Source organism: Ovis aries, chromosome 7, assembly GCF_016772045.2.
Source record: "Ovis aries strain OAR_USU_Benz2616 breed Rambouillet chromosome 7, ARS-UI_Ramb_v3.0, whole genome shotgun sequence".
Lineage (NCBI taxonomy): Eukaryota > Metazoa > Chordata > Mammalia > Artiodactyla > Bovidae > Ovis > Ovis aries.
Window position 1 is genome coordinate 67,939,337 of NC_056060.1, and position 72,089 is coordinate 68,011,425.

A 72,089-nucleotide genomic window follows, 5' to 3' on the forward strand; every position below is an offset into this window, starting at 1 on the left:
TTTTTGATGATAGCCATTATGACCTGGTGTGAGGTGATACTTCACTGTGGTTTTGACGAGCATTTCTCTAATAGTTAGCGACGTTGAACATCTTATGTGCCTGTTGGCCATTTCTATGTCTTCTTGGAGAAACATCTATTTAGGTCTTCCACCCATTATTTGATTGAGTTGTTTGTTTTTTGATATTGAATTATACTAGTTGTTAGTATAGTTTGGAAATTAATCCTTTGTTGGTCACATTGCTTGCAAATATTTTCTCCCATTTTTGGTGTTATCTTTTCATTTTGTTGATGTTTGTTAATGTTGATGTTCTCTGCTCTGCAAAAGCTTTAAGGCTCGATTATGTCTCATTCATTTCCTTCTGCTTTTATTTCTTTTGCCTTGGGAGACGGATCTGTGAAAAGGTTGCTATGATTTACGTTAGAGAATGTTTTGCCTATGTTCTCTTCTAGCAGTTTTATGGTGTCATGTCTTTTATTTCGATCTTTAAATCATATTGAGTTTATTTTTGTATATTGTGTGAGGGAGTGTTCTAACTTCGGTGATTTTAATGAGGCTGTCCAGCTTTCCCAACACTGGTTGTTGAAAAGAATGTCTTTCTCCATTGTATATCCTTGCCTCCTGTGTTAAAGATTAATTGTACATAGGTGTGTGGGTTTGTTTCTAGGTGCTCTATTCTATTGCATTGATCTGTATGTCTGTTTTTGTGCCAAGACCATATTATTTTGATTACTGGGGCTTTGTAGTGTTGTCTGAAGTCTGGGAAGATTATGCCTCCAGCTTTTTTCCCCAGAATTTCTGTGTCTTCTGTGGTCCCATATAAATTTTAGGATTATTTGTTCTACTTTTGTAAAGACTATCATGGGTAATTTGATAGATTGCATTAAATCTGTAGATAACTTTAGGTAGTATAGCCATTTTAATTCTTCCAATCCAAGAGTGTGGGCTATCTTTCCATTTCTTGGAATCATCTTCAGTTTCCTTTGTCAGCATTTTATAGTTTTCAGTGTATAAGGCTTTCAACTCCTGGTTAGGTTTATTCACAGGTTTTTTTTTTTTTTCAATTTTAAAATCTTTAATTCTTACATGCGTTCCCAAACATGACCCTCCCTCCCACCTCCCTCCCACAACATCTCTCTGGGTCATCCCCATGCACTGGCCCCAAGCATGCTGCACCCTACGTCAGACATGGACTGGCGATTCAATTCTTACATGATAGTATACATGTTAGAATTTCCATTCTCCCAAATCATCCCACCCTCTCCCTCTCCCTCTGAGTCCAAAAGTCCGTTATACACATCTGTGTCTTTTTTCCTGTCTTGCATACAGGGTCGTCATTGCCATCTTCCTAAATTCCATATATATGTGTTAGTATACTGTATTGGTGTTTTTCTTTCTGGCTTACTTCACTCTGTATAATTGGCTCCAGTTTCATCCATCTCATCAGAACTGATTCAAATGAATTCTTTTTAATGGCTGAGTAATACTCCATTGTGTATATGTACCACAGCTTTCTTATCCATTCATCTGCTGATGGACATCTAGGTTGTTTCCATGTCCTGGCTATTATAAACAGTGCTGCAATGAACATTGGGGTACATGTGTCTCTTTCCATTCTGGTTTCCTTGGTGTGTATGCCCAGCAGTGGGATTGCTGGGTCATAAGGTAGTTCTATTTGCAATTTTTAAGGAATCTCCACACTGTTCTCCATAGTGGCTGTACTAGTTTGCATTCCCACCAACAGTGTAGGAGGGTTCCCTTTTCTCCACACCCTCTCCAGCATTGATTGCTTGCAGATTTTTGGATCGCAGCCATTCTGACTGGTGTGAAGTGGTACCTCATTGTGGTTTTGATTTGCATTTCTCTAATAATGAGTGATGTTGAGCATCTTTTCATGTGTTTGTTAGCCATCCGTATGTCTTCTTTGGAGAAATGTCTATTTAGTTCTTTGGCCCATTTTTTGATTGGGTCGTTTATTTTCTGGAGTTGAGCTGCATAAGTTGCTTGTATATTTTTGAGATTAGTTGTTTGTCAGTTGCTTCATTTGCTATTATTTTCTCCCATTCAGAAGGCTGTCTTTTCACCTTGCTTATATTTTCCTTTGTTGTGCAGAAGCTTTTAATTTTAATTAGATCCCATTTGTTTATTTTTGCTTTTATTTCCAGAATTCTGGGAGGTGGATCATGGAGGATCCTGCTGTGATTTATGTCTGAGAGTGTTTTGCCTATATTCTCCTCTAGGAGTTTTATAGTTTTTTAAAAAACTTTCATTTAGTTGGCTGTCGCAGATCTTAGTTGCTTAGTCATGGCATGTTGTGGCATGTGGGATCTAGTTTCCTGACCAGGGATCGAACCCTGGCCCCCTGCATTGAGAGGGTAGAATCTTAACCACTGGACCACCAGTGAAGTCCCATAGGTATTTCATTTTTTGACATGATTTTAAAAGAGATTTTTTAAAACTTTCTTTTTCTGACGTTTCATCGTTAGTGTAAATAAATGCAGCAGAGTTCTGTATACTAGCCTTGTATCCTGCTACCTTGTTGAATTCGTTTATCAGTTCTAATAGTTTTTGTGTAGAACCTTTAGGGGTTTTTATATAGAGAGTCATGTTATGTGCAAATAGGGACAGTTTTACCTCTTCCCTTCCAAATTTTGATACCTTTTATTTGCTTCTCTTGTGTGACTGCTGTGGTGGCTACGACTCCCAATACTATGCTGAATAGAAGTGATGAGAGTGGGCATCTTTGTCTTTTTTCAGAATTTTTCGGGAAGGCTTTCAGTTTTTCACCATTGGCTGTGGGTTTGTCATTAAATAGATAAATCTTTGTCTTGGCAGGACTGAGATTCTTTCCTTCCTCCTTACTGAGTGTCTACTGTGAGCTATTTCCAGGCCCACAAAGGTAAGCAGGACAGAGTCTCTGTTTTCAAAAGCTCACAAATCTTTCTTGAAGTAGCTGGTTCCATAGGATTTCAATTACTTAATTGTCAACAGATGATATGAATACATGACAAAATAGATGGCTGCATCTTGGCATCACATGATATATTCTATAATTACAACATAAGCTGTCATTATTATGGTTTGTGAATGTATTGTTTTCATTAAATGAATATTCCTGGTAATATATGGTTCTCATTTGGGAGAGATGGATTGCCAGTGCTCCAAGAATTATAGTCCATTCAAATAAACTTGGAAAGCTATTTTTGAACAACAGTTTTTATTGATGATTCAGAAGATACTTTGGAACCTGTAGGACCACAGGATCAATATTATGAATGTGGGTTTGTATATTGCCATACATCTAAAGAAAGGAGATAAGGATGGAGAGGAGACACACAGATGTGCCAGAGAGGCTCTCGGAAAACTAAAAGTTAAATGATAAAAGTTAACACCATTATTAAAATTAGGTAATAGCAATGATATCTTGAATAGCACTCTTTTAAGGCCAGGAATAGGAAGAGCTTAAGAGTCCAGCTCAAATATAGCAGATGTATAGAACAGTCTTTTGGACTCTGTGGGAGAGGGCGAGGGTGGGATATGGGAGAATGGCATTGAAACATGTAAATTATCACATGTGAAATGAAAAAAAAAAAGAAATTAACATTTCTAAGAGAAGAAAACCAATCAACCAGAAGTAGGTGATCTGCATGAAACAAAAGAGTGGTGTCCATTTAGCACTGATTGGTGATACGGGATCATGTGTAGGTGTTTCTGAAGGAAAGGGGACATTTTTATGTAAAAGGAGTGAATTGGACTGGTTTAGCTGATAGAACTGGGCTTCCCTGGTGGCTCAGATGGTGAAGAATCTGTCTGCAATGTGGGAGACCTAGGGTTCCATCGCTGGTTCGGGAAGATCTCCTGGAGAAGGGAATGGCAGCCCACTCCAGTATTCTTGCCTGGAGAATCCAATGGACAGAGGAGCCTGGCGGGCTACAGTCCATGGGGTCACAAAGAGTCAGGCATAACTGAGCAGCTACATTGTGATGACGGTGATGTAGTTCTATCCTTTAGGGTAGAACTAGAATTATTAAAAGCAAAAATATTGGTGAAGTGTAAAAATTACAGGTCAAAGTTAGATTCTGTAGAAGGCTTTCTGAAAGAAGATAAAAATTGGAAGTACTTTAACATGAAGATTAAGTAATGCAATTACAAATGTAAAGGATGGAAAAATTGGCTGTTATGGCAGATAAACCACATAACCAACAAGATACAGAAGATGGAGAGAACATGTTTCTGCCTTTTGGGGGCTTTAATGGTCAGATAAACAAGGACCCTGATGAAAGTAGAGCAGAGGTCTTAGCAAAGGTTGGATTTCAGTGTATCACTTTCAGTTTCCTAGGTAAATTGAACCCCTAATTACATTATAACAAGAAAATCCATATATAAGGGAAGATTAACTTCAGACTTGTTAGCTTTTCCCTTGAGGGAAAAGGAGTTTAGAAAAGATCTGTGTAACAAAGAATGAACTCTTGGAAAGGATGGTCTATCTGCTGGACACGTGGGTACTATGTGTACCTGCATTGACTGTTTTGGTCATAGCCAGTATCTGTAAATTAAGTGTTGCCAATATATGATGTCTGCTTGTTAACATTATTACCCGAAGGGGACTTCATCCTGTGACTTGGTAGAACACAGTCCACTAGTGGGCTGTGTAACTGGCTTGAGTAGGAGCCATTGGAGCAGTCAGTTCCTCAGATTCTTCTGCTCACCTCACGCTCTTGTCCAGCAGAGATGAACCCATCCTTACAAAGGAGGGGGAGTTGAAATGGAAATGCAAAACAAAAGGGAAGAGTTTGAATCATACATCTGAATCTCTTTGCTTTGATTTCAGCCTAACCAAGCAATCTTTTCATGAATGCACAAGCATCTCAGATAGATTTGCCTCTTAGGGAAAGATAGAACTAGTGTTACTAATGTGAGAATTTTGTTCCATATGACAGTTCAATTTATGATTATCAGTGAATACATTTTGTTTGTAGTACTGTGGTTATTAGTCTAGGAGTTCTTAAGCTTGAGCATGCATTGGAATCACCAACATCACTGAGCATGTACTTGGTTAATTTCAAGCAGGACTTATTAAAAATGGATTCCTGGGCCCTTCCCCCAGCGATTCTGCTTCACTGGATCTGTGATAAGGCACAAGAATGTACATTGCTACCAAGGTCTCAGGTGCACTGCTGCTGTATCAGCATCACCATTTGAGAGTGAATGGGCAAGTCTTTAGGGCATCGGCAAGACTTAGTTTCTGAGTCCACTAGGCAGAGGATGAGACTCCAAACATTGGTGACTTCTAGGAGATGCTGCCATATGAGGTTTCTTGATGGCTAGCCGAATCTCCTGTTCCTGGAAACCACCCTATCTTGGAAAGTATCTCTTAAATATTGATCAGAGTTATGGCCTATCAGTCAGTCAGTTCAGTCACTCAGTCGTGTCTGACTCTTTGTGACCCCATGGCCTGCAGCATGCCAGGCTTCCTTGTCCATCATCAATTCCTGGAGTTTGCTCAAACTCATGTCCATTGAGTTGGTGATGCCATCCAACCATCTCATCCTCTGTCGTCCCCTTTTCCTCCTCCTCCAATATTCCCAGCATCAGGGTTTCTTTCCTAGTGAGTCAGTTCTTCGCATCAGGTGGCCAAAGTATTGGAGTTTCAGTATCAGTCTTTCCAGTGAATATTCAGACTGATTTCCTTTAGGATTGACTGGTTTGATTGATACGACCTATAGGTCAAATCTGTCCTGATCTTATGATTTGTATCAGAAACTGTTTAATGAATTCTGGACTTTCACTCTGATTACTTGCTCTTTACGAGTGTCAAAAAAGCAGGCAGCTCTATAACCTTCTAAAGAATGGAATCTGAAATGATAACTGATAAGGACCTACTATATAGCATAGGGAACTCCACTCAATACTTTGTAGTGGCCTATATGGGAAGAGCAGAGATGGCAATGGCATCCCACTCCAGTACTCTTGCCTGGAAAATCCCATGGATGGAGGAGCCTGGTGGGCTACAGTCCATGGGGTCACTAAGAGTAGGACACAACTGAGCGACTTTACTTTCACTTTTCACTCTCAGGCATTGGAGAAGGAAATGGCAACCCACTCCAGTGTTCTTGCCTGGAGAATCCCAGGGACGGGGGAGCCTGGTGGGCTGCTGTCTATGGGGTGACACAGAGTTGGACATGACTGAAGCGACCTAGCAGCAGCAGCAGCAGCAGCAGCAGCAGCAGCAGCAGCAGCAGCAGCAGCAGCAGCAGCAGCATTCTAGATGGGAAGAGAATCTAGAATGGATCTATGTATTTGTATAACAGATTCACTTTGCTGTACACTTGAAACTAATACAACATTGTAAATCAAATATACCTTAATAAAGATGTTAAAAAATAATGAAATATCTTATAAGTAAAATATACTTAATAGTAACTAATCTTTAACTTCATAAATAAATCATTATTTTATGTAAAAAAAAATGAAGAATGTAATCAGGTTTCTTTTCTGCAAGTTGATTACGATATCTAAAAGTCAAAGTAGTCTTTTCCAGAATACCTTCTTCCTTTTTTACTGTTAATATGTTTGTCATTAGTATCTTCTGGCTCTCTAGAATTCAAAGTAGTTTCTATCATTTCTGCACCAGTAAAAACTAGTATCAGATGGAGTTTCCTTGCTGGTTTCAACCCAGTTATTCTTCCAGTTCTTTACAGAGTCTTCCAGTTGACTGCAATTTCAAGCTGTTGCCCTTGCTTCTGTCTTTCTCTCTCTCTGCTCATTGCTGGCAGTTTGAACTTATGTGACATGAAAAACACTCAGTCTATTTTGTCTTGACTGACAGAAGCTCACCACATAATTGTTTCTTTCCAAAGCTATTTTCTGCTTCTAAATTTCCTTCTTGATCCCTCTAAGCAAGTTATTTTTAAACTTTTAGAGAATTTCTGCCTAATAGAAATAAAATATGAGTCATGAATACAAGCCTTATGTACAATTTTAAGATTTCTAGTAGGTACGTTAAAAGAGTGAAAAGAAATGAGTGAAATGAATTTTATAATGTATATTTAAAATTTTCCTTTCTTTTAAAAATATTTTATTTATTATTTATTTATTTGGCTGAGCCAAGTCTTAATCGTGGCACATGAGATCTTCTGCTTTGGTTGAGGTATGTGAGACCTTTAGTTTTGGCATGTGGGATATAGTTCCCTGACCAGGAATTGAACAGAGGTCCCCTGCATTGGGAATGCAGAGTCTTAGCCACTGGACCACCAGGGAAGTCCCAATAATATTTTTTATTTAGCTCAACATATCCAAAATACTCTCATTTCAATATGGAATGAATATAGAGCTATTAGTGAAATAGCCTATTTTCTCTTTTCATCCCAAGTCTTCAAACTGTAGTGCATTTGACACTGGACATCTCAGTTTGGACCAGCTGTATCTCAACAACCACATGTGACTAGTAGCTAGTATATCAAACAGTCGTGGATTTAGTGCTTCTAAATTCTCTGAATTGATTCCTCCAGAATAAAGCAGCTAAGTTCACATTTTGAAAACTCTGTCAAGGCTTTTGGAACAAACCCCTGAAGCCCATCTTTGCAGCTCAGGTTAGATTTCTTGCTCTTAAGATCCCTCAAGTTCCCAAAGGACCTGGGTTCCTGCCTCCTGCAAACAATGACAAAGCAACTTCTGCCTTTGTGACACATGTGGGAAGACCTGGCTGATCAGAGCTTTGAAACGCAGGGTGTCTGCTCTTTCTATCTGTGTTCTTGGCCCTAGCACTTCCACACCATCACCTCCTGTTCTTGCTTTGCCTCCAGCTGCTATCTATGAGGATGGGAGACATAAAATGAATTAGAATTAATAGAGACTTCTTAGCCTGCCAGATAAACTAGCATTGCCTGTGCTAGTGTTCTTTGTCCTTGTGACAAGGGTTTATTGATAAGAAAAAGGATTTGTACTTAAATACCAAACATTCAAATGCTTGGCTGGTTATACTGTTCACTATCACTGGTGGTGTCCTTCTCCAAATCATTTGTCCTCTGGTGGATCTTGACAGAGCGCCTGCACAAAATTAACAGGCATGCAAAGCCTGGATGAGCAAAATCAATTTGCCTATAATTTGTTTGTGAAGCACTCAGGACGTGGTTGAAGTGATTTTTATTTCAAAGCCCAAGTTGCCCGTCTGTCTTTTTGTCAGGCAATTAGTTCCACTGGCTGGGCAAGAATGCTGTGATGCAAAGTGCTGAGAGGAGCCAGCCAAGGAGAATGGCACCCCCTTTTTGGCTTCTTCCGCATATTCCTCATGCCAAGCTTCTTTTGTCTCTGGTTTATTTTGGGTAAAATGCCCTTCTTGGCACCAGGCTCTGTGACTGCTTGGCATAGTGCAGTGGCTAAGTGCTTTGAAAAAGGACCTGGAGGGAGTAAACAGAGGAAATCCTAACAGTAGCTACTTCTGGATGTCTGGCAGTGTGTTTTTATTGAATATACTCAACAACCTCAAATGGTCAGTATTAATATCCTCATTGTACTGAACATGAAGTCAAGGAGCTGAGAGATATTGGTAATTAGCTAAAGTCCATGTCTTAGAAGTTCAGATTTGGGGCTACAACAGGGGTGCTCTTAATCCCTGTGCTGTGCTGCCCATTTAGTCCAGTCACCCATAGGAGCCATTGCCTCCTAGACTTTGGGGAGGAACCAAGTTTGAGTAAGAGACAGGATAACAGGAACCTCAATTAAGTCCTTCCACCATAAGGACAGGGACTTTGTCAGTATCCTCTTAACCAAACTGAACCTGGCTCATGGAAGTCACCTCATAACACATAGGGAGCCCACCTGTGTTTGTTTAGTGACTAAAATGCACTATATCTTCTGATTCACAATGACCATGGGAGGTAGTAAGGAAAGGTATTATCTTTTATGTACGAATCCCTTATGGCTCAGCTGGTAAAGAATCCGCCTGCAATGTGGGAGACCATGGTTAGAACCCTGGGTTGGGAAGATCCCCTGGAGAAGGGAAAGCCTACCGACTCCAGTATTCTGGCCTGGAGAATTCCATGGACTGTATAGTCCATGGGGTCGCAAAGAGTCAGACACGACTGAGTGACTTTCACTTTATTTATGAATACTTTAGCTGAGTTAAAGGGAATATTTCACATTCCCAAAATGACTTAAATAAAAGTCTGAGTCGTAATTGTGGTTGTTTTAATTGCCTCAGATTGTTTATGGCTCAGACGATAAAAATCTGCCTGCACTGTGGGAGACCTGTGTTCAATCCCTGGGTCAGGAAGATCCCCTGGAGAAAGGAATGCAGTCCACTCCAGTATTCTTACCTGGAGAATCCCATGGACAGAGGAGCCTGGCAGGCTATAGTCCATGGGACCACAAAGTGTTGAATTGGACTGAATGACTAAAACTTTCACTTTAGTTGCCATGGTAATAACTTAGTGGTTGAAACTTCTGGAAGCAGGGACCATTTTCTATTCATTTTGTGTCCTTTTCCCCACAGTGCAGAGAGAGGACATTTCTACAAGCATAGAAAGTTCTATCAGACAGTGGTGCTCTAGAGGCAGGGAGAGGCCAGTGGGTGATAATCTAACATAATGCCCTACTTCACAGCAAGAAGTAGAATTTAATAATATTTTAATGAATAAATGAATGAATAATATAATGGAAGTGTTTTTGTAATATGACTAAGCTAATTACACTGATCAGTTATAGGTTGAATTTGGGCTTTCCAGGGTAGCTGATTCCATTTTTCAAAATGAATTATCAAAAAGAGCAAAACAACTCGTTTCTTAAAGATGTCAAAATGCAATTTAAAATGCCATGCTAAGCAATGGGGAGATGCTGGAGTGGGTTAGTCAGTGATCACTGCTATTTAACAGCAATTTAAAAACAAGGCAAGAGCAATGTTTGTACTATTATGACATTTAAATAGTTAAAACCAACTCTACTTAGATAATGAATTAATTCATATTTACTGATAAAATACTTCATTTATTTTCTAGCATTTTTCATGCAGCTTGAAGTATGTCATGATTATTGTTTTAATTAATATCATGTCATCTATCAGTGCCCAGAGGTTGTCATTGCCTTTTCAAAAAATGACAGAGAAATGAAAAAATGGTGAGGTTTTTATTGCCTATGATACCAAGTCAGCAAGTGTGATAACCCAAGTTGCTTTTTCTTGCCCATGACCCTTTAACCTACACTGTTGGAGCAACTTGGAAAAAAAAAAAAAAGAATTATAAAACAGATGCCAGAAAGTGTAGATTATCTTAAATTTCTAGGTGCACTAAACTACCCAGCCTCTTAGGGAAGAAGTGCCTTCTGTTGGTCTATGAGAATATCTGTCCTTAACTGAGACTTACCTAATAAAGTTCAGGGAAGGGCCATATCTCCAGTGTAAAGCAGCCCATTCACTCATTTATTGTGTATCTGTAAGCGCCAGGCAAAACCCAATGATGAATGTCACATAATTCCTTTTCCCAAGAAACTCTTGGGCTGCTGGGAACTCAGATGTGTAGACTGACTGTAACCATAGTGACCAGTGCTATAATGGGGTAAGCAGAAGTGGAAGTGTCTATGAAAGCCACACGGTTTAGTTTGGGGGATGAGGAAAGATCTTCCATGAAAATAGGAAGAAATCATGTCATGAAGCCCCTTCTCCAGGGATCTTCCCAACCCAGGGATCAAACCCGGATCTCCCACATTGCAGGTAGATTCTTTACCAGCTGAGCCACAACAGAAGCCCAAGAATACTGGAGTGGGTAGCCTATCACTTCTCCAGGGGATCTTCCTGGGCCAGGAATTGAATCGGGGTCTCCTGCATTACAGGAGTGTTCTTTTTACCAACTGAGCTATCAGAGAAGCCCCGTGAAACCTAGGTAAGGGTTATTAGGTGATGAGAGAAGAAAAGAAAGTATGAGAGAGAGAGAGAGAGAATGTCTTGATTCAGTTTAGTTCAGTCACTTAGTCATGTCCAACTCTTTGCGACCCCATGAATCACAGCATGCCAGGCCTCCCTGTCCATCAGCAACTCCAAAGAACCATAAAAAGGATGGTTGCTTTAAAGCGTAGACATTCCAGAGGGCCACAGAGGGTGGTGTGGTAGAAACTATGCTGTCCAATATGGTAGCCAAGAGACACATGTGGCTAATTATCATTAACTTAAAATTAATTAAAAGTAAAATTAGAAATGCAGTCCCTCAATTGCCTTAGCCATATTTAAAGAGATCAATAGTCAGTTGTGGACAGTGTTGAACAGTGCAGATCTGAACTGTTTCCATCATCATAGAAAGTTCTACTGGATGGTGCTTCTCTAGAGGCAGGCAGGGGCCAATCAGTGATGAATTTTGAATGACCTGCAGAGATGTTTGGACCTTACTCCGAGGACAATGAGATGGCACTGAAGTATTATATATAGGGAAGTTGAGTGATCAAGTTTATATATTAGAGAAGTCATTCTGCAGGGCACAAAAAGGCTTAGAGGGAGGCCACACTGAGAATTAGACCAGTAAAAAGCATACTTCATTCATCAGGGAAAGAGATGATAGGCTCCTAGAATAGGTAGCATAGTAGAGAAGGGCATGCATTCAGGAAATATTAAGGAAAACAATCAGTAGGACTTAATGTGGAGGGTGAGGAAGGCAGATGTGAAGTTTGATCTCTGGCTTGGGCAGCCAGGGGATAATGGTACCATTGACCTAGACAGGAAACAAGAAAGAAGAAGGGGTAGATCTGAGGAGGAGAGATGATAAATTCAACTATGTCCTTGAATGCAAAATGAACAATGAGGCATCCAAGTGAGCTTGCAGGAAGCATTTAGATAGTCAGGTCTGACCTGGAGACAAATCTGGGCTGGAGACATATATTATAAAGCTATCACCACAGGGATGACATTAAAAGCCATGGAAACAAGTGAGATATCCGAGGGGAGAGAGTGTGGAAAGAGATGCTAAGAAGGACAAGGACTGAACACTCACAGTGATGAGACCAGCCTAGGAAGAGGAGTCCAGAGGAGAAGCCAGTAAGGCAGAAAGAGAACCAGGAGATCTCCTTCACCTAGAAGGGGATCTAGGTGAAGAGAATATGGTAGGAAAAAGGAGCGGTCATCATGTCAAATGCTACCCAGAAGACAATATAATTGGAGTTGAACACTGTTGTTATGGTTTTGCAGGAAAAAGGTCATTGGTAACTTTGGTGAATGCACTTCACCAGAGGAATGATGGGGGCAGAAGGTGGGCTGAAGAGTGAATGGGAGTTGAACAAGTGAGAGCAAACGTAAGCAAGCCTAAAACTGGTGAAAGATTTAGAGATGGCTGGTGATAGATGTCTTCTCCATAACCATTGTACCATTTTCAAACATCTAGCTCATATTAGAGATATTTGTAACTTCTTTTATGCTTGGTGCTCCTGAAAGCTTGTTGAAAGTCTAGAGGAGCCTTTTGTACCCTCAGATTTTCACTGTTCCTAGTGGCTCTAGTAGTTCCTAGTAGTTCTTGCATTTGGAAGATGCTCTATTGGTATTTCATTACTTTCTAGATTTCAAATTAAAGGCTCTTATTGGCCTTGAATATATAAAGTATGCGGTTTTTTTCTGACTGAATGAAAAGGTCTCAGTTCCAGGTGAGAAAAAGGTCATGACAAGCCCGTAATTTAATAGAATCTCGTTTTTTTCCTAATAGGAGTGAATGTTATCTTTATTTATTTTGAGCTTTTTATTTTGTGTTGGGGTACAGCTGATTAACAGTGGGATAGTTTCAGGTGAACAGTGAAGGGACTCAGCCATACACAGACATGTCTCCATTCTCCCCTTCAGGCTTCCCTTGTGGCTCAGAGGGTAAAGAATATGCCTGCAGTGCAGGAGACCCAAATTCAGTCCCTGGGTTGGGAAGATCCCCTGGAGAAGGGAAGGCTACCCACTCCAATGTTCTTGCCTAAAGAAGTCCATGGATAGAGGAACCTGGTGGACCACAGTGTATGGGGCTGCATATGGTACTCCCCCAACCCCACCTCCCATCCAGGCTGCCGCATAACACTGAGCAGATTTCCATGTAGATCCCTGTTGGTTATCCCTTTAAATATAGCAGAGTTTGGGATGGTCATATATATACTGCTATATTTAAAAGAATCTCATATTTTCAGGGAATTCTATGAATTAGGGCAAAAATCCCTCCCCCAAAAAAGCCAGAAGTAGAACTAGGATGAATATGTTTTAATAAAAAATTTATTATGACTATTTACACCAGTTCCTTGATAAGCATATAAATGTAAACTTTTATGTTGGCATTATTTCACACATGATTTATCCAAATTCAGAGTTAATACTGTCATTTGAGTGTACAGGTAGTGAGAAAATTTTATTATATTCACAGAATATACATACACGTGCATTCAAAATGTGTCCCTCCTTAAGCCAGCGGTATGGACACAGCCCCATTGGCCCTGCTTCTGCTTCGCAGGTGGACACTGGAATCAGTGATGTCATCCACGTGCTCCTCGCTCTTCTTTTCCTTTAGGCTGTTGATGAATCGCAGGGTAATTTCATCCCACTCCTCAGGCAAGAGCATCAGCAGAAACCCAATGCAGATGATGATGGTGGCAGCCAGGCGGACGACATTGAATATTACCTCCTGCTTCAAGAGATCCACAGCTAGGGGAGCAACAGCAAGTCAGTCAGCCTGTGACGGTTTCTAAGCTTCTCTGAAAACCAGTGACCCAAACCAGTGCTACTTCTAGAAGATTTCCAAAGTCTCTCTTGTTCTCACAAGCTTATCTTTCCTTTTTCTATGTCGTTATTGACATGGCTCTCTACACCTGCTTTCCATTTCTTTTCTCTAAATCATACTTACCCTGCCAGGCAAATACCATCTGATTGAATAGCCTCTGCAATTTTAAAAAATAATTTTATTTTATATTACAGCATAGTTGATTAACAGTGTTTCAGGTGTACCCTAAGGTGATTTGGTCACACATATCCATGTATCTATTCTTTTTCAAATTTTGGCCCCATTTAGGTTATTACAGAATATTAAGCAGAGTTCCCTGTGCTGTAACAGTCAGTCCTTGTTGAGTATCTGTTTTCAATATAGCAGTGTATACATGCAGTTTTATTTCCTAATGTCTTTCCTCTGTATTCCCTCATACTTCTCCAGTTTCACTGGCCCACTGAAGATTTTTTAAATGAACCAAGCTTATTAATGTCTAGGTCTTTGCAAATGCTAGTCTTTTTAAAAATTTTTAGTTGCAGTGAAACTCATGCAAATTAAAATTAACCACTTTCAAGTGAGTTTACTAGCATTTTGTACATTCATTTTGTACAGATTAATGTACCAGCTTCTCCATCTGGTGTAAAACGTTTTCATCATTTCAAAATAAAACCCCATACCCATTAAGCAGTTACTCCCCAGTCTCCTACCCCCACCCCAAAACCTGGAAACCACCAATCTGCTGTGTGTCTATGGATTTATCTATTCTAGGTATTTCTTATAAATTGAAACATACAATATATGACATTTTATGTCTGGTTTCTTTTGATTGACATAATGTTTTTGAGGTTCAGCCACATCATAGCATGTGTTAGTGCTTCATTCCTTTTATGGCTGAATAATATCCCATTGTATCACAATGTGTCTATTGATTCATCTCTTGATGGACATCTGGTGTTTCCACATTTGGCTTTTGTGAATAGTGCTGCGGTGAACATCTCATACAGGAATATTTTTGAGTCCTTGTTTTCAGTTTTGGGAGGCATGTATTAGTAGAATCATATACATGCTCTTCTCTTTGTATGAAATGCTCTTTCCTCCTTGTATGCACTTCATCCAGCTAAACCCTCTGTTAAATTCCTCCTTTTATTCTTCTTGCAAGAAGCTTCCTTCAATGCCCCTCCTGTGTGCTCTCAGAGCATTCAGTACACAGCTCTGTCAAAGTCTTTCTCTCTCTACATTGTAATTACTGAGTTCCTTTTATCTCCCTTCTATGACCACATGATCCTGAGGGCAGGGACCGTGTCTTACTCAGGATTTATCATCAGTGTTAGCACAGTTGGTAGCATATACTAAGTACTCGGAAATTATTTATTAAATGAACGAATCCATGGATGAGTAAATGGAATTTCTTGATAACTCCACTCCTCCCTGATATGACTTTCCTCTAAATATCTTATAGTCCTTGGAGTCTTTTACACAGTTTAGCATTTAATGATAAGTTACTTTGTGGAGCTCTAAGTTACTTCATATAATCAGTCTTTTTTCCATATTCAGGGTAAGTTTTTTTTTTTTTTTTTCTCATAGAAAGTAAAGTCGCTCAGTCGTGTCTGACTCTTTGCCACCCCATGAACTGTAGTCTACCAGGTTCCTCCGCCCATGGGGTTTTCCAGGCAAGAATCCTGGAGTGGGGTGCCATTTCCTTCTCCAGGAGATCTTCCTGACCCAGGGATTGAACCTGAGTCTCCAGCATTGCAGGCAGACGCTTTACCGTCTGAGCCACCAGGGAAGTCCTTTTTTCTCATAGCACTCCTGTGTTTTGGAGTTTAGTTGTTTTACAATTGTGTTAGTTTCTGTTGTGCAGAAAAGTGAATCAGCTATGTGTATACGTATATCCCCTCTTTTTCACCACAGAGCATTAAGTAGAGTTCCCTGTGCTATGTAGAAGGTTCTCATTAATTATCTATTTTATACATAATAGTGTGTATGTTAATCCCAATCTCCCAATGCATCCCACCCTACTTCCCCCTTTGGTGTACATACGTTTGTTCTCTACATTTGTGTGTCTATTTCTGCTTTGCAAATAGGTTCATCTGTACCATTTTGCTCGATTCCACATATATGCATATGCATTAATATATGATATTTGTTTTTTTTTCTTTCCGACTTCACTCTGTATGACAATCTCTAGGTCCGTTTACATCTCTGCTGCTGCTGCTAAGTCGCTTCAGTCATGTCCGACTCTGTGCGACCCCACAGATGGCAGCCCACCAGGCTCCCCCGTCCCTGGGATTCTCCAGGCAAGAACACTGGAGTGGGTTGCCATTTCCTTCTCCAATGCAGGAAAGTGAAAAGTGAAAGTGAAGTCTCTCAGTTGTGTCCGACTCTTAAGAAACGGCACTATTTCATTCCTTTTTATGGCTAATATTCCAGTATATATATGCGCCAAATCTTCTTTATCCATTCCTGTCCTGGCGATTCTACATACTTCTGCCGTGAACACAGGCATGCATGTATCTTCTGTAATCATAGTTTTCTTTGGGTATATGCCCAGGAGTGGGATTGCTGGGTCAGTGTTTTTAAGGAGCCTCCATATTGTTCTCTATAGTGGCTGTGTCAATTTACATTCCAACCAATAGTGTAGGAGGATTCCCTTTTCTCCACGTCCTCGCCAGTATTTGTTTATAGATTTTTTTGATGGTGCCCATTCTGACCAGGGTGAAGGTGATGCCTCATTTTAGTTTTGATTTGGATTCCTGTAATAATTAGTGATGTTGAGCATCTTTTCATGTGTGTCTTAGCCATCTGTAATGTCATCTTTGGAGAAATATCTATTTAGGTCTTCTACCCATTTTTTGATTGGGTTGTTTGGTTTTAGGGAATTGAGCCACATGAGCTGTTTATCTATCTTGGAGATTAATCCCTTGCCAGTTGCTTCATTGGCAAATATTTTCTCCTATTCTGAGGGTTGTCTTTTCATCTTGTTTATGATTTCTTTTGCTGTGCAAAAGCTTTTAAGTTCAATAAGGTCCTATTTATTTTTGTTTTTCTTTTCATTACTTTAGGAGATAGGTCAAAAAAGATCTTGCTGTGATTTATGTCAAAGAGTGTTCTGTCTATGTTTTCCCCTAAGAGTTTTATAGTGTCTAGTCTTACATTTAGGTCTTTGATCCATTTAAAATTTATTTTTGTATGATGTTAATGAGTGTTCTAATTTCATTCTTTAACATATGGTTGTCTAGTTTTGCCAGTACTACTTATTGAAGAGACTGTTTTTTCCATTGTATATTCTTGCTTTCTTTGTCATAGATTAGGTGACTGTAGGTGGGTTTATCTCTGAGCTTTCTATTCTGTTCCATTGATCTATATTTCTGTTTTTGTGCCAGTACCATACCATCTGAATATTGTAGTATTCAGTGAAAGTCTGTTATGGGACCAATACTATCTTTTCTCTCTCCACCCCCCAGTCTTTTCTATAATCCTGATCATGTAGTAAGTGTTCAATAAACATTTGCTGATTATCCTGGGACAAAGAAAGAAGGCTACCAAAAACTTGGAAACATAGAATTTTAAAATTAGAAGTCATCCAGATAATTCACTTTCATTATTTGTTCCACTGACAGTTTTCACTAGAAAGATTTTCCTGGAAAAACAGCTTTTCCTCTTGTCCCTGAAATGAGTCAAATTGCTTTTTTCCTGTATCTATTCCAGAGGGCCATCTGCTATGTCCCCAGGAGGAGCTTTCACAGCTCCCCATGGGCAGTCTGATGGGGAGCCAACACCCTGTACGCTCCCTACACTTTCATTAGTGACGCTGACTTGAGAGTCCTGTGCTGGGATGCCTTTTGTTTCCATAGGACTTCCTCTAAAAATACCACAAAATTAGGTTGTCAGGGAGATTACATGAAACCCAAATGATACATTTGGTATTTAATTCTAAAAGCACGGCCACGTAAAAACAGTGTTTGTAGTTGCAATTTTTAAATCTGCTGCACAGTTATTCTGTTGTCTGCCACCTTCAAGATATTTAAAAACATGTTCCCAGGCAAGGGCTACAATTCACAATTACTCGAAGAAGTAACTCCGGGTGTAAAACAAACACAAGCCGGGAACTTCCTGTGCACATGTCAGTTTGTACAGTACCTGCATTTCCAGGAACGCTGAGCACTGTCCCGATAGAGATGAGGATTGGGTATGTCAGCACCACACCAACATTCACCAGGATGTTGAAGGCTGTCAAATAGAGGAGGATGGTGGCTCAGATGGTGAAGAATCTGCCAGCAATGCAGGAGCCCTGGGTTTGATCCCTAGGTCAGGAAGATCCCCTGGAGAAGGGAATGGCAACCCACTCCAGTATTCTTGCCTCAAGAATTTCATGGACAGAGGAGCCTGGTGGGCTACAGTCTATCAGGTTGCAAACAGTTGGACATGACTGAGTAACTAACACACACGTACAGGATAAAGGGGAACTGAGATGCTGGGCTCTTTCCTTCCTTTAACATAAAAGAATCAATGTCTATGCTAAACATGCCTTCTAAATTATCTGTTCAGTTCAGTTCAGTTGCTCAGTCGTGTCCGACTCTTTGTGACCCCATGAACCGCAGCACACCAGGCCTCCCTGTCCATCACCAACTCCTGTTACCAAACTCATGTCCATTGATTCAGTGATGCCATCCAACCATCTCATCCTCTGTCGTCCCCTTCTCCTCCTGCCCTCAATCTTTCCCAACATCAGGGTCTTTTCAAATGAGTAACATTGGTCAATTAATCCTCTAATTTTGGAGATGGATTCATATGTATCATACCTGCAAAGGTCTTGTTCCTTTTTCTTCTTCTGCCACCCTAGTTGCCTGATTTCTTACCAGTTGGCTCACAAAAGGGGTAGGGAGCCATGCAAAGAGGTGAAATAATGTGTTCACTGTACTGCTTGTTAGCACTATAAAGTTGAGCCAGAGGTTGAGAGCTAATGACTGATTGAGGCTTTCTCCCTTGCTAGTTTGCTATATTATGCCATGTTCCTGGATAACTAAAAGGTGCTAGTGTTACTGCCTAACAGAAGATCTGTCCAAGGATGGCCTATGCTGTGCTATTCACTCTCTTTTGGGGTGTGCATCACATGAACCAACAGAGGCGCATATAATTCACTGAACACCAGGGAGCTTTTCCACATCCTGATTTATATACAGATAACCTTAAGGTGGGTCCACAGAAAAAACTGAAGGTATAACTTGATATCCTTTAATTTATATCTTTGGACACTTTAAATATAAAGTTATTCAAGTAATCACATACTCAACAATGATCAAAAGTATTTGTTTTCAAAAAGAAAAACATTTATAAATTATATAGCATTATTTTAATAGATGTCAAGCCAATATTTGTTTTAGGGGGTTAGAGAAATATGACAACTATGAAAAATTACAACTATGAAAAGTCCTCAATTCAGGAAAGATCTCTCTGTATGGAAATGACCCCAAACCATATTGCCCCTTTCTCTGTAAACCAAAGATGGTTCTAGAACCATTACAGTTAGGACAGTGTTTATTCTTCTACTGCTTTCTATAATTCTTGCTTTAGTTAAGCTCAAAAATTTAGGTATCTGGAGTCACTCGTGCTTGTTAGAGACAATGGGTTGCATTTCCACAAGACTTGGGCTTGTTCATCATTTTCATACAATAACAGTAGCAATCAAGGCCAAACACCTTTGTAAGTTAATATCAATTACTACTCCTTCTTTCTGACAGAGCTGCAATGGGAATGAATATTCCAGCATCTCAACTCTCTCCTCAGATATGGGGAGTTAAATACAACCAGTCCTAATAAATCAGAAATTTAATAAGCATAGCATAGACTCTGCTAAGTTCCCCAACTGTCATTTTGTCGGCTGGACTGAGTATTTTAGCAGATTGATAGAAGTATTGGTCTTTGGTTGAGAACTGAAGTTTTCATTCAACGAGAACTGGTAGCTTCATCAAAATGGGTAACTGCTTTTCCTTAGCACTTTCTTTAGAACCCTTACAAGCTCTTTTGACGATCTAAGGACAAGAATATATAGTTCAATATGTTATCTGTAGCCCGGGGCCCTGCCTGAGACACATCAGGTAAACGGAGGACTCCAACCTGCATGTGGACTAAGGCACTCCCTGAAGACAGGCCGAACCAAAAGCAGGAGTGAGGCCAGGTGAATCTAAGCAAATTGAAACCATAGTTCTAGGTGATCGGGTGGGGGCAGGACAGAATACAGTCTACTGTTCACCTCTCAAATCTGTGTCCCAGCCCGGCTCTGACTAGATCATATCTGATTCCTATGGAGAAGAGAAGGTAGCAAAAAAAACTTGAGAGCAGAAGCACTAAGACCATAAAACCCTGGCGTGTGTAACACAGTCAGGAGAGAGGCTGTCTCCTCATTTTGTCTCAGGGCAACCTTAACACAGAGAGAACTCAGTGCACTGGGGATGGGCCAGGTGGGGCAGCCCTTAACCCATGGACATGCCAGTTGGACTGCTCTGACCTAATCAAGCAATAGCCTGCAAAGAACCTTATAACCATTAACCAACCTTAAGTGAGTTTGGGAAATAGAAGATAGGGATGTCTATTTTACTTAGGCATCTAAGAAGGGAATGCTTCTATTATGACAATTTAACTCTCCAAGGAAAGGACAAGTGACATAGGAAATAGAAGGCAAGACTTGGCTACTCACCCAGCCAGAGCCCTGCCATCCCGCAGAGACAGCCCCATGGCAGAGCTGCAAACGAGGACCAGTGCTCCACCTTGGTGAAATACAGGATGACTGGGGTGAAGGAGATGAAGATTAAATTGAAGAAACCCAACGTGGAGACAAAGTGTGCTGCCTCACCAAAGTTAGCACTTCCAAGAAACATCTTAAACAAAACCTAGAACAGGAAAGGAACCTGTTAGCCACTCGGTCAGGGACTGTTATTGGATCAGAAAGGCAAGTTCTTCATCATGAGCTAACTGGCCCAGAACTTATGCTCTATGTCGTCTTATCCCAACATTTCCATGACACTAAATGGGCTGCTGAGCTGAGGAATTCAAATACACTCTAGCCTTTATGTAAAACAGAAATTGTCATAAAATAAATCCCACTTGGTATGCCACAGGGATACTGTAACTGGGAAAAACCCGCTGTCAGTTACAGGTATAGGGTAGATGATAAAGAAGAGTGCAGACCAGCCCAGAAACGTTTAGGTTTGAGATGCCATTAGTTCTTTCCTTCAAGCATGGGATTAATTTTATCCTTATTTTGATAATTACTGAAAACTAAATTGGACAGAGAAAACCTGTCATCATGTTATTGAGAGAAGTAATAGCTTCCCTTGTGGCTCAGCTGGCAAAGAATCCACCTGCAATGCATGAGACGTGGGTTTGATCCCTGAGTTGGGAAGATCCCCTGGAAAAGGGAGAGACTACCCACTCCAGTATTCTGGCCTGGAGAATTCCGTGGACTGTATAGTCCATGGGGTTGCAAAGAGTAGGACATGACTGAGTGACTTTCACTTTCAATAGTGATGCCTTGGATTTATAAGCACTTTTCTCTCTGAGTTTAAAATATTTTCTCAAGGTCTGGAGATTTTAAAGATTGTTTTTTCTTTTCTCGATTATAAATCTGTGTATAGAGAAAGATGACAAAGATATGTAAATAGCTAACCTAAATCATACATTTAGTTTGGGAGGAGACAGGTCTCTAGTCCATATTTCTTGGTTTTTTAACCCCTCTGCTTCCTTTATTAATCCTCAAACTATGTAGCATAGAATATATCTTTTCTGTGGTGTATATATGATGTTGTATGTATCAGCAAATATTACAACTACCAGAATGAATACATCTGTAATGTGGTTAGGAGAATTTTCTCTATAAAAGAGACATTCCAGGCATACAGCAAATCCAGGTATTTCTTTTACTTTCCACTAAACATATTGTTTTTTCTCTTGAGAGACTTAGAACTTGAGCATGTGCTGGTGGTCTTTGTTTACATCAGACATCTCAGTGGAGTCTCAGCTGGGGGCAAGTTAAACACTAGTGGTGACTGAGTGAACACTTGTCAAACTTGTCAGAGAATCAGTGGGCCAGGAAATGTCAATATGGAAATAGACACAACGTCCTCTGAGCCGCAGAGTTGGTAAATAAGCAGAACAGGCATCCAGGAGGGATGCAGCGGGCATTTTCTGCCTTTCAGAGAAGATTTTCTCATTGAAACACCATAAGAGGTGAAAGTGGAACAGTTGCAACATCCAGAAAGTTGGCTTTGGAAAGCGGCACTTTGGTGAATAACCTTTTAGATCTGCTTTCTTAGTTCTTGCTTCTGAAGTCAGGGGCAGTGACTCTGAATAGAGCTTTCACTGATGACAGGTAGCTCCAGGGGAGAGTGAGTACATAGTATAGACCCAGCATATGCATCAAAGAGAGAAAGAGGCTCTTCATCTAGCTAATAACATAGCGTGGGGTTAATATGTAGCAAACTAAACTCTCAAGTGATAGTTGGTTTAGGATTTTTAACACCTCATTGTAGTTAAAATAATGACTGAAGGTAGTTAAACATAGAGAAGTCTTTCTCAGCTCCTGCTACAACTGGTTGGCTGTTTGGGAGGGGTGGGGTCATGGCCACCAGGGAAACCCTTGGAGTTGACCAGTCCAGATTTAAATCTTGCTATCACTTCCTGGGTGGATGACATTGGAAAAGTTACCTAATCTTTCAAAGTCTCAGTTTCCTCATCTGCAAAGTGGGAATAAGTACCTGTGTCTCATAAAGGTATATTAACAGGTGAAAATTCTGGCAAGTATACAGCCTGTAGCAAGTACTCAATAATTGGTACTTGTTATTATTATTTAAACTATCTTTTTTTTTCTAGCCAAGATTTTCTTTGTCCTTTCTTTATAAAATATTACTTATTACTTTATAAAAATATAAGCTACAAATGATAATAAGCACATAAAGAAGTACACAAAATACCTTATACAGTGCAGATGTTGAGGCTGAACCCACTGCAAATGCCACTCCTATGATGGAATCGGCATGGAAGTTATCTGCATACGCCATCATCACGATGCCAGTGATTGCCATTATTGCGGCAACTATCTGTCACATAGAATGCAAGAAAAAAATGTTTACATTGATGCCTCCATATCCCAGAGCAAGCATTTGAAAAACCCATGGCAGTTGCTACATGCTTCCTCAAACCCAATTACCTTTTGTACATCACTGTTTCAATGTAGGAGGGTCAGTATTAGAAAGAAATGCATACACTCATGAGACATCCAGGCAGAGAATATAAAAGCTGCTCACATATTCTAATTAAGGACTAGTAATTTTAGTTTAAATTTTTAGCTCAGCTTCCTAAAGATTAATACCCATATTGATGAAATAAATTTAATAGGAAGTCACTTCTTAGCATTTTCATCTATACTGCGTTCTTTTCCTTCAAATAATTCAGCATATATCAATCAGCTCCTTGGATCAATGCATGTTTCTGAAGAACATTTCTCCACATAATCTCCACATAATCAGAACTTGATATGGCGATGTAATATTGATTGAGACATAATAAGAGACAAGTTTTAGGCCAAAGTGAAAAAAGAAATGAGAACAATCTTTCAGAATGATTTATAAGGAGCGAGTTGAGCTTGTACTGTCACTTGGAATGTCAAACGGAAGCTACATCTTCCTTTCGTTTACAAGTAAACTAAGCCACAGAAAGATAATTTCATTGAGCTACTCTAAAGCATTAGCTGTATAAAGTGAAATATTAATAATTGATTGAAATCATAATGGTTTACTGTAAATTAATATAATCCTTGATATAGTCCAAAGAGAAGTCCACTTCCTTTGTGAAATGCTCATTGACATCTGTTTCTTTCATTATCTCGACCTACTTTTACTGGAAAACATTTTAAAGATACAGTAAAAAGTAAAGTAACAACTCTGGAATAGGAAACACTATGTTATTTCATTGTGAAACAGTCTCACTGACTTTAAGATCACAATGTAACTTTGTGGGAAATTTAAAAATACTTGCTGATTGATTTTGTTAAGCTTCAGTTCTGAGTATTCCCAAGTAAACTTGTTTCCTCTGTAGATAGATTTCTCACATATGTGATTTTTTGACCCTTTGAAATATTATTAGTGAATTATTCATTACAATCAAATGTATATCTTTAACATGTAACTTGCTGGAGGGCAGTGTGAAGTATGATAACGATGACATGTATAATTTAGATGCTGTTAAAGCATTTCTTTTGTTAATGACCACCCAAAGCCAGGGCACAGTTGGTTTCAGAGCCAGCTCCATACTGAAGCGTCTTTTATGAGAATCAGCAGGAGTACTTGAGAACAGACGCCGACTTGTCAGCAGTGAAAAACTGTCTTCATAAACCGTTATCCGGGAGGCTATGTGATGGGGGGTGTTGCTCATGCTGAGTGAGTATTACAGTCTCTAAAGCTTCAAGGCATGTGTTCCAGTTAGACTGTGCTTCAGACTGTATGAAGCAGAATTTAATACTCACACTATGAGGTGCCAAGGACATTTTCCAAACAGGAAGTAATAGACTCATAAATAAACATGGTAAAGTGGTTGCCTAGGCCTGGAAGTTCTGCAAGGGTTATTATTTTCTTTGATTTGGGGATTTATAGTTCAGCTAGGGATTTGCAGTCTTTGTTTGTGTAGTCTGATGTCAAAGAAATGAAAAGTTATGTTAGATATGGACAGTTTCTGGTTTGTTTTTGTGTTTCATGAATGTTCGTGTGTTCACAGATAGATTTCCCTCAAAATATTGAACTTGTAGGATAAAATATTTGAATTAATATTTGTTTTCTTTTTACCAAGCATCAGTTGTATTTTCTTGGTCAAATAAACAGGTGATATCTTCAAGACAGGGATAATAGAATATAATGTTAATCCTAAAGAACTTTAATGTGATATACTGCTTTATACTTTAAAATATTAAAATTATTCTATAATATACAATATCCAGGCTTAGGTAATTATGTATAATACAAAATTCTTGATTTAGGGAATTCTGAAAACAAACAGTCCCTACAAAAAATAGGGGAAAAAAACAAAAACACTGTCTGGAAAATGTTGAACAAGGAATACAGTTAGCCACAGGATATGACCCCAACTGGGAACTCTTCCTTTTCCGAGTCAGCCATTAGTAAACACATATGCACTATATTTCTGTTATAAGTTTTCTCAAGATAGAAATTGGACATGGACAAAAGTTACATAACTTTATAGCAATTCAGAATTATAACCATGATGAACCTCTTAAAGATCTCAATTATATTTAATATTCAAGCACTTGTAAAATTATTAGCTCAGACTATTTAAACTGACAGATCAATTACACTAGCATCTCTCTGAATTGTGTTCATGGAGAGAAGCATTTTTCACTTCAGGGGACCAGACAACATTGTTAGTTAAGTTCCAAAAGCATGAAAATTTGATATTTGTGATGTTAGAAAAATTCTTCTCTATGATATGAACAGTTATTTGTAGGTTATTAGGTTACCTGGGGATAAAAGATAATTTACATTATTTTCCACATTTCTATTTACATTTCACAACTATCTGACAGAATAAGTTCTCTATGGCCATGTTTAAAAATGTTTTCATTATATTTCTTATCTACATAGTTGAAACTAAGGGAAAGGAACTCAGCTAACCTAGAAAATTCAGGGAAATTTTGGGTGGCAGGCTCATTTGGAGTGGTGGCTTGGATGATCTCAGAGTGGCTCTGTCTCCCACCATTGGTTAACTGCAAGAGTAAATATTCTTGAGATTGCTGGAAAACAGGTAACCTGAGTACAGGTCTGAGTCACATGCATTTTCAGAAGTAATCAATCATTAAGGCAGGACTAATTGTCTTCACGATGGTGTGATTACTCACCTAGAGTCAAACATCCTGGAATGCGAAGTCAAGTGGGCCTTAGAAAGCACCACTACAAACAAAGCTAGTGGAGGTGATGGAATTCCAGTTGAGCTATTTCAAATCCTGAAAGATAATGCTGTGAAAGTGCTGCACTCAATATGCCAGCAAATTTGGAAAACTCAGCAGTGGACACAGGACTGGAAAAGGTGTTTTCATTCCAATCCCAAAGACAGGCAATGCCAAAGAATGCTCAAACTACTGCACAATTGCACTCATCTCACATGCTAGTAAAGTAACGCTCAAAATTCTCCAAGCCAGGCTTCAGCAATACGTGAACCATGAACTTCCAGATGTTCAAGCTGGTTTTAGAAAAGGCAGAGGAACCAGAGATCAAATTACCAACATCTGCTGGATCATGGAAAAAGCAAAAGAGTTCCAGAAAAACATCTATTTCTGCTTTATTGACTATGCCAAAGCCTTTGACTGTGTGGATCACAATCAACTGTGGAAAATTCTGAAAGAGATGGGAATACCAGACCACCTGACCTGCCTCTTGAGAAACCTATATGCAGGTCAGGAAGCAACAGTTAGAACTGGACATGGAACAACAGACTGGTTCCAAATAGGAAAGGGAGTACGTCAAGGCTGTATATTGTCACCCTGCTTATTTAACTTATGCAGAGTACATCATGAGAAATGCTGGGCTGGAAGAAGCACAAGCTGGAATCAAGACTGCCAGGAGAAATATCAATAACCTCAGATATGCAGAAGACACCACCCTTATGGCAGAAAGTGAAGAGGAGCTAAAAAGCTTCTTGATGAAAGTGAAGGAGGACAGTGAAAAAGTTGGCTTAAAACTCAACATTCAGAAAACGAAGATCATGGCATCTGGTCCCATCACGTGGGAAATAGATGGGGAAACAGTAGAAACAGTGTCAGACTTTATTTTTTGGGGCTCCAAAATCACTGCAGATGGTGATTGCAGCCATGAAATTAAAAGACACTTAATCCTTGGAAGGAAAGTTACGACCAACCTAGATAGCATATTCAAAAGCAGAGAAATTACTTTGCCAACAAAGGTCCGTCTAGTCAAGGCTATGGTTTTTCCTGTGGTCATGTATGGATGTGAGAGTTGGACTGTGAAGAAGGCTGAGTACTGAAGAATTGATGCTTTTGAACTGTGGTGTTGGAGAAGACTCTTGAGAGTCCCTTGGACTGCAAGGAGATCCAACCAGTCCATTCTAAAGGAGATCAGTCCTGGGATTTCTTTGAAAGGACTGATGCTAAAGCTGAAACTCCAGTACTTTGGCCACCTCATGCGAAGAGTTGACTCATTGGAAAAGACTCTGATGCTGGGAGGGATTGGGGGCAGGAGGAGAAGGGGACAACAGGAGATGAGATGGCTGGATGGCATCACCGACTCAGTGGACATGAGTCTGAGTGAACTCCGGGAGTTGGTGATGGACAGGGAGGCCTGGCGTGCTGCAGTTCATGGGGTCACAAAGAGTCGGACATGACTGAGCTACTGAACTGAACTGAATTGTCTTCTCAACAAAAAAACATAAAGTGATTCTTTTGGAGCTCAGAACATTGAAAATGTGCCAGCAGAAAGCCAGCAGTTTAAATACTGTGTCAGAAGTGCTCATATATGACATCCACATGATGACAAACACACAAAAATGCTTCTGAGCATGTTAGTGTCCACAGGAGGGACTCTTCAGCTGAAAATGCACCATCTCATGGTGCCACCTGCTTGGCTTCAGAAAAACATGGCTTTCCTCACGACCTATTCCAGTTCTAGCTCCATAACCAACCAGAGGTGTCTAAACAAGATGGACCCACCACTACCATTACTTTAACCTGACTTCAGTGAAAATGTTAGTAACCAGAGTGACCATAAAGCTCCCAGTGCCTCATTTTTAACCTTCTGAACCCCTGGGTCCCCTCCCATCGTGGCGTGCCCGCCTGGGGTGAGAACCCGGAGGGAGATAATTTATTTAGCCCATTACCCTTGCATGCTAGTTGAGTGACATCACCACCTGACACAGCTGCCTTCCTCTACAGGCTCAGTCCCCTCTGAGATCTTAATCTGCCTCAGCTCTCAGGGCCAGGCACAGAGCGACCTGGATTGAGCCTGTTCTTAAAGCCCAAAGAGGGTGTTAACAGTAAACATTTGGGGATTGCACAGATCTACATACTACCTGTGTCCCTGTTGAAAGCTAGGTTTCTTTCCCCTCTCGAAGAATTAGTTTGTACAGATGACAGCTAGAGAAATATCTGGCTTTTGCCTGTTTCTGTTTTCCTTTATCTTCATTTCCCCCCTCTTTTGGCTCAGGTCCTCAAAAACCACAAGAGTCCAGCTCTTCTCTGGACCTCCAACTTCATTACAGTCACTGTGTTTCCCACTGACAAATGACTTCCAGAACTATTATTTGCATAACAATATCGGTTCTTCTCAATTCAGGGTATTGACATGATCCTTTAACTGCTTCTCTTTCTAATTGTAACCCAAATGTATTTGCTTAATTTGTGATGTGGTTAACCCTGATTCTGGAGCTGGGTGTAGCATGGATTCACTCACACTGGAGCCTTGAGTCCTAAGCCTACATCAGGCTCTGAAATCGAGGGCCTCAAAGTTATACTGCTGGCCAGACTATACTGAAGTCAGGACTCAAGGTCAGCAGTTGAAGGTGAATGCACACCTTGGCCAATGAGACCAGCACTGATGATTATCCTTGTTTCCTGTGAGTGTATCTGGGTCGAGTCCATTTCAGGGAAACATGGCTACACAGAATCCTTAAATTTGCCCACATTTTATGTTTGCTTGAGCGCGTGCTAAGTCGCTTCAGTCATGTCCAACTCTTTGCCACCCTATTAACTGTAGCCTGCTAGGTTCCTTTGTCCATGAGGATTCTCTAGGCAGGAATACTGGAGTGGGTTGCCATGCCCTCCTCCAGACATGTTATGTTTAAGCTTCCATAAAGAAGAACCATCTGTTTACTCATAGCCAGTGAAATTGAACAAGAGTCAATGTGTGAGAAATAAAAGAGGTGGGCATTCTGCAGCAGTTCAGATATTATGTGTGTGTTCAGGGGTAGGGGGGTGAGGAGGTCCCTGGGGTTTACATCTCAAACTAGATTCCCACCTTCCATCCCCATGCCACACATACACACATACACGTGTCTCTCAAAGGGAGACCAGGATGGAAAAAAAAGAAGGAAAGACTCAAGAGTGTGTGGAAGGTGGTGGTGTTCAGTCACTCAGTCGTGTCCAACTCTTTGCGACCCCATGGACTGCAGCACACCAGGCTTCCCTGTCCTTCACCATCTCCCAGAGCTTGCTCAAATTCATGTCCATTGAGTTGGTGATGCCATCCAACCATCTTATCTTGTCATCCCCTTCTCCTTTTATCTTTCCCAGCATCAAGGTTTTTCCCAATGTGCTGGCTTTTCACATCAAGTGGCCAAAGTATTAGAGCTTCAGCTTCAACATCAGTACTTATAATGAATATTCAGTTGGTTTCCTTTAGAACTGACTGGTTTGATCTCCTCATGGTCCAAGGAACTCTCAAGAATCTTCTCCAACACTACAGTTCAAAAGCATCAGTACTTTGGTGCTCAGCCTTCTTTATGGTCCAACTCTCACATCCATACATGACTACTGGAAAAACCATAGCTTTGAGTAGATGGACCTTTGTTGGCAAAGTAACATCTCTGCTTTTCAATACATTGTCTAGGTTTGTCATAGCTTTTCTTCCAAGGAGCAAGCGTCTTTTAATTTCATGGCCACAGTCACTGTCCACAGTGATGATGTGGAAGGTAGATGGGACCTATTGACTGTAACTTGTTGACAGTATTTATGGATTCCTTATGGGCATAAACTCAGAGAACCTTTCCAGTTCAACTTTCACTTCCCTGTATTCATGAATTATTCTCCTGCCAAGATGGGGATGAAAGGGGAAGAGTCCCACTACCCATCCTCTGCTGTCTCCTCCAGGAAGCATGAAGATTCTAGACAGAGGAGCCTGCACTGCACATGAATAAAGAGTTACTGCATAAATGTCAATCAAAGGCAAGATGGAAACAAAAGATTGCCTTGAATCTCATCTAAATATGTAATACTGGCATAAATCAGTAGAAGCTCAGAGCCCTGATTTAGAGTGCCCTGGAGCGCAGTTAGAATTCAGAGAAGAGCAGTTTAAGCAATGAACGATTCCATTCAACTGACATACCCTGGTTGGTTCTTGGCAGATGGCAGCAAGTCTCCAAAAGAGCCAAAGTGTGGGGAGCTAAACACAGAGAGACCCAGTTGTACCTAGAAAATAGGTGCGTGCCAAGCTAAAGGGACACAAATTCATTTCCTAAATCTGCTATAAAAGTGGAGGTCCACTGAACCATTCATTGCCACCAATTTCCTTCACACTTTCAAGCAAATTTTAAAAGGAAAGAAAATTTTCAATTAATAATAGAAAAATAAGGGAGCAACAATATCTGAAAGAAAGTGTGCTAATTTTCCAGTCTGACTTTTACTTTTCATTAGAGTGAAATGGACACTCATCACAGAAGAAAACCTGAAGCAGTGCCTCAATTTTTTTTGTTGTTCATTTGTTAGGAAAACTTATTTTATTAAGGTGATTTTTCTGGTTCTGATGAATTTAAGAATGCTAGCTAAATAAAACAGAATCTTGGAGATGGTTAAAACATCCATCTTCAATCCTGCAGGAGCTGGATTCTCAGTAACACTTTTGCAATTAGAAAAGGTCTTTTAAAGAAGTTTGCTAATTTCCACAGGATAATCATACATCATCTGTAAGCAGCTACTTATGAAAGGTTTTTTGTTTTTTTGTTTTTTTTTTTTTTAACACACCAAAGCTTATTAGCCAATTGGTTGAAAGGATTTCATAATAGAAAACTAAATGTATGAGTGATTACCTTTTCATCTGTAATTCAATCAATATTCCAAGGAAACTAAATATTAAGTGGCTCAGATGGTAAAGAAGCTGCCTGCAATGCAGGAGACCCAGGTTTGATCCCTGGGTCAGGAAGATCCCCTGGAGAAGGAAATGGCACCCCACTTCATTATTCTTGCCTGGAGAATTCCATGGACAGAGGAGCCTGGCAGGCTATAGTCCATGGGGTCACAAAAAGTTGGACACGACTGAGTGACTGACACTAAGGCCACACGTTTCACCTTAACGGTGATGATTCTTGGGTCATGCAAATGAGAATTATAACCCCCAAACTATCTTTTTCTGAACTACTGCAGACTTAGGATGAGTCAGAAATATGTTTTGATGACTGAAAGCAATCCTTTAACTGTTTTTAAAAAGAGTAGTCCAAGTGGGGTGGCATGTACAGGCAGTGTCTTATTTATAGATATAGGCAATAAGAGCTGCGTTTATATTGTCTGTATTCTATTTTCCCTCCTCTGATTTCTCAAATGACCTAATTATACATGTTCTCAATATGTCTTATTAGGAAAAGAATTGCTGATATGGTCAAAGGCAAAATGCTGAGTATGTTTTAGTGCTTCTTATATTCCATGGCCTGATTATGGACATTATTAAAATTACATCTTGACGTTCTTCTAGAATATGGCATTAAAAACTTCCTAACACTTTCACAGTCAGAAGTGAAGTGCCTCCTATCATTTTAAAAGAAAAATTCCTGACTTCTCCAGCATGACTGACATTAATACTCACCATTTTATCACCTATGATGTCTTAATTTATGTAATGTACTTATTAACAACTACTTATTGGCTACTTAATTTTTCTATCAGGTCTTCTCATTACTAACAGATACTGTATTAGTTTTTTGAGGCTGCTGTAACAAATGGCCACAAACTTGGTGACTGAAAACAGCAAATATCTATTCTGTCATAGTTGTGGAGGCCCGAAGTTCAAAATCAGGCAGGACCATGCTCCCCACAGCAGTTCTGGGAGAGAATACATTCCTGCCTCTTCCAGTTTCTGGGTGCTGCCCCAGCTTTCCTAGGCTTGTGACCGCATCACTCCAATCTCTGTCTCTGTGGGTACATCGCTCCTCCTCTTCTGTGTGTCTTTCCTGTGTGTGTCTCTTCTAAGGATACTTGTTACTGGATTTAGCAGACACCTTGTTACTGGACGGGCTTCCCTAGTGGCTCAGAGGGTAAAGTGTCTGCCTGCAATGCAGGAGACCTGGGTTCAATCTGGGGGTCAGGAAGATCCCCTGGAGAAGGAAATGGCAACCCACTCCAGTATTCTTGCCTGGAGAATCCCATGGACAGAGGAGCCTGGTGGGCTACAGTCCACAGGGTCGCAAAGAGTTGGACACGACTGAGCGACTTCAATTTCACTTTCACTTTGTTACTGGATTTAGCAGACATCCAGATCAACTAGGATGATCTCCTGTTTGTAAAAATCCTTAAGTTAATTATGTTTGCAAAGACTATTTTTTCAAGTAAGGTCACATTAGTAGGTTCTGGAGATTAGGATGTGGACACCTTATGGGGGCCCACCATTTCACCCACCACAGATACCAATTTTAAAATATTAAGTTGGCCAAAAAGTTCATGTTTTTCTGTAACATGTTATGGGAAAACTCTAATGAACTTTTTTGCTAGCCCAATAGTATGCTTTGTAACTTCTAGGTAGATTTCCTAAATCTGCCATTTAAATATAAGTTACACAGCTGGGTTTTTTCTTCTAAAAGACCTCAAATAAGTGTTGTCTTTTTTATATGACCTCTTACATAAGATTCATTCATTCATTCTAATACGACTGATTTCCTTACTGGTAAATCTAATAGCATCATATTGCCTTTTAATACTGTTCATGGGGTCCTCACAGCAAGAATACTGGAGTGGGATGAGATGGTTGGATGGCATCACTGATACAATAGGCATGAACTTGAGTGAACTCTAGGAGATGGTGAGGCACAAGAAGGCCTGGCATGCTGCCATTCATGGGGTTGCAAAAATGAGGACATGACTTAGCGACTGAACAACAGCAAATTTAAAGTGGGTGTATTATTTCCTTTTGGTAGTCACATTACACTGAAAAACCAGAAAGCCCCTAAATCTCCTTTCCTTCCCTCTTGTCTGAAAAGATTTCCAAATTCTCAGGGGTGATTCTCATATGATAGATAGAAATGAGAAAGATCTTGTAAGTCTGAGTTCATTCACTATATCCCTAAATACGTACAGTCCCTACTTTGTCCCTTGTATTGTTCTAGGTGTTAGAGACAGAGACAGAGCCAGTTTCATGGGTATATGACCTGTACAGATGCACTGGGCCCCATAATGTTGCCATCTTGTAATTATTCACAATTTTTTTCAGCAAGGGGCTCTGCATTTTCACTTTTCACTGGGCCCCACAAATTATGTCAACCCCCGCTGAATGGATCAGTGGGCAGTGTGAAGAAGGTTCTTGTTCTCAAGGACTCGTTGGGGTTCCTGACACTAGACAGCCAGTGCTTCATGAGTAATGCCACTATGCTAAGCCTCTTGGGTGTGATGTCTGAGATTAGCTAGTGGAGAATGGGTGTGAGGCTGTATCTGGTATAGCCGCGTGGCATCGTGGGCTGATTGAGAATTGTTCATCTTGTTTTCTGCTGTAGCTTTCCACTTCTTGTCTGTGTCAAGTTTCAGTTCTGAATTTCTGAGCAGCATCTCCAAAGATAAAACCAGAATTAGCTAACTGGCTATTAAGAAAATGTTTTCAGGATGACGGCCATCAAAAACTCTCTCATACAGATGTGAATTTCAGCCTTTAGCGAGGCAAGGACCCTGGAATCATTGCAACAGGGCAATAGTTTGCAATAGCAAAAAAGTGTTTCAACCCAGTCTTGGACATCTCTTTTGAAGAACAGCAATTGTGTGATGTTTATTTTCTGGAAAAACGCTCTTTGTTTGGATCTCCTTTTAAAGAATTATTTACTCAATATTTTCATCATAGTGACATGCCAGATTATATGAATGAGATCTGGCTTCTTACGTCTGCATAGCTCTCAATCAATGTAACAAAGGTCAAACATACAAAAAACTTTTTATTTTTAAATCCAGAATATCTCTGAAAGGGATAAACTCAGAACTGAAGCAGTTGGTGGAAGTTTAATGCTATCCATTTAAGCATATGTATCCCAAAGTACAAGTTGTTGTTTTTAGTTCCATTTCTAGATTAGTCATACTAGATATATAGCCACTTTTAACAGCATTGTGCCATTACTGGTGACGTTAATTACTGTTTGGTAATCTTACTACTTACACCAATATTAATTAAATTCATGGGGGGGGGGTGCAAAAAAACATGAGTTGTCCAAACATGTTGACTGGGAAAAAAAACCACACACACCAAATCATAATCTTTACTGTGGCTAATTTTCTCAGACCCTTCTTCCCCAAGTACAATAGGAGTCGATCATACCATTAATTCTAAAAAAAGAACTTATTTTCCCTGAGTGCCTCCTGTTGACATCAGCTGACTGCCCAATGGAAACAATCTTTTATCCTCTCATGACATTGTAACTGCCTGGGTGTTCTAGCACATCTTCAAATTTCAATCTGTACTCAGAACCAAATAAGTTTTGCGAAAACTCCACAAAACAAAGCAGCTCTCCCAACGTCAAGGATTTATGATTAAATGCAGCCTCACGCATCGAATCAAGCGTGCTATTACCCTCACTCCCATGAACCTGTCTTTCAGCACGATCCACGACAGCAAGAAGACAAAGGCTTTGTTACAACAGAACAGAGCAGAGACATCCGTGGCTGTCAGCTTCTTTAAAGCCAGTAAATACAGGTAATTAGTCAAAGTCCACAGAATAGAAAAGGGAGCAGTTCTTTTAAGAAAGAGCTTCAACGTCAGACCATCTTCACCAAAAATTCGACTGCATTCCCTAAGGAAGAAAGAGAGGTTAATAGGTATTGATGTTAACACATCTTGTGTGGACTAGCTCTTGACAGCCATTTTTAGGCAAGAGTACAAACCCTCCAGACTCATTATTCATGTGTGGAACCTACTGAACCCAGGGCTGAACCTTCAGGCCATGAGTGGAAAGGGTTGCATGGAGGAGTTCCCATCTCCCCAAGCACAGGCCTTTCCTACCCATTCTGTGAGATTATGCTTTTGCTGAATATTCTTAGAGAAACCTGGAGAAATCAAGAAATGAGTGGTTGCTGGAATTACTAGCTATTCGAAGATACAGAAGATGCTTTCCCAATGGACAAATGCAACAGTGTCAAGACAGTTGCTACAGACTGAATAGGCTACAGACATCATGCAACCTCACATAGCATGTGGAGGCAGGCGCAGCGTGGTATTTCATTATTCCTAAAACGTTACTCCTCTTTCTAACATATCTGCCCACTGAACTAATTTCTTTTACACCTTCCCTGGTAGCTCAGCTGGTGAAGAATACGCCTGCAATCCAGGAGACCCCAGTTCAATCCCTGGGTTGGGAAGATCCCCTAGAGAAGGGGTAGGCTACCCACTCCAGTATTCTTGGGCTTCCCTGGTGGCTCAGATGGTAAAGAATCCACCTGCAATGCAGAAGATCTGGGATTGATCACTGGGTTGGGAAGATCCCCTGGAGACGGGCATGGCAACCCACTCCAGTATTCTTGCCTGGAGGATCCCCATGAACAGAGGAGCTTGGTGGGCTACAGTACATGGGGTCACAAAGAGTCAGACACAAGCTGAGCCACTAAGCACAGCATAGCATTTTTAAGGCAGAAAAAAATGAAGGAAGTTTCTGTGACAAGCCCCAAATCATAAAATAAATAAAATTCAAGTTGCATTTACATACAGACTTTGACCATTCTGGAGTTGTCTGAATATACTGCTTAAAAATAGTCATTTCAGTTAAATCTTTGATTTGCATGGTTTCTGACTAAATTAATTATTTTGTCCAGAGGGTTGTTTTAATCAAAATGTTGAAGCTAGCAATATATACAGGTGATATTTAAAGTGATAGAATAACAATGCCTTTTTGATTATGGACTGAAAATAGGCTGGGAAAATTCAGCTTCATTTTTTTTATCAGTCAGTTGTTCATGAACATTCAAGCTTTCGTTAGGCAACTATCTCATGTCAGGCATTGTTTTTTTCAAGAGTAGTATAAATATCCCATTTAAAGCAACAAGTTGCACATTTATGTTTATAAATCGATTTATATGGCTCTAGTTAGCTCTAGTTTCTGGTTTCTCTTCTAGCTCTTTCTGGAGAGAGATAATTGTGTCTCAAAGTATTACTTTGCCTCAAAGCAATCTCCAGGCAATGTTTGCCTCCCCTGTATGAAGTGATTCAGCCCACAGGAGGACTGCATATGGGGAGGGCATGACCAAGTGGTGAGGCTTCAGGCTCAGGGGGATGAGCTTAAATATCAAGTCCCACAGTAAACGTTGCTTCCAAGCAGCTGAGAACACAGGGAATTGTAGGCCAGTGACTCTTGGAAGGTTAAAAATCCATTTTGAACACATGGACATGCACACTGTGGTTTTACTTTCATGTGGGAGACAACCAAAATGGAAGGGTTTCATAAAATCAAAATGGGATTTCCCCAAGCTAAATTTTAACTTGAAGGAGACAAAACTTCAGTGAAGGGACTAAATAAGCCAGAGGCAAAACCTTTTGCTAAGTAAACAGAAATTACACATGCTCACACACACAGGAAAATGGATGGCATCTCTGCTTTGTTTGGCTTTATTGAGGTGTAATTGATTTACAATATTATAAAATGGATGGCCTTTCTAAAGCCCTACTGTTGAGATACTCAGAATCAGAGGCACACACAGAGCAAGCAACAGTTTTTACAGAGTATCTAGGCACATGCTTTGTATTCTGTCCTTACAGAGAGATTTGGTCCTTGAGGAAATCTGCCAAGGAGAGCTGGAGTGGGGAGTCATGGGTTTATTTATCCTGACATCTGTAACTTCTAAACATCCTTTAAAATACATATTTATTAAGAAGCACAACAAATCTATTTATGATTAAAGACTCTCTTTTCCTATCACCAGCCCTAGCCAGGTTCTTACCAAGAGCTCCACCATCATGCTGGGTAGAATGCACTCAAAGACTTTGGATTCAGGAAAGGAAACACCCTGCCCCATGGGGAAGCCAGCAGAGGCAGGTGTGCTGGGGAGAGTGCCCCCAGTATAGCACTGCTGCCTAGCAGAGGCTCTTGGCCTGGCTTATCCTGTCCTCCAAGAACTGGCTTCCTCCTTGTTACCCTTTCTTCCCCTTTCCTCTCAGCGCCAACTTTCTCCCCAATTGTCACTGCTATTACAAGAATTAAAATTGGTCTCCATTCAAACACCAGCTCATCTGCGTAAAACCTCTTGTTGTTTCAGCATTAAGTGCTAGGAAATGTGAAAATTTCTTTTAAAAATATGGATTTCTGTGGAGAAACAGATAACAACAGCCTGTCTCTCCCTGGGATGATGAGATCAGAATTTCTAGACAAGAAGCATTGACAGGAGGCAAAATTTGGAAAGAAGCTTAGAAGTTGGGGGTACTGACAATGTAATCATGTTCATCACTGTTCCAGCAGCTACTAGTTACAGAACAATTTCTGTATGTTGGATGGCATCTTAAGCACATTTCCTAGCTTCCTGACATATGGCAGGTGTATCTTTGGCTCCAGTTTCAGGCTTTCTAGAGATTTTTTTTTCCTTAAGAAATGACCCTTTGATATTCTTTTGATATACCATCAAAACTGGTATATAATTTTTTTCTTAAATTTCAAATTCACCTGAGGCAATTGAATTCTCTTAACTGTATATAAATGGCATGATTGAATGGCATGATCAAAAACTACTTCCAAATGAACAATCCTTACCATCCAGTTTTGATACTTTGTTGAAAATTCTTTTGATGTTAGTGATACAGAAAAAACTCGAAATGCTTTCATACCATTCAAGAGAAAAGGAGAAAATGGAGGGTTTGATGCTATGGGATACATCCAGTTTCCAGTCTTAGACACTATTCTCCCCTTGTTCTGCCGTGAGAACTTCATGGGGTGACTTCTTGGCAGACGGTGTTAATGAGTCCACAGGGAATAAAGATCAAGGATCTCAGAATTTTCTGGCAGTATTTACCTTTCATATGGAGGGGGCCACTGGAGAATATTCCCTTCAAAGACAATGTTTTCTGCTTGAAAATAAAAGCTCTTTGATTCAGTTTCAGAAATGGTCAACTTCACGCTAGGACTAACAGGTGGAGGTGTCCCGTCAAGTCACAGATTTCACTAAACTCAGAGTTTGTTCAGTGTGAGAGAAACTCATTCTCCAAACAACACTTCTATCAGCAGGAGCCTCTTGTTGTAAATGTGTTCTCTTAAGTAAAACTGACCTGGCTTGCTTTGAGGTATTCTGAGGCATTCCTTCCCATACTAACCTTTTGCTGTTTTTAATCAGCATATGTGTCTAAACCATAGGAACCTTTGAGTAGAAAACATACACTATAAGTAAATGGAGGTATCTGCAATCAGGGAGAACTTTATTCTGATAATTATGTCCCCTGCAATCATGTATTAAGTACTGTTATCTAAAAAGATCTTATGCCCCAGGATCATGTCTGTTTTGATGGGAAGAAATTAGTCTTAACAATCCTTAACAGATATAAAGCTTTTTTCTTTCCTCCAAACCAGAAAACATTTCTTCTTGAACTGGTTTTTGTTGCTTTAATGATAGCAGAATGTTCATAGACACACAGAGAAAGTCAGCTCACAGTGTGACTTCAGTATTCCCGGGCAATTCCAAGCTGGTGATAGAAACTGGAAGTTGAAGATAAAGCCTTTAGAATGTCTTACGTTTTTAAGGACAGTCTTACCATGCACCAATGATCATCTTTTTATCATAAGGTAAAAGGGCAAGGTAGAAAGGTTATTTGGGCTCCTGCAAGACAAATTTATTGCCATTCTGCTGAGGAGGAATAAGCAAAAAGCTGTCACTCTCCCATTGCCATCTGCTGAGGTCAAGCCCACTGTTTTCTCTTGGTGAGCAGAAACACTGTCCTAGAAGCTGTTCCTTGATTCTGGTTTTTCTTTTCAAGAAGCTGTCTGTTAGCAAAGGACCTTTAACCCAAATGCTACTTTTGCCTTTCCTCAGTGCTGCGCAGGACTGGATGATATGACTCAGCCAACTTTCCAATCTCTCCAAGATGGAGCTGCATAAGCCAGGTCTAACTCAGAGCAACCAACAGAACCATGGCACTGTCAAGTTCATGGCCAGCAAACCAACAGACAAGGCTCTCTGTTCCTAGCCAGCAAAGAACAGCTTCTTTTAAACCATCCCAAGGCCAGACTTCCATTTGCATGAGACCAAGTCATTTTATTTGCTATAACACCACTGTGTCCAGAATACTGAGCAAGTGTTTTTGTAAGAATATTAATACAGTTTGTTTTTTTCTTTCTGGGCTCGAGACCCTGGGTTGTTCTTTGAAACCATGATGAGAGATTGAGCTGGATTAAAATCTGGGTTCCATTATTTATAGATGTGTGACCTTGGACAAGTCACTGAATCTCTCCAAAACTTATTCTTGTGCTAAAATAGGGATAATTAATGCCACCTTAAAAGGTGGCTGTTACTACCAATGATAATTAGATAAGATCTGCAAAAGCACTAGCACAGTGCCTGGAATGTTGTAGACAATGATTTTGGAGGAAGGAGGGAGCTGATTCTGTTTCTTCATGTTCATATGTTCATTACCGACCTTAGATCCTGCCTCTCCACACTCCTCAACTCATCTTTCAAAGAGACGAAATCATGCATATTTGCATGAAATTATCTCAAACCATCTCCTATTGGCCATTTAACATGAAACCTACCTGAATTTTTTCATTGGAGATTGTTTTTCTTGAGCAGTGGCCAGATGACCAGAATAATAGACTGGGAAAAACATAATGTTCCAGTTTGTTGAAAACCAAGTCATGAAAAATGGACAGTAGAAGTTCTTATAAGTAATTTTTACAATCTGTGTGGTTCCAACCCAAGATGATGACACTGACAAGATGATCAAAAGTCCCCAGACAGCCTTCAGAACCATGGACGTGCAGGATAGGCAGCGAGCCTTGATTCTGTTTTCTTGGCCGCTGTTCTCAGGATGAGTCTGTGCTCCATCATCCCCTGCAAACAGGAAAGGAATACAAATGTGTGGAAATCAAGTTATAAAACAGAACTCAAAGAGACAGACAGAATCACCAGTGTTTTGTTTTCCCTACTATCATTTGCAGAGACAAATAACACTGGCTCATTTTCTGTCTGGAATCTCTGCTCTATAAGGTATACTGTGTATCTGGGACCCTTATCCAGGCCATGATGATGCTGATGAACTTGGTGGATGCTCTCTGTTCTCAGGGGAACCCTACCCACCTCCTTGTGAGAGCATTTCAGCTTCAAAGACTTTGGCCTTGGCCACATGATGTGTCTAAACAAACATGAACAGATGGTATGTTCACCATCTGTGGTATGGTGTGCCACCTCTCAGCAGAAGCTTTAAGCGGCTTCACATGGTCCCACTACCTCTCTAGCTCTTCCTTTCTGCCACTAGAATGGAAAATCTCAAATAGAAGCTGGTCTATGTGACCAGCTATGGAGAATGAGCAGGACCTATTCAGAACCCTGTATTCACCAACATAAAAAGTGAATGAGAAATAAATATTTATTGTTATTTCCCACTGAGTTTTTTTTTTTTTAAACTGCAGCAAAGATTACTAATAAATTGAAAAGGATGTGCCTCCAAATAGAGCAAGTCTGGATTGCACAAAGTCACCTCCTACCTCAGAACAAATTACTATTTAATATATTTCTGGGAGCACAGTGAGTTCTGCTTTATATTTTTACATTTACTAAGAAAATTTAGTAGCTTTTTTTTTTTCACATTGAAATAGCTGAAGTTCTCCAAAAGTGACAATCATAAAGGTCTTCTCCCTAAGAGTGAAAACAAGTTCAACACAATGAATTTATATACCTATCTGGATGTTAAATGAGAGCAGTGGTCATCCTGAGTCCCCAGATGGTAGAATCCGGGGAAAGGTAGACAGAATTTTAAGATTCCATGGTGTTTCCAGGGACCTCCTGTAAGCATAAGTTTTATCCTGGGCTTACGCAAGTGGTACAGCCCACAGACTGTGAGTGATAGTGGATGGATTTCTCACATTCCTCTTCAGAACCTGCTGGCTCTCTGCTGAATGTTTCCACTGCTTAATGACCCAGGTGTGACTGCTCCGCTGTGCAAAGGCTTTCATCCAGCTATTTATTTGGGGAAAGCAGATAGCAAGCCTTGAAAGCGAATTTTTCATTGGAGAGTATAAATCAAGCAGGATGAACAGGCAATTACTACATGACTTCCAAGTCTTATAAACAGAATTCTCAGAGCCTAGTCTCCGGAAGATGAAAACTGGCATTCTTTTATTTATTTATTCAACAAAGTCCTGTGGAGACTACCAGGAGCTATTTAAATAGGTCCCAGGGGTTCAAAATGAAAGACTTGAGCTCATAATCTAGAGGAAGGCCAGGAAACACATCTAAAACAGTGGGAGAAGGGCCGAGTATGGCAATACAAGGCCACATAGAGGCAAACAAGAAGCACTTGTTAAGATGAGGTGTGTAGTGACCAGGAGAAACTTCCGTGATGCGGTGACATTGAGATGAGACTGAAAGTACACTCACCAGCATCCTTAGCTGTGTACAGACTAACTGTACCTGATAACAGTCTTCAAATTCACTATGTCCATGTGGTTTATACAGACAGTAGAGGGGAAAAATGAAAATGAATAAGAGGGCAAAACAAGAGCTCTTGTGTTGGAAGGCTGGGAAGGGAACACAAGCCTACCCAATTAAGTGGGTATTACCAGTCCCGTTTTACAGATGCAAAAACAGACTTGTATTAAAGGTTGTTCAAGGTTGAGCCCAAGTCAGTATGACTCCAGGGTCTAAACTTTTTATTCTGAATATTCATTTTGTCTAGGTTTCAGGCTTGAGCTCCCCATTTAAGCACTGGAAGCTTCAGAAATGGTTTAGAGAAAAGTTTCCTGGCAGGAATGGCAGCCTTGCATGAGGTTTAATAGAAGAGAAAGGTATACTACACTTTAGATCACACTATTCTAAGGGACTAGTTCATAAAGGAGGAATGATTCTACAAAGATTATTTGTATCCCTTTGATATCTGCCTTTACTGTCACCTTTGAAGATGACATCTGTACCACTGTCAGAGCATATAGAGTACTTTTGATGACAGCAATAGTCACCTAAATCTTCCCATAGTATTGGCTCATTCTTCTGCGAACTAGATTGAATTGTTGACAATTCTTTAATTTTACTATCTGTAGATACCATAGAAAGATTGACTCTCCAGGGTTCTTTTATTTTTCTGATCAGTTAAATGTGATTTTCTATAGTCCTGCTTAGATTTATTGTTTTGTATACATCATTAAAATTGATTTACCAGTAATTCCATCTGTCTCTATGAACCTTGGTTAGAGTCGCACAGATTGATGGTAGAGGCCACTGGAATTTGGAAGCGTGAGTGAAAGTCCTAGTCCCACCACCAGAAGGCCCTGAGTATATATTTAATTCTGGTCTTAGCGTCTCTGTCAAACACCAATAATACTTAACTCATGGGATTCATTTTGAGGTTAAGTACCATAACATTCATGAGAGCATGGCGAGCTGCTCTTTAGATTCTTCTCCTTTTCTTTTTCTTTTTGGTGTCTAGGAATATCCCCAGGTGTCTTCCAAATTGTTGCAGAAAGAGTAAATTATGCCACATGTGGTCTTCAATGGTACAGTCTTTGAGATTTGTAATTAGTATATGATAGAAAGGGCAAATTTATTAACCATATTTAATTAACTGCAACATTCTGTTCTGCAGATAACTGGGATAATAAGATTACTGCAACTAATTAAAGCCAATTAAAACTTTCTGAAGATTTACAGTGTCATTTTCTTCACTTTTTACAAAAGAGTTTTGGCCTTTGGGTCAATAGTTGCTGAGATTCCATTTTAAAATATTGTCATTTTGGGGAAAAAAAAATCTTTTCTCATAAAAACCTAATCAAATAAGTAGGATCCTAGAAGAGGCTTTCACACCTCCTCTATGCCTTCATTTACCTGGGTCCCCTGAATTACTTCTCTTCTGCTTATTTTTTAAAGCTAGTGTTCTCAAAGTTATGAGGTTTTTGTTTTTCGATTTGTTTCCACTACCCACTTGTTTTGGATAGAGTTATTTTGTTGTTTTTGCTGGTGTCACTATTGACTTTAAGGATGCAAGAGATTTTAATATATTGTTGGCCAAGCTGAAGGAATAAATGGAGAAGGGGAGATTGAAAATGTAAGTGGAAGAGATGGAGAGGAGGTAATCATGGATGTAGGAGGAGTCAGCATCAGAATGGTAGCAAACACAGAAGTCAGAAGTGGTCCCTGCAATGATGACAGTGAAAGTCTCTCAGTCAAGTCTAACTTTTTGCGACCCTGTGGACTGTAGCCTGACGGCTCCCTCTGTCCATGTAATTCTCCAGGCAACGATACTGGAGTGGAGAGCCGTTCGCTTCTCCAGGGGATCTTCCCAACCCAGGGATTGAACCCAGGTTTCCCGCATTGCAGGTGGATTCTTTACCATCTGAGCCACCAGGGAAGCCCCTGCAATGATGATAATTAGCAAATTAGCAAGCGAGAGAACAGAGACACTTTGAGGCAGGGAGGAAAGTATCTGTTAGCACACAATTGTTTGTCTTTTCAGGAAGGTAAAAGTGTGGTCATATGATGAGAGGAAGTGAATATGGACTTGAAGCTTGAGATTATCTCTGGGGACGGCTGTATGATGTCCATCACCAAAATGTAACAGTATCGGGCCACGGCCTAGTGGACCCAGCTGCATTAATTTTTTTCATGTGACTTGTTTTATTGTGATGTTTGTTTTACCGCAAGAGTCTAGAAACAAACCCACAGTATCTCTGAGATCTGTCTGTATACTGTGCTTAACTATGTTTGCTTCTTTCCAACACATTCTTCCTCAACTGCTACGTTTTGGCTTGTGCCCCATGACTGTTGAAATTTCTCTTGCTAGATAATAATAAATAATCTCCTGTTTTTGAAGTTCAATGGATACTTTTTCACTACTTACTTTAGATGAAATAACAACCTCCTATATCACTAACCTCTCCTTTTCATTTTATTTTGCTGAGTCCTGTTCCTCGTTCTCTTCTGATCATTTTAGAGTTTTCCAGAGTTCTGTCTCTATTTAGCTCTCTCTTCTGTCCTTCTTCATCCTTTAAGGATTTTATGCATACTCCTGCATTGCAGGCAGATTCTTTACCGTCTGAACCACTAGGCAAGTCCCATGCATGTTCCAGCTACGTTTTAAAAGGATAGATTCACTGGGAAACCCACAGATATAGTTAACAGATTTATCTAGTGATTCCAGTAACCCAAATATTCCAGGGGTTGGTAAGTGATCAGGCAGATGTGAGGAAAGGTTAAAGGTCTTGATTTAATAGTAAATGCTGATCAGGGAGGCAACTGAAGTGTCCTGAAGGAGGTATAAAATCGGGAAAACTAGAAGGGCTCCAAGGACTGGCAGTCCTAATAAAGATAAGAGCAGAGTCTGTGATTTTACTGGTGCTTTTATTCTTCTCAGAATGGGTACAGCTTGCTATTACTAAATCCCAGGACTGAGATAAAAGGTGCTGGCTTTTGCCATCTTGAAGATAAGAAAAATTGTTTCCTTATAAACTTAACTAGATGTCATTGTTTAACCATGTGTTAAGCCCTCCAACTATAGGTTTTGGTATTATTTCTCTGCGACACTGTACACTGCCCATCATTAATGGATTGTATCTATACATTTCTCTTCTCCCTTCTCCTCCCACTTGATAAACTTTGCTCACACATACTCCTAAGAGTCAGCGTCACGTCTTTACATTCTGTGCCAATGGTGAGATCTTTCATTGCTGGCTAGAAGCTTACCACCTGTACTGTTATTTAAGAGGAGGTCACTCACATACCTGATCTGTTTTGCCTCTCAGCTCTGTGTCCACAAACTCCAGAGGATCCTCGACTCTGAAGTTCAAGAATAGGAGCAGAGGAATCTTCTGTGACAGAGAGAGGGGACAGTTGTCTGCTGATGCTACTGTGTGAACTGGGGCAGTTGGCTCCAGGTTTACATCGAGTAACTGATGATCTGGAGGTACCTGGGAAAAAAGAGATCAGTTTGAAAATTTCCTGGAGGAAAAACATACTTTAAATGTTGTGGCAGTAAAATATATGGAATATTCATTGAATTTGTTTCTAATTTTACAAAAGGGGCTTCTAAGGAAAATGCTATGTTGGTAAAGTCTGTTCCCTAAGATAAAGGGTCTTTTTAGACAAATCCATTAACTAAATGAACACTAGAAAATGGTGTTTGGGTTGATTTAGCTGTTCTGAATTAGAACTGTTCTTAAAGTTGAATAGTTTACCTCAGGGAAAGCAAAATGGTGTTATTTCTTCTCCCTTTTCTTCCTAAGGTTGACTGTTGAATTCCTAACTGATAAAACTGCCAACTAGCTCTCCTATTAAATCTTCTATACACTTTTCCAACAGTTTGATCACTAAAATCCAGCTTTGTTGTATCTCCTCTGTTCTGGCTAGATTTATTCAATATGTTGAATAAAAGTAGTGAGAGTGGAATGCTTTCAACTTTTTTCACTGTTGAGAATGATGTTAGCTGTAGGTTTGTCATATATGCCCTTTATTATGTTGAGATAAATTCACTCTATTCCCACTTTCTGGAGAGTTTTTAATGATGAATGGAATTTGAATTTTGTCAGAAGAGTTTTCTGCATATGATTTTTATTCTTCAGTTTGTTAATGTGTATCGCATTGATTGCTTAGCAGATAATGAAAAGCCCTTGCATCTCTGGATTAATTCCATTTGATCATGGTATATTATCTTTTGATGTATCTTTGGATTTGGATTTGGTTTGCTAATATTTTGTTGAGGACTTTTGCATCTACATTTTTGCATCAGTGATATTGGCCTGAAGTTTTCTTTTTTGTCTGGTTTTGGTATCAGGGTGATGGTGGCACCATAGAATGAGTTTGAAGGTGTTCTTGCCACTGCATTTTTTTTTGAATAATTTAAGAAAGATAGGTATTAATTATTCTCTAAATGTGGGGTACAATTCACCTATGAAAGCCATTTGGTCCTGGACTTTTGTTTACTGGGAGTTTTTTTCTTTTTCTTTTCTTTATTACTGATTCAATTTCATCACTGATAATTAGTCTGTTTGTATTTTGTATGTCTTCCTGGTTCAGACTTGGAAAATAGTACATATTAGGAATTTCTCTAGGCTGTCAATTTTATTTGCATATAGTTGCCCTTAAGAGTCTCTTATGATCCTTTGTATTTCCATGGTGCTGAATGTAACTTCTTTTTCATTTCTGAAATTACTGATTTGGACCTTCTGTTTTTCATGATGAGTCTGGCTAAAGTTTTTTTTTTTTTTTTTTTAGCCACCTTTGAAGCCCCATGTCTTAATGCAGGGCTCTAGCGGAGAAGGCAATGGCAACCCACTCCAGTACTCTTGCCTGGAAAATTCCATGGATGGAGGAGCCTGGTAGGCTGCGGTCCATGAGGTTGCTAAGAGTCGGACATGACTGAGCGACTTCACTTTCTTTTTTCACTTTCATGCATTGGAGAAGGTAATGGCAACCCACTCTAGTGCTCTTATCTGGACAATCCCAGGGAGGGCAGAGCCTGGTGGGCTGCCGTCTATGGGTTTGCACAGAGTCGGACACGACTGAAGCGACTTAGCAGCAGCAGCAGCTAACGTATTAGACCTTAATCTGATGTACTTGTCCTTAATAACATTTTAAAATTAATTTTTATTGGAGTGTAGTTGCTTTACAATATTATATTTTCAAAGAAACTGCTCTTAGTTTTGTTGATCTTTTCTATTTTTTCTATTTTGTTTATTTTTGTTCTGATCTTTATCATTTATTTCCTTCTACTAATGGGTTTTTTGTTCTTTGCTTTCTAGCTCCATCTGGTCCAATGTGTCACTTCAGGCTAGTGTTACCTTGTTAATTTTCTGTCTGAATGATCTGTCCATTGATGTAAGCGGGATGTTCAAGTCCTCTATTGGTATTACATTACTGTTGATATCTCCATTTGTGTCTGTTAATATTTGTTTTTATGTATTTAGGTGCTCCTATGTTGGGTGCATGTATATTTATAATTACTGTATCTTCTTAGATTGATCCTTTGATCATTATGTAATGTCCTTTTTTTTGTCTCTTGTAACAGTCTCTGTTTTAACTATTTTAAGTCTATTTTATCTGATGTAAGTATTATGACCCTGGCTTTCTTTTGATTTCCATTAGCATGGAATACCTTTTTCTATCTCTCACTTTCAGTCTGTATGTGTCTTTGGATATGAAGTCTATTGTAGGCCTTGTTTTTATATCCCTTCAGCCTTTTTTGTTTTAGTAATTCTTTTAAAAATTGAATTAAAGTTTATTTAAAACATTGTGCCAATCTGTGCTGTACAACAAACTGAGTTATACACATATGTACACTTTTAAAAAATAACCTAACTCTACACCTAAAGCAACTAGAAAAGGAAGAAATGGAGAACCCCAGAGTTAGTAGAAGGAAAGAAATCTTAAAAATTAGGGCAGAAATAAATGCAAAAGAAATGAAAGAGACCATAGAAAAAATCAACAAAGCCAAAAGCTGGTTCTTTGAAAGGATAAATAAAATTGACAAACCATTAGCCAGACTCATCAAGAAACAAAAAGAGAAAAATCAAATCAATAAAATTAGAAATGAAAATGGAGAGATCACAACAGACAACACAGAAATACAAAGGATCATAAGAGACTACTATCAGCAATTATATGCCAATAAAATGGACAACGTGGAAGAAATGGACAAATTCTTAGAAAACTACAACTTTCCAAAACTGAACCAGGAAGAAATAGAAAACCTTAACAGACCCATCACAAGCACAGATATTGAAACTGTAATCAGAAATCTTCCAGCAAACAAAAGCCCAGGTCCAGATGGCTTCACAGCTGAATTCTACCAAAAATTTAGAGAAGAGCTAACACCCATCCTACTCAAACTCTTCCAGAAAATTAAAGAGGAAGGTAAACTTCCAAACTCATTCTATGAGGCCACCATCACCCTAATACCAAAACCTGACAAAGATGCCACAAAAAAAGAAAACTACAGGCCAATATCACTGATGAACACAGATGCAAAGATCCTTAACAAAATTCTAGCAGTAAGAATCCAACAACATATTAAAAAGATCATACACCATGACCAAGTGGGCTTTATCCCAGGGATGCAAGGATTCTTCAATATCCGCAAATCAATCAATGTAATTTACCACATTAACAAATTGAAAAATAAAAGCCATATGATTATCTCAATAGATGCAGAGAAGGCCTTTGACAAAATTCAACATTCATTTATGATAAAAAAAAAAAAAACTCTCCAGAAAGCAGGAATAGAAGGAACATACCTCAACATAATAAAAGCTATATATGACAAACCCACAGCAAACATTATCCTCAGTGGTGAAAAATTGAAAGCATTTCCCCTAAAGTCAGGAACAAGACAAGGGTGCCCACTTTCACCGCTACTATTCAACATAGTTCTGGAAGTTTGGGCCACAGCAATCAGAGCAGAAAAAGAAATAAAAGGAATCCAAATTGGAAAAGAAGAAGTAAAACTCTCACTGTTTGCAGATGACATGATCCTCTACATAGAAAATCCTAAAGACTCCACCAGAAAATTACTAGAGTTAATTAATGAATATAGTAAAGCTGCAGGATATAAAATCAACATTCAGAAATCCCTTGCATTCCTATACACTAATAATGAGAAAGAAAAAGAAATTAAGGAAACAATTCCATTCACCATTGCAATGAAAAGAATAAAATACTTAGGAATATATCTACCTAAAGAAACTAAAGACCTATATATAGAAAACTATAAAACACTGATGAACGAAATCAAAGAGGATACTCATAGATGGAGAAATATACCATGTTCATGGATCAGAAGAATCAATATAGTGAAAAAGAGTATACTACCCAAAGCAATCTACAGATTCAATGCAATCCCTATCAAGCTACCAGACGTATTTTTCACAGAGCTAGAACAAATAATTTCACAATTTGTATGAAAATACAAAAAACCCTCGAATAGCCAAAGCAATCTTGAGAAAGAAGAATGGAACTGGAGGAATCAACCTGCCTGACTTCAGGCTCTACTACAAAGCCACAGTCATCAAGACAGTATGGTACTGGCACAAAGACAGAAATATAAATCAATGGAACAAAATAGAAAGCCCAGAGATAAATCCACACACCTATGGACACCTTATCTTTGACAAAGGAGGCAAGAATATACAATGGAGTAAAGACAATCTCTTTAACAAGTGGTGCTGGGAAAACTGGTCAACCACTTGTAAAAGAGTGAAACTAGATCACTTTCTAACACCGCACACAAAAATAAACTCAAAATGGATTAAAGATCTAAATGTAAGATCAGAAACTATAAAACTCCTAGAGGAGAACATAGGCAAAACACTCTCCGACATAAATCACAGCAGGATCCTCTATGATCCACCTCCCAGAATTCTGGAAATAAAAGCAAAAATAAACAAATGGGATCTAATTAAAATTAAAAGCTTCTGCACAACAAAGGAAACTATAAGCAAGGTGAAAAGACAGCCTTCTGAATGGGAGAAAATAATAGCAAATGAAGCAACTGACAAACAACTAATCTCAAAAATATACAAGCAACTTATGCAGCTCAATTCCAGAAAAATAAATGACCCAATCCAAAAATGGGCCAAAGAACTAAATACACAGTTCTCCAAAGAAGACATATGGATGGCTAACAAACACATGAAAAGATGCTCAACATCACTCATTATCACAGAAATGGAAATCAAGACCACAATGAGGTACCATTTCACACCAGTCAGAATGGCTGTGATCCAAAAGTCTACAAGCAATAAATGCTGGAGAGGGTGTGGAGAAAAGGGAACCCTCCTACACTGTTGGTGGGAATGCAAACTAGTACAGCCACTATGGAGAACAGTGTGGAGATCCCTTTAAAAAATTGCAAATAGAACTGCCTTATGACCCAGCAATCCCACTTCTGGGCATACACACCAAGGAAACCAGAATTGAAAGAGACATGTGTACCCCAATGTTCATCGCAGCACTGTTTATAATAGCCAGGACATGGAAACAACCTAGATGTCCATCAGCAGATGAATGGATAAGAAAGCTGTGGTACATATTCACAATGGAGTATTACTCAGCCATTAAAAAGAATTCATTTGAATCAGTTCTAATGAGGTGGATGAAACTGGAGCCTATTATACAGAGTGAAGTAAGCCAGAAAGAAAAACACCAATACAGTATACTAACACATATATATGGAATTTAGAAAGATGGTAATGATAACCCTGTATGTGAGACAGCAAAAGAGACACAGATGTATAGAACGGACTTTTGGACTCTGTGGGAGAGGGAGAGGGTGGGATGATTTGGGAGAATGGCATTGAAACATGTATACTATCATGTAAGAAATGAATCGCCAGTCTATGTTCGATACAGGATACAGGATGCTTGGGGCTGGTGCACAGGGATGATCCAGAGAGATGATATGGGGTGGGAGGGGGGTTCAGGATTGGGAACTCACGTACACCCATGGTGGATTCATGTCAATGTATGGCAAAACCAATACAGTATTGTAAAGTAAAGTAAAAATAAAAAAATTTTAAAAAACCGTTAAAAATAAAAATATTCTTTTTCATTATGGTTTATCCTAGGAGGCTGGGCATAGTTCCCTGTGCTATACAATAGGAACATATTTATCCATTCTAAATATAAGAGTTTGCATCTACCAGTTCCAAACTCCCAGTGCATCTCTCCCTCCACCCCTCCCCCTTGGCAACCACAGGTCTGATCTCTATGTCTGTGAGTCTGTTTCTGTCTTGTAGATAGATTCACTTGTGCATATTTTAGACTCCGCATATAAGTGGTATCATATGGTATTTATCTTTCTCTTACTTTACTTACTTTAGCATGATAATCTCTAGTCACATCTATGTTGCTGCAAATGCATTATCTTTTTTTTTTTTTTAAATGGCTGAAGTAGTATTCCATTGTATATATGGACCACTTCTCTATCCATTCATCTGCCGATGGACATTTAGGTTGTCTCCATGTCTTGGCTATTGTGAATAGTGCTGCTATGAACATAGAGGTGCATGTATCTTTTTAAATTAGTTTTCTCTGAATATATGCCCAGGAGTAGGATTTCTGGGTCATATAGTAGTTCTGTTTTTAGTTTTCTGAGGAACCTCCACTGTTTTCTATGGTGGCTGCACCAACTTACATTCCCACCAACTGTGTAGGACGGTTCCGTTTTCTCAACACCCGATGACTTTTTAATGATGGTCATTCTTACTGGTGTGAGGCGGTACTTCATTTTACTTTTGATTTGCATTTCTCTTATACTTAGTAATGTCGAGCATCTTTTCACCTGCCTAAGGTCCATCTGTATATTGTCTCTGGAGAAATGTCTGTTAAGGTCTTCAGCCCATTTTTTGATTGGGTTGTTTGTTTTGTTGTTGTTGTTGAGTTGTATGAGCTGTTTGTATATTTTGAGGATTAAGTCCTTATCTGTCACATCATTTGTGATTATTTTCTCCCTTTCTGCAGGTTTTCTTTTCTTTTCTTTTTAATGATTTTATTTGCTGTGCAAACACTTGTAAGTTTGATTAGGTCCCATTTGTTTATTTTTGTATTTTTTTTTCCTATTGCCTTGGGAGGCTGATCTAAGAAAACACTGGTTGGACTTATGTCAGAGAATGTTTTGCCTATGCTCTCTCCTAGGAGTTTTGAGGTGTCATACTTAAGTTTTTAAGCTAGTTTCAGTTTATTTTTGTGTATGGCATGAGGATGTGTTCTAACTTCATTGATTTACATGTAGCTGTCCAACTTTCCCAGCACCACTTGCTGAAGCGATTGTCATTTCCCCACTTTATATTTTTACCTCCTTTGCTGAAGAGTCATTGATCATATGTGTGTGGATTTATTTCTTGCTTTTCTATTCTGTTCCATTGATCCATATGTACGTTTCTGTACCAATCTCACAATTTTGATTACTGTAGCTTTGTAGTATGCTCTAAAGTCTGGGAGGGTTATACCTCCTGCTTTGTTTTAGCTTTTTTTTTTTTTTCTTTTCCCTCACGATTGCTTTGGCAATTCTGGTCTTTCATGGATCTATAAGTTTTTGGAGAATCCCATGGACAGGGGAGGCTGGTGGGCTACAGTCCACAGGGTCGCAAAGAGTAGGGTATGACTTAGTACACATCTACATAAATTTTTGGATTATTTGTTCTAGTTCTGTAAAAAATGTCATGTGTAATTTGATAGGGATTGCATGAAATCTCTAAATTGTTTTGGGTAGTATTGCCATTTTAGCCATATTAATTCTTCCAATCCAAGAGTATGAGATAGCTTTCCATTTCTTTGAATCCTCTTTAATTTATTAATGTTTTATAGTTCTCAGGATATGTCTTTCACTTCCTCGGTTAGGTTTTTGGGTTTTTCTTTTGGTGCAATTTTAAGAGGAACTGTTTTTTTTTGTTTGTTTGTTTGTTTGTTTATTTGCATTCTCTTTCTGATATTTCATTGTTAGTGTAAAGAAATGCAACTGATTTCTGAATGTTAATCTTGTATCCTGCTACTTTGCTGAATTCATTTATTAGACCTAGTATTTTTCTTTTTTTTTTTTTTTTGTGGAGTCCTTAGGGTTTTCTAGGGGCTTCCCAGGTGACTCAGATGGTAAAGAAACTGCTTTCAATGTGGGAGACCTGTGTTTGATCCCTGGGTTGGGAAGATTCCCCTGTAGGAGGTCATGTCAACCCACTCCAGTATTCTTGCTTAGAGAATCCCATACAGAGGTATCTGGCAGGCTATAGTCCATGGGGTTGCAGAGTTGAACACAACTGAGTGACTAAGCACTACGGTTTTCTATATATAGTATCAGGTCATCTGCATATAGTGACACTTTTCCCTCTTCCTTACAATTTGGATACCTTTTGTTTTTCTTGTTTGACTGCTGTGGCTAGGACTTCCAATACTATGTTGAGTAGATGTGGTGAGAGTGGGCATCCTTGTCTTCAGTGTGAAGGCTTTCAGCTTTTCACTATTGAGTATCATGTTGGCTGTGGGTTTGTCATAAATAGCTTTTATTATGTTGAGATACGTCCCCTGTATACTCACTTTGGTAAGAGTTTTTTTCTTTTTATCATGAATGGATGTTGAATTTTGTCAGATGCTTTTTCTGAAATAATCATGTGGTTTTTAAATTTCTTTTGTTAGTGTGGTGGATTACACTGATTGATTTGCATATGTTGGACCATCACTGTGGTGTATGATCTTTATTATGTTTTTGGATTTGGTTTGTTAATATTTTGTTGAGAATTTTTGCATCTGTATTAATCAAAGATGTTGGCCTGTAATTTTCTTTCTTGGTGGTTATCTTTGTCTTGCTTTGTCTTGTTTTGGTATCGGGATGATGGTGGCTTTGTAGAATGTCTTTGGGAATGTTCCTTTCTTTTCAATCTTTTGGAAGTGTTTGAGAAGAATTGGTGTAAGTTCTTTATATGTTTTGTAAAATTTATCTACGAAGCCATTAGACTTTTATTTGTAGGAAGTTTTTCTTTCTTTTTTTTTTTTACTACAGATTTTGTTTCACTTCTAGTGGCCAGTTGCACAAATCATCTATTTCTTCTTGATTCAATTTTGGAGCACTGTAAGCTTCTAGAGAGTTGTCCATTTCTTCCAGGTTGTCAAATTTGTTGGCATATAATTATTCATAGAATTCTCTTTTTTTTTTTTTTTTTGTATTTCTGCACTATCAGTTGAGATTTTTCCTTTTTCATTTCTTATTTTATTTGGGTTCTTTCTCTTCTTGGTGAGCCTGGCCAGAGGTTTGTCAATTTTCTTTTTTTTCTTTTCTTTTTTTTGGTCAATTTTCTTAACCCTTTAAAATAACCAGCTCTTGGTTCTATTGCTTTTTTTTTTTTCTACTTTTAATCCCTATTTTATTTATATCCTCCATATCTTATTATTATTTTTCTTCTGCTGACTTTAGATTTAGATTTCATTTGTTCTTCTCTAATGATTTTAGGTGGTAGGTCAGGTTATTTCAGATTTTTCCTGTTCTATGAGGAAGGCCTGTATTGCTATTGACTTCCCTCTAAGAACTGATTTTGCTGCATCCAGTGGATTTTGAATGGTTGTATTTTCATTGTCATGTGTATCAAGGTATTTTTTAATTTCCATTTTGATTTCATTGACTCATTTATTTTTTTAGTACATGCTGTTTAGTCCCCAGGTAATCAGTTTTTTCTCATTTCACTATGTCTTCTGATTAGAGCATTTAGTCTATTTACATTTAAAATAATTACTGATATGCCATTTTGTTAACTGTTTCTAGATTGGTTTGGTAGGTCTTTTTTATTCCTTTTTTTTGTTGTTGTTCTCTTATGATTTGATGATCATCTTTGGTGTTTGGATTCCTTTATCTTTTTTATGTATGTATCACAGATTTTTGGTTTTAGGTTACTATGAGGTTTTTATATAGCAATCTATACATATGAATGGTTGTTTTAAGTTGCTGATTCTTAATTTCAAATGCATTTCAACAACCCTGCATTTTAATCTTCTCCCCTTAAAATTACTGTAAATATAGATTTTACTACTTTTTTCTTTTAACCTTGTTACTAACTTTATGAGGGGATGATTTCCTACCTTTACTGTGCATTAGCCTCTATCGATGAGCTTTTTCCTTGTATGATTTTCATGCTTCTTATTGTGTCCTTTTTTGCTCAGAGAAGTTACTTTAACATTCCTTGGAAGCTTGTTTGGTGGTGCTGAACTCTCTTAGCTTTTGCTTGTCTGCGAAGCTTTTGATCTTCCCATCAAATCTAAACAAGAGCCTTGCTGGGTAGAATATTCTTGGTTGCAGGTTTTTCCCTTTCATTACTTTAAATATATTGTGTCACTCCCTTCTGGCTTAGAGTTTCTGCAGAAAATTCAGCTGATAACCTTTTGAGTTCCCCTGTATGTAAAGTGTTGCTGTTCTCTTGAAACTTTTTTGATATTCTCTATCTTCAATTATTGCCATTTTAATTACAATGTTTTGATGTGTTCCTCTTTGGGTCAATCCTGTATGGGACTCTCTGTACTTCCTGGATTTGGATGTCTGTTTCTTTTCCCAGGGAGGTTTTCAGGTATTCTCTCTTCAATTATGTTCTCAGTCCACCCCCTTCTCTTTGTGGGACCCGTATAATGTGAATATTAGTACATTTGATGTTGTCCCAGAGGGAATTATCCTCATTTCTTATTATTCCTTTTTCTGTTCAGCATCAGTGATTCCCACTACTCTATCTTCCAGCTCATGTTGTTCTATTCCTCTGAACCATTTAGTCTAATGTTGATCCCTTCTAGTGTATTATTTCATTTCCGTTATTGTGTTCTTCATCTCTTTTATATTTATTTTTATCTTCTAACTCATTAAAAACTTCCAACTTCTCATTCTATGCATCCCTTATTCTCCCAATTTCTTTGATCCTGTTTATAATCACTACCTTGAACTCTTTCTCAGGTAGCATGTCTATTTCTACTTGGTTCTTCTGGAGTTTTATCTTATTCCTTCATTTGGCATATGTTCTTCTATCACCTCATTTTACCTAACTTGCTATTTTTATGTATCTGGTAAATGGTTCTATTTCCTGGTGAGACATCCTATGAGTCCCAACAGCACACTCCCCTCTTGTCCCCAGAGCTGTACACTCCAAATATTCTATGAGGGCTGTGTGGGTATTTCTGTTGTGGCGAGCAAACTATGTCAGTGGTCTGGTTGTGGTCGGGTTGGTTGCCAGGTCCTGCCTGGTGCAGAGGCTGCCAGCTGCTGGTTATGGGGTCTGATCATGAGGCAGCTGACTGTAGAAACCTGGAGGCCCTAGGCTAGTGCTATATTACTGATGGGCAGAGTCAGGATCCAGGAGAACCTGGGCTGTTGTCTACTTACTGGTGGATGAAGCCAGATCCTGGGGCTAGGGCTGACTTACTGGTGGACAGAGCCAGGTCCTGGGGCCTGGTTGCAGGGCTAGGGGTCCTAGGGCAAATGTCAGATTGCTGACTGTGGGGGCTGGTGTCTTCTTTTTTTTTTTTTTTTTTGTAAGTCTCACTGCTTCTTAATTGGAGTGTAGTTGATTTACAGTGCTGTGTTAGTTTTAGTTGTACAGCAAAGTGATGAAGTTATACATATACATATTCTTTTTCAGATTCATTTCCCATATAGGTTATTATGCAGTATTGAACAGAGTTCCCTGAGCTATATAGTAGGTCCTTGTTCTTACCTGTTCTTTTATTTTATTGTATTAATCATGTTTTAAATTTTCTGTATTTTATGATGGAAATGGTACTGATGATTCTCTGTTCTTTTATTCATCTCCTTGCCCTCCATTCCCCTGCCCCAGGCCTGTATCATGTATATCTGCGTGGCTCAGATATGCCTTAGTTTCCTCCTTTACCCCTTGGCATCTTACTTTAATCCATTCTGTGCTTTATTGTCTAATACATTGGTAAAATGCTTCACAGTTTAGTTTTCACACGTACCATTTAATTTAACCTGTAAGAACCTTCTTCAACTCTCTCCCACCTCATTCAAAGGTAAAACTTCAGCCTGCTGACATTTGAGGTCTCTGACTTCCATTAACAGCCATCCATGGCTGCTCTCCTTCAGGTCTCTTCCATGTCTATTAAATCTGCCTCCCTCCTCCTGCATAAGGCTGGCATATTCCTGAAGACTAAGTTTCCACTCTTGAAATTCTCCACAACTCTGTTGCTTACTCACCACCTCCTAAAAGTGTTTCCCAGGTGGCTCAATGGTAAAGAATCCGCCTGCCAATGCAGGAGATGCAGGAGACTCTGGCTCAATCCCTGGGTCAGGAAGATGCCCCTGAGGAGGAAATGGCAACCCACTCCAGCAGTCCCACCTGGAGAATCCCATGGGCAGAGGAGCCCGGCTGTAGCCCATGGGTCAAAAAAAGTCCGACGTGACTGAGCACGCATGCTTGCATCTGGGGCTGGTGTCTTGAAGCTTGTATTGGCCTACTAGTGGGTGGAGACCAGGCCTAGCCAGTTCCAGGGCAGGCCTGGTCCAGATGGTGGTGTTTTTTTTGTCTGGTGTCTGCCTGCTGGTGGGTAGAGCTGGATCTGAAACTAGGGCAGGCTCACCGATGGATGGGACCTGGGCCGAGGTCTCTGGCTGGAGGGCCCTGGGAGTCTTGGATCTATTGCCTGTGTACGGGTGTGAGGGGATCAGGCCTGGGTCCTCTGCTGGGCAAAGCCATGTCCAGAGGAGGCTGCAGACCCAGGGTTCTTGAGGCAACCTGTCTGCTGGTAGGTGGGGCTGTGTCAGTGTGCAGTTAACTGCTTGGCCTGAGGCATCCCAGTACTTGTGCCTGCAGACTGCTGGGCTACAGAGGGACTTTTCTGTGGTAATAAGCTATAAGAAAAATTCTAGGATAGTATTACCATGTTGTAGAAGGAGCTCCCCAAAATGGTTCAGGAGTCTATGTCCCCAGGGTGAACTGGAGTTATTTCCTACCTCTCCAGGAGGGCGTAGGTCTAACCCAGGCTACCACCAAATTACTGCTTCTGCCCTGGGTAGACTTTGTGTGAGTCCCTTACAAGTCAGGTCTCTATTTCCATCAGCCTTCTGGAACTCTCAGAAGTAAGCCTGTGGCCTTCAAAGCCAAATTCTCCAGGGAGGGATTGTCTCCCCAGTGCTGGGTCTCTGGGCTGTGGAGCCCAAAGTGGGACTCAGACCTCTCAGTCCTTTGGGAGAATCTCTGCAGTTGTAATTGTTCTGTTTGTGGATCACCCACCTGGGGGTATGGGATTTGACTTTATCACTACTCAGCACCTCCTACTGTCTCATTATGATTCCTTCTTTATATTTCTCATTGTAGAAGATCTTTTCTGGTAGGTTTGGGGTCTTTTTCATCGATGGCTGTCGGTAAATAATTGTGATTTTGGTGTGCCTGTGAGAGAAGAGCTCAAGGTCTCTCTATATCATCTTGTGACCAATAGTTTATGTTTCTAATTGAATGTTTCAAATTCAATGAAAAGAGGCTGTCTAAAATTCAGGAAACTCTCACTTACTATGTCCTTCAAGAGATGTGACATTTCAGATACTCCAAGAGTAATTTTTAATCTATCTTTCAAGTATCTTGTATAATTTATGTTTGCATGAGGTGTGCCTTCTTGTGTTTTCTTAGGTGAGTATCAGGTTTCATTTTGTGATTACTCAGCAGTTGTAGGTGGAAAGGAGGAAGTCCCAAAATGGGCTGAGTAGCAAGTTGAGATGGGGTTGAGATAAAAATATTGGCCATAGTTACTAAAAAGTTTGTAAATCACGTGTAACTGGCAAGTGTTGAATTTATAAGCCAAATTAGTGATTTCTTTTGCTTCCCCATTTTCACTGCAGTGTTATGTCCTGGCTTCAGTACCTCCTGGTCCTTATGCAATATAGCTCAAACCTCATTGCCTGCTGCCTCCCACTTGCTGATTCGTGGAGGAGACCTGAAAATAGTTGAGCCACTGGACACATTTATTCCATTGTCCTAAAAAGGCAAATATAAACTAAGAGCCAGGCCCAGAGGCATGTTCAGAGCTTAGTCCATAAAACAGTCATCTCCAGCCCTGGAAATGCAGATGCTGGCCCATGCTGTATGGTTTTGTACCATTCAATTAATATAAAGCCAGCCCCAACAAAAATAAATATTCAGAATGTCACCTGGGATGCAATCAAGGATCACAAATAAATAATTTATATTGTGTTTTATATGCCACAGTGAGCGCCTGGATATTGCAAAAACAGTGAACAGTCTTCAGACTTTGACATGTTTTGAGGATAAACTGCATTAGGAACAAAGGGCTGGAAGTCTCCCATTAATCACATTAGACGGTCCCTCTGCCCCTTGTAAAGACATCTGCTCACCTGAGCCCTAATGTTTAGCCACCTTGTGCCATTTTTCATAATTGTCCAGACATAAAAAGATGATTTTTTCATCTGTACTGGTTAGACTCCACATGCTCCCCAAATCAATTTAACTCAACAAATAGTTATTAAGCACCTATTCTGAGGCAGATAATTTGTCAGGTACAGGAGTTAGACAAATGATGACAGCATGGACCTCTCAACATAATATTAGAGCCAGGCATGTAACCAGTTAACTATAATGTGAATAGGAGAACAGGAAGAAAGGGAGTGAGTGGTTTATTCAGCGGGAGTACGAAAGGTTCTATGGGAGGTTACATCAAAGTTGGCTGTGAAGGATGAGCAAGACTTGGCCAGGCAGAATTTTATGCTGAGTCAGAAAACTCTAGGAACAAACAGTGCTGGAAAAAAAAATTAAAAAAAAAAAAAACAAAACAGTGCTGGAAAATGCATGCTATGAAACTTAATGGTAAGATGCTCAACTCTAAGATGCTGAATTCTGAGTACAAAAGAGCACTGAAAATTCCATTCTTCTACCCTTGCCTATTACTTGAAAAGGAACTTTGGTCTAATTGAAATTCAGACAGAATATAGTGGTTATGAACACAGGGTGTTTAAATCTTGGGAGACATGGTAGGAATCTGGGTCCAGCCATGTATAATTGCACAATGTTGAGCCTGAAGAAGGCCATGCAATCTCTCTCAATCTCGATTTTCTCTCCTGTTCTATTCACATCTGAGGAGCACTGTATGGCTCAAATGGTCCATAGAAAATTCTCAAAAAAATGCATATATCATAACTAATAATGACCAGGTAAACAGAAATGAACATTTGTACCACTTTATCAATCACAGTGTTTAACTTCATGAAATAGAAATACAAACTGAACTGGTTTAGCAAAAATGGGGAGTTTTCATAAAGCTTAGCAATCAAAGGGCAGGATGACCAGAAATGTTCCTAATCCTTAGAAGCAGCTGAAACCCAAGGCATGGTGTAGCTGAACAGAGCACCCACATCTCTTTTTTTAAAAAAATTATTTATTTTTAATTGGAACATAATAGCTTCACAGTGTTGTGTTGGTTTCTGCTATACAATGTTAATTGGCTATATTTTATACATATAACCCCTCCCTCTTGAGCCTCGTGCTCTATCCCACCCCTCTAGGTTATCAGAGGACCAAGCTGAGCTCCCTGTGCCACACAACAGGTTCCCACTATTTTACACATAACAGTGTATATATGTCAGCACTGTTCTCTCAGTTTATCCCACCCTCCTCTTCCTGCTCATGTCCACAAGTCCCTTCTTTACATCTGCATTTCCTACTGCTGAGTGCCAGCATTTCTCTTCATGTGGCAGCCGCCTGTCTTTCTTTGCAGAAAATTTGGTTGTTCAAGGCCCCCAAGTTTCCAATCTTACAGCTTTAGCCTTGTTGGAGAAATATAGTTGTCCACAGTCAAAAATCTTGAGGAAGAAACTTGTGTCTTTTGCTGATTCCTGGTCTAATGTCAGTGGCCAGAGAATGCTGTAACCGGTGCAGCTCCCAGGAAAGTGTGGGTGGCGCTGGGCAGACAGTGCCTTGGGTTTCCACTTAGAAACTTGAAAGGATGAAGAAGAACTACAGCTGCTAAGTAAAGCAGCTGCCCCCAGATGGAGGATAAGGTACAGGAGTCTCAGATAACTTGAAAAGCCAAGCTGATAGAGGTTAACTGGGTAAAGGTCTTTAGAAAGTAGGTGAGAGAGAAGCAAAATGTCAGGCTGAGTTTGTGTGACTGACTACAAGGTGACTTGGGACATAATGGATAGACCAGACTCACAGATATTATCAAACAGAGATCCTGCCATTGACTCTTATCTCCTTTCAGCACAAAACATCAATGAAATATTTGGTTCTACTAAGCCGTCTGCTGAAAACTGAGCTAGAGATCTTATCCTGAGATGCCCCAAACTATGGTGCGTGCCTACCTGAAAACCACATGTACTGCAGGTGCCCAAACCTAAAGATGGAGATAATAGAAGGGGATTACGCAATCCAGGGGAGGGGAGAGCAAGGTGGAGTGAGAGCCACTATTTGATAAGACACAGCACAGTATCCTGGAAAGACTTTCCTGAAAAGCAGGGTATCAATTGGTTGATCTCTGTCTACAGTTTTTCTGCTCTGAAATTTAAATTGGGCAAAATGACTTCCTAAATCCCTACAGCTTTCTCTTCTTTGATTTAAAGATTTTTCAAATAAGCACTTAAAAATCATGTTTACTTATAAGACTTTGTCTATTGTCAACAAATTTTTTTTAGCCATTTATATTAGTCAAGGTCTTGAAGGAAGAGATAGCAAACTCAGATTAGGATAATTTATAAAATGGTGGTCAAGATAGAGAGCTATAGGGCCGTGGTTCTAGCATCACCTGGGAGCTTATTAAAAATGCAAATTAGCAGCAGCTGACTCAGACATAGGTCTTCCTAGGTGGCACAGTGGTAAAGAATCCACCTGCCAATGCAAGAGACATGGGTTGGGTCCCTAGGTCGGGAGGATCCCCTGGAGTAGGAAATGGCAACCCCCTCCAATATTTTTGCCTGGGAAATCCCATGGACGGCGGTGCCTGGCAGGCTACAGTCTATAGGGTTGCAAACAGTTGGACACAACTGAGCATGGATGCAAACACAGGACTCAGACATAGAAATTAGAAACTTCGCCATGTGGTAACTAGCAACCTGGGTTTAAGGAGTCCTCCAGGTGATTCCAATGCAAGTTGAATATGAGAACCAGTGTGGGTGAGAAACCAGAGTGAGTATGACAGTATCCAGGTTTAACAGCAGCTCTTACGTCACTTGGGCCTGAAGGGGACATGAAGAGGGAGTGATTAGAGGAATCTGGAAGGAGAGGGTTATGAATTATGACTTTTCATTACGGTAGGCATCCATCAGGAGGAATTCTAAAAATACTCTCTTCCTTTGATATCCTATAGGGATGCCCTGTGGGGGTGGGATAAATCAAATCAATAAATCAGAAGCCAGAGAGCAAGAAAATCTGTTTCTATAGTCCCTGGAGTTCTACTCTCAGAGGCAAGGTGGAGGAGGGGCAAAGAGAAGGCATCCAATACCCACGTTTCTACAGTAATATTATAATCACAAAATCAGGGGGTTGGACCATGTGATTTTCTAGCATTAAGCTTGTTTAATTGACGATTCTTCCAATCAGTCTCTTGCAAATTGTATTTTAAATGTAAAACTAGCTTTGGCAATTTTCAACTTTATTAGTTCGTTTCTTTTAAACATCCGTGTATTTTCTGTAAAGCTGTTGTAATCACTCTTGAAATATCAAAGACAAAAATGTAATCCCAAATTTGACTTAGAATTGGTTGGAAGCCATCATTATCACTGTGACATTTTTGACTTAGAAAACATCAATAATTCAACAAAAGATTATGTAAAAAGCTGTATTTCAGCTTGTTTTGCAATGGCAGTAAATATATTCCTTGTAGTAAAAGAAGACTTGTTGGCATCGGTATTAGTTGGATTTTCATAGAAGACCACATGGAATTTGCTGAAATTTCTTTTTTAACTAGTTGATTTATAATATTGTGTTAGTTTCAGGGCTACAGCTTTAGATTCTTTTCCATTATAGGTTATTACAAGATGTTGAATATAGTTCTCTGTGCTTTACAGGAAATCCTTGTTGTCTATCTAATATATAGTGGTGTGTATCTGTTATACTCTTAGTAAACTCCCCTCACTTTCCCTGCTGTGGTAACCATAAGTTTGTTTTCTATGTCTGTGAGTCTGTTTCTCTTTTGTAAGTAAGCTGATTTTTATTATTTTTTCAGATTCCATATATGAGTGGTAGTAATTTGTCTTTGTTTGATTTCATTTAGTATGGTAATCTCTAGGCCCATCTATGTAGCTGCTACTGGCAATGTTTCATTCTTTTTAGGGCTGAATAATCTTCCTTCCTGTATATGACCTTGGAGTGAATCCCACTTGACTATGGTGTATGATACCTCTTATGTGTTGTTGCATGTGTTTCGCTAATATGTTGCTGAGGATTTTTGCTTCTATATTCAAATATATTGGCCTGTAATTTCTTTTTTTGGTGGTGTCTTTGTCAAGTTTGGTATTAGGGTGATGGCGACTTCCTAGAATGACTTGCAGAATATTTTGAGAAGGATGGGTATAAGCTCTTCTTTGTATGTTTGATACAATTCCTCAGTGAAGCCATCCAGTCTTGGAGTTCTGTTAGCAGGGAGTTTTTGGTCTTTGTTTTATTATTATAGATGCTATTTCAGTTCTAGTGATCAGTCTGCTCAATTTGTCTATTTCTTCTTGACTCAGTCTTGGCAAGCTATGTGTTTCTAGAATCTTGTCCAATTCTTCTAGGTTGTCTATTTTGTTGGCAAATATCTGGTCATAAATTTCTTATTATTTTTATTTCTGTGGTATTGTTTTTTCTCCTCTCCATTTCTTAGTCTGTTTATTTGGATCCTCTCTCTTCTTGGTGAGCTTGACTAAGAGGCTTGTCAATTTATCAGTTATTTTCATCTTAGGTAAACATTTCACCCTAGAATTACTGAAAGAGGCAGCATCGTGGATGGTTAATGCACAGGCAATATACTAACTTTCCATGTCAATTTATAGCACCTTATTCTTTAACTTATCAAGTACTATTTACTATATCTTTAACATTCATTTCATAGAGAAGTATCTTTTTAAATGACCTGTTTGAGCCCTAAAAGGAGAAATCGACAGTAACAAAATAGTAGTGGGGGACTTTAACACCCCATTTACATCAATGGACAGATCACCCAGAAAAAAAACTAATAAGAAGTGCACATGGAACATTTCAGCATCACCGCATGGATAAGCCTTCCTTCCTGGCCCATGTGGGCCTCAGTACCCTCATTCAGGCAACTCTTCTCCCCTTTGCTTTGCTTTTTTCCCCTCTCCTGATACTTCTCTTTTCTCTCTGACCTCTTCTACATCAGTCCTATCCTTCCTAGACATTGGGCAGCTACAGCACCAGTCCTCTCAGCTTGTGAGACCATGTTCCCACTGGCTGGCAAGAGCTCACTTTAACGGATGACAAGCAGAGGTAGGAGAGGCTCACCTCCTACCACGCAAATCCTAGTCCAGCAGACTCACCCTGAGGGGAGGTTTATGAGAGCGATCAAGGTTTAGACCTCGTCTCGTATGGTGACCGGAAGTCCTAACTTCCCAGTATTTTCACCTTTATTTTCCTGCTCTCTTTCTCTTTTTCCAGTCTTTCCTGTCCCTCCTCCCTTTACCTCTTGATCCTTTTACCTGCACTCCCATCCCCTTTATCCTGAACACTTCTTGTTTTTAAGTTGTTGGAATTGGTATCTTTTTTTAATGTAGTTTTGTCTGTCCAACTGCTCCTGCAAGTCTCTGCCAAAATTCTGGGCAAAGTAGAGCCTTTATTACCTGAGCTTCGGGTTACTTGGTGGGATTTTAAAGAACACAAAGAAAAGAAAGCTTGCATTTTTCCCTACCCTACCTTTGCAATTTAACTATTCGGCCTTGGCCCTCAGGAACTACCTGATCCATCTCTGTAGTTCCCTAGACTGAGAGGGGAGAGGGCCATTTTAAAGTTAAGCACGAAAACTATGAGATCTCTTGTTCTGTTCTTATGCAAAAACTGACTTGTAAATAAGCTGTATTTAATTGGTTTAAAGGAAACGTGAGTGTCTATATACATTCTCAGAAATGTAAAAGATGCTTGCCAGAATATATTTCAGGTTCATATGATCAGGGAAATAGTCAATATTGAATACCTGGTATTAAAGTTAGCTTAAGCTTCTGGGTTTAATTAATACACACCTGTTTTTAGAGTTATCAACATTAAATATAAAACTTACTGTACGCAGGGTTACTGAAAGTCAGTAAGTGCATATTGGTTTGGTTATAACATTTGTCAAAGGGAAAATAACCTGATATGATTGAATTTTTAAGTAAATGTAACTGGGATAAGAATTTTTTGGTAAACTATAGAAATACTTATACTTTGGAAATATCGATCTAAAACAATCCCTCAAAATTTTGGTAAGTTGGAACTAAGTTAAATGATAAGAATTCACTGACTATCCAGGCCATTTCAAGGATAAAATATTGGAACAGTAATTGCTAAACAGGTCTATATTTACCTAATTTCATCTTTGTGAAGAAACTAAAGCTAATTGCTGCCTTGAGATATTCTCCACCAATTTACAAAATGCTACTGTAAAAGACAGTTAATGGTTGTGTAAGGAAAACAGGATGAGTGTTTTCAGAAGAGAAGATATAAGGAATGGAACGAAATTTTGTTAAAGGAAAAGAGGTGATTTTGTCCAATAGCTGGCCATTTTTGAATGGAAATAATGGACAAAGTATGGCTATGGAAAGTTGCAGAAGGTTTGTGGGAAAGGAACATTTGAGAAAAGAATTTTGTGTGTGCTAAGGATTTTTTAAGGTTGGATTAAATTCAATTAGGTAAATCAATTTTATTAAGAATAGGCTGATGCAAGACTGGATTTGGTTTCTTTCATAAGAGAACAGAGTTTATTTACTTTTGAAATCTTTTTTTTTTTTCTACCTTAGCTCAAGGAATAATTGTTTCACAGCAACTTATGATTCTGTCTGACCAGGTGTGTTTCAAAAGTTTGAGATTTTTGACACACTTTACAAATGTCAAAATCTAAAGTTGTTTTGAGATCTCTAGCTAACTTTAGGGCCCCTGGAGCATTCCAAAGAGAGATTCTAAACTAATTGGGTTCATTTATATGTTAACCTACCCCACTGTTGCCTGTGTCAGAATCATCAGGCTCTCCTCAATTTTATGGTAGCCACCAAAGGGGGAAAAGGTTGAGGGTTCTGTTGCTGTCTCATTTCTCACCTTACTCTATGTCTAAAAAAATGCCCTGCAGGTATCCTCCTACCTCTAGGCTCTCCGGTTTGTGAGGCATTTCTATTGCGCCGAACTCCAATTTGTCCGGGAGTTTCTTTTTGCACCTGTAGGGCTCCCTTCATTCCAGGCTTTGGCAGCCCATATCTTGTTGCGGACTACCTATTGTAATGGCACTTCTAAGCAGTCCACAGGTTTGCAACCCCTCACAGCCTATGTCTTAAAGATGCTCGATCGTGAGGAATACAGCCCAACATAGGAAAAACTATCAAAGGATATAAATGGTATAGACAACAGATTCCTCTCAAGGAGGGCTCTGGCAACACACTGGTACTGGTTCAAACATGCCCCATCAAGTGAGGGACCGGGTCGACCAGACATGTCTAGTTAGGAATTGATGGGAGAGTTGAGGACACTCAAAATCCCATTAGGTAAGAAGGGAATTTGAAGGACACTCTGATCCCCTTCTGACAAAAGCTTCCTAGTAAATGTCTCAGGGATACTGGACTTCATTCTTCTAAGACAGAAGAAACACCTCTGGAATGTATCCTTAAAAATTGGACATTTTAAATCCCTACTGTAACACTGCTTGGTCTTTATATAAGATGGAGAGATGAAGAAAAATGGCCTGAAAATAAGTCTCTAAATTATAATACCATCTTGCAATTGAAACTTCACTGTCACAATATGGGAAAATGGACTGAGGTTCTTTATGTTCAAGCCTTAGTGGTCCTTTATCAGACTCCTACTCTATGTACCTCCTGTAATCAAAAGTCCGGGGAATCAGAAAGCACTCCTGACATTTGAGATGACCCCCTTCTAACCTTCCCCAGGCCTCAGGAGAGAAACCAAATCTCCCCTGCTTCTCCAGAGCCACCTACTTCCTCAGATCCCTCTGACCAATCCCAAACTGCCTCCCTAAGTCCCTTTATCCCCTCCATTACTCCAGGAGGGAGAGACTAGTCCCTCTAGAGTAACTCACAGTACAGCTTCCAATCACCCCGAACTGGAAAGTGTGCCCTCTTAGGGAAGTGGACAGAGAGCATGTGCCCTTCTCTTTAACCAGTTTAGCTCAATGCAGAGGCTGGGTCAGTTTTCTGAAGACCCTGTTTGTTGAAGGGTTTCAGACCCTAACTCTGTCCTTTGATTTAACCTGGAAGGATGTCCAAATAGTCCTATGTACTTACTGTACCCTGAGGAAAAACAGAGAATTTGGACAGCAGCCTAAGGGTATGCTAACTAGCTTGCCAGGGACCAACTCAAACATTTTGTTATAGGTTGACATGCAGTCCCAAAGTAGGAGCTCCCTTGGAATTATAATTCCTGGGAGGGAAGAGAAACCAGGAAGCACATGATCCAATGTGTATCAAAAAGCTAGTTAACTATGAAAAGATTAAAGGAGTGACCCAAGAAAAAAAATCCAGCCCTCTTTCAGACACAGCTTGTGGAAGCTTTCAGAAAATGTACTACCATTTAACCCTCCACTCCTGAGGAGGGTGAGTTGGGATTGCTGCTGCTAAATTGCTTCAGTCATGTCCTACTCTTTGCGATCCCATGGACTGTAGCCTACCAGGCTCCTTTGTCTATGGGATTCTCCAGGCAAGAATACTGGAGTTGGTTGCCAATCCCTGCTCCAGGGGGTCTTCCCGACCCAGGGATCAAACCACGGTTCTTACATCTCCTGCATCGGCAGGCAGGTTCTTGACCACCAGTGCCACCTGGGAAGCCTCAGTTGGGATTGCCCAACCTCTAAAAAGTAGCCTTAAGTCAGAAGTTGCGTATCCTAACGAGACAATACCCCAAAAAGTCGAAAGCAAAAAATGGTTTGCAGCTCCTCATAAATTTTTAAAACATAGCCTCTTAGTGCCTATTCAATGCCCTTATTCTTTCAGCTGTTAAGCCAAATAGAGAATACTCAATTGTATAAGACCTTAGAGCAGGAAACGATGCAGTGATCCTTATACATCCCCTTGTGGCCAGTCCTTATATTAGTCCAGATTCCTGGAGATGCCAGATGGTTGAGATGGCTGCCTTCTTTTGTATCACAGTTCATCCCTCACCTCAGTATCTTGTTTGCTTTTGAATGGACTAACCCCCACTTGGGCCAAATGAAAAATTATACCTGGATAATACTGCCTCAGGGGTTTTGGGACAGCCCATGCTTGTTCACCCAGGCCCGGAAAACACACCTAAAAGAAGGAGCCATTCTACACTATGTAGATGATATAGTAATATGTAATCCCAGAATAGATGCCTCAGGTCAGAATACCATTGATGTCCTTAATATTCTTAGGGCCCAGGGTTACAGGATCTCCCAGGAAAAAAGCACAAATCTCACAACAGTGCATTAAATATCTGAGGTATAGTATAAACCCTGGAAGCAGACAGTTATCTCTAGAAAGAAAACAAGCTATAGTAGGCTTAAGCACCCCAAAGACAAAAAAACATTTTAATACTTTCTTAGGCATAGCAGGATTTTGCCAAATTTGGATTCTAGGTTTTGGACTAATGGCTAAGCCTCTAAATAAATAGCAACTAAGGGTCCAGATACAGGACTATTACTTTGGACTAGAAAACAAGAAAAAGCTTCTGGTAATATCAAATAGGCCCTCATCAGAGCTCCTGCTCTGAGGCTCCCTGATTTAAAACAAACATTTTTTCTTTTACGTAGCTGAAACCCTTGGGACAGCCGTGAAAGTGAAAGTGAAGTTGCTTAGTCGTGTCTGACTCTTTGCGACCCCATGGACTGTAGCCTACCAGGCTCTTCCCTCCATGGGATTCTCCAGGCGAGAGTACTGGAGTGGGTTGCCATTTCCTTCTCCAGCCATAGGGGTCCTTATACAAAAGCTGGGAGAAGTTCCTCAGCCTATAGACTGTTTTCCAACTAGAGTCCATGACCTGAGGTTGGCCTGGTTCCCTCCAGGTATGGAGGAAGAAGCTAACAAGCTTATTTTTGGACAGCCTCGGGAAATCTAGACCCCTCATCAAGTACAAGGGATCCTGGAGATGAAAGGCCATCACTGACTCACTGAAGGCCACCCTACTAAGTACCAGGCTTTACTCCTTGACTCCCCAGAACTAAACAATCAAAACTTCCCACAGCAGGTTATGCTAAAGCTTATGGAGGGCCCAGAACTAACTTAACACATTCCTACCTTGAAACCCTTGATCAGGTTTATGCCTAGAGGCCTGATCTAACAGGCCATAGAAAACCCTGAGGAAGAATGGCTTAATGATAGCGGTAGTTTTGCTCAAGGTGGAGTCAGGAGGGCAGGATATGAGCTACTCTGTGTGCTCATAGTGTTATAGAATCAAAGCTTTTGCTACTTCAGCCCAGAAGTGAAGTGAAGTGAAGTCACTTAGTCGTGTCCAACTCTTTGCGATCCCATGGACTGCAGCCTACCAAGATCCTCCATCCATGGGGTCTTCTAGGCAAGAATACTGGAGTGGATTGCCATTTCCTTCTCCAGGGGATCTTCCTGACCCAGGGATCAAACCTGGGTCTCCCGCATTGTAGGCAGACGCTTTACCGTCTGAGCCACCAGGGAAGTCTATAGGCCCAGAAGGCTGAGTTAATAGCCCCAACTCTAGCCTTAATCTAAGGAAAAGGAAAATTATAAATAAATAAATAAATATATATAGACTCATGGCAGAAAGTGAAGAGGAGCTAAAGAGCCTCTTGATGAGGGTGAGAGGAGAGTGAAAAAGCTGGCTTAAAACTCAGCATTCAAAAACTAAGATCATAGCATCCAGTCCCATCACTTCATGGCAAATAGAAGGGAAAAAGTGGAAGTAATGACAGATTACATTTTCTTGGGCTCCAAAATCACTGCTGATAGTGACTGCAGCCATGAAGTTAAAAGATGCTTGCTCCTTGGAAGGAAAACTATGACCAACCTAGACAGCATACTAAAAAGCAGAGACATCACTTTGCTGACAAAGGTCTGTCTAGTCAAAACTATGCTTTTTCCAGTAGTCATGTATGGATGTGAGAGTTGAACCATAAAGAAAGCTGAGCACCGAAGAATTGATGCTTTTGAACTGTGGTGTTGGAGAAGACTCTTGAGAGTCCCTTGGACTGCAAGGAGATCCAACCAGTTAATTCTAAGGGAAATCAACCCTGAATGTTTATTGGAAGGATTGATGCTGAAGCTCCAATCCTTTGGCCACCTGATGTGAAGAGCCAACTCATTGGAAAAGACCCTGATGCTGGGAAAGATTGAGGGCAAGAGGAGAAGGGGATGACAGAGGATGAGATGGTTAGACGGCATCACCGACTCAAAGGACATGAGTTTGAACAAACTCAGAGATGGTGAAGGACAGGGAAGTCTAGAGTGCTGCAGCCCGTGGGGTCACAAGGACTTGGACACGATTTAGTGACTAAACAACAAAAATACAGACTCAAAGCATACTTTCCTTATTTTACATGTCCATATAGCTATCAGGGTGGAAAAAGGACTTAAATGCAAAAAAAAAAAAAAATCCCTTGTAAGATATGGGGCTGAGATTTTATATCTCATAGAAGTGGCTAACAATCAAAACAAGTGACAGTCATTCACTACTGTGGACACCAAAAGGTAACTGACCCTCAATTATCTATGCTATAACAAGGTAGGGGGGTATGTGCCACTGCCAATACTTTTTATTGCACATACATCAACATCTCTTCCCAGGTAAAAACCAGCATTGAGAAAATTTGACAAGACACTTGGCTTCAGCAGGCAATTTACCACCACTGCTTGCCATTCAGTGTGGGTGGGGAAACTGTAAACTGTTTCTCTAGTTTGTTCTCTTGGATCCCACAAGGTATAAAAAACTTTCTGGCAGGAGGTTTTCATTTTCTTATAACACTTTTCATTCATATGATTTATGCCATATTTTATCTAGTGCTCTAGTGTCTTCCCTACTGTCGTAAACCTCTAAGACTTTCGGTCCAAGAAGATGACCTGGGATCAAGATGTCCAGACCTTCCATTCTAAAAATAATATTAAACCTAAACAGAATGGCTTCTTGACAGGGGTGACAGCACCTCCCTTGCCTAGTCAATAGTTAAATAATCCCTCCCAAAATTTGTCTGGTTCCTTCCCTTTCTAGGTCCTTTAATGGCTATTGTTCTCCTTTCTAGCCCTTGTTTAATCTTTTGATTGTTTATGTCTTCTAGGCTCCAACAGTCTGAAGTAAAGCTCATCAAGGGTCAAGAAATTCAATCCATTACAGCAGAGACTGGCCCAGGTCCCCACAGGTTCTTGGAACAGTTAGCGAGGGACTTCTATGCTCTAGGGTAGGCTAGGGTCTACAACCCCTTTCCAGCAGGCACAAGTTTCAGAAGAAGAGACCTTTCACCCCTTAAGAATAAGGGTATAGCATCTCCTGGGGGAACGAGTCAGACCTGGGACCCTTTGCTGCAAGTGCTGCAGTGCTTACACCTGGACAAACCTCTCCTCCAGCAACAAAATACAAAGAAATTATATGGGACCAAAAATAATTTCATGCACTCACAGCTGGGTGTTTTGTCCACAAATTCTGGACAAAAGACACAGAGAGACCAAAAAACCCAAATGCCACTTTTAAAGAGCCCAGAGCAAAAGCAGGGTACTGGCATGTTCCCTGCAATTAGCACAACCAGAGGGTGGACAAAACACCTAAGCCACCCCTCTAGCCTGACCTCTGAACATACCCCTCATCTTAACCCCATATAAGGAACAAGCCTACCCCCACTCACGGAACAAATGGGCAAGGGAACCTGTTGGTTGGTCTCAATCCCCACTGCTGCACCATGGGCCCCCAAAAAAGGAATTGAAATTGGAAAAGAAGAAGTAAAACCGTTACTGTTTGCAGATGACATGATACTAAGCACCTAAAGATGCTACCAGAAAACTACTAGAGCTTATCAATGAATTTGGTAAATGATATAAAATTGCAGGGTATAAAATATGCAGAAGTCTGTTGCATTTTTTATACATTTAACAATGAAAGATGAGAAAGAAATTAAAACAATCCCATTAACCATCACATCAAAAAGAATAAAATACCTAGGAATAAACCTACTTAAGGAAATATACTCTGAAAACTTAAGACACTGATGAAAGAAATCAAAGATGACACAAACAGATGAAAAGATATATATTTAAGATGTCCTTGGATTGGAAGAATTAATGGCAATCCACTCCAGTACTATTGCCTGGAAAATCCCATGGACAGAGGAGCCTGGTAGGCTACAGTCCATGGGGTCGCAAAGAGTCGGACACGACTGAGTGACTTCACTTTCAAATGACCATATTACCCAAGGAAATCTTCAGATTCAGTGTAATCCCTACCAAACAATAGCATTTTCCACAGAACTAGAACAAAAAAATTTTAAATTACTATGGACACACAAAAGACCCTGAATAGCCAAAGCAATCCTGAGAAAAACAGAACTGGAGGAGTCAGGCCTCCTAACTTCAGACTATACTACAAGGCTACAGTAATCAAAAAAGTATAATACTCACCAGAAACAGAAATATAGATCTATGGTACAGGCTGGAAAGCCCAGAGATAAAC

General features: G+C 39.8%; 1 protein-coding gene across 1 annotated transcript; it reads right to left on the reverse strand.

Moving 5' to 3' along the window:
* Positions 1–13,198: 13,198 nt before the first annotated feature.
* On the reverse strand, positions 13,199–44,671 carry SLC35F4 (solute carrier family 35 member F4). Its single transcript, XM_015097092.4, has 7 exons — positions 44,565–44,671; positions 39,390–39,687; positions 34,241–34,460; positions 22,670–22,795; positions 20,398–20,590; positions 17,841–17,930; positions 13,199–13,642 (listed from the first exon to the last, which is right to left on the reverse strand). The coding sequence occupies exons 2-7, from the start codon at positions 39,605–39,607 to the stop codon at positions 13,401–13,403; spliced, it is 1,089 nt and encodes a 362-aa protein (XP_014952578.3). The 5' UTR covers positions 39,608–39,687; positions 44,565–44,671; the 3' UTR covers positions 13,199–13,400.
* Between the last annotated feature and the right edge of the window lie 27,418 nt (positions 44,672–72,089).

Coding starts and splice junctions, on each gene's coding strand:
- SLC35F4 (XM_015097092.4), bottom strand. CDS start 39,607: ATGGTTCTGAAGGCTGTCTGGGGACTTTTGATCATCTTGTCAGTGTCA. Junction 20,591..22,669: donor CAACATCTGCACTGTATAAG/GTATTTTGTGTA, acceptor TTCCTGTTCTAG/GTTTTGTTTAAGATGTTTCT. Junction 17,931..20,397: donor GATGGCAGGGCTCTGGCTGG/GTGAGTAGCCAA, acceptor TCTATTTGACAG/CCTTCAACATCCTGGTGAAT.